The 70276-nt window shown below is 55.5% G+C and overlaps 1 protein-coding gene across 1 annotated transcript; it reads left to right on the forward strand.

Annotated features, from left to right (window-relative positions):
* Positions 1-16853: 16853 nt before the first annotated feature.
* Positions 16854-56963, forward strand: LOC118018981 (metalloprotease TIKI2-like). The gene is made up of 6 exons (XM_035017733.1): positions 16854-16935; positions 18800-19038; positions 25312-25486; positions 39953-40043; positions 43054-43329; positions 51536-56963. The coding sequence occupies exons 1-6, from the start codon at positions 16854-16856 to the stop codon at positions 51753-51755; spliced, it is 1083 nt and encodes a 360-aa protein (XP_034873624.1). The 3' UTR covers positions 51756-56963.
* Positions 56964-70276: the final 13313 nt, after the last annotated feature.

The following is a 70276-nucleotide window of genomic DNA, read 5'->3' on the forward strand; positions in this document are numbered from 1 at the left end:
TCCCTCTCCCACTCCCCCTGCTGGTGTTCCCTCTCTCGCTGTGTCTCTCTCTGTCAAATAAATAAATAAAATCTTTAAATAAATAAATAAATAAAAAGAAATACTCCTAATTGCAGGATTGGGGGAGTAGCAAATTAGATTTTATATGTGTGTGCATGTACCGAGTCCTCAGTATGCAACAAATGGTATCTGTTGACTTATGATTACTCCTGCACAGGGAGGGAGGGCAGGACGAGAGACTGGCAGGGTCGGATGGGCAGGAAGCAAGGTGGGAAAGACAGCCCAGCAGCCAGGGCCCCAGCCTGGGCCACCACTGCGGGCTTCACCATGGGCTCCCAATCCTTTCCGTGGGGGCTTCTGCCGGTGCCCCAGTCGGCTTGAAGTAGGCCAGGACCTCAGCAGCTGGCATCCACGGGCACATCCTAAGGTCTATCCAAATATGTGCTCCTGCGCTGTGTGACCTCGGGCAGGTCTCTGCCCCTCTCTGAGGTTTGTCTGTCGAGGGAGTTGGACCTGGCGGTATGTAAGCCCTTCTCCGCGGGGCACCAGCACCTTGCTGCGGAAGGGGTGGAGGCTCAGGGTCACTGGACTTGCACAGGAGGACTTGGAAGCAGTCATTGGTAATGACATGCCACCACGTACATCCAATCATTCGTGTGAGATCATTACTGAGTATATGTCCTGTGCTGGGGCTGGAGAGATATTAGTGAACAAGACACACATCCCAGCCTGCAGGGAGTGCCTTCCTTCTAGTGGGAGGAGATGTAATAAAAGAGCAGTAGCGTCGTGTGTTGGAAGGCGATGGATGGAGACACGGACAGCAGAGTGAATGGGCATGGGAGTGCCTGGGGAGGGGGTTAGCGTTTAAAATCAGGGCATCAGCGTGGGCCTCACTGAGAAAGCGAGGCTTAACGCAGAAGGTGTCAGCACAGGTATTCCTTCCTGTGCACTCCCTCGGCTCCCTCCTGGAGAATGTACCCCAGTGTCTCTGGTCTGTTTCCTGGAGGACAGCAACTCTGTCGGGTTCCACCTCTGCTTCCCAGCCGGGGCTCGGCCCACAGAGGGGCTCGGAATCCTTGATCTGAGGGACTGATCCGGGGTCTAGAGCAGCAGCCTTGAACCTGGAGTCAGGGGGCCTTGTCAGCCTTGTTCCCCGGGACGGGAGATCCTTCCCGGCACCAGCCGCAGAAGGCATAGCAGCCCCTCCAGCCCCGGCCCTGCACGACATACCCAGGGGCGACAGACCCTGCTGTGTTGATTGCCCAGCACCGCGTCCACACCAGGCCCAGGATTCCATCTGCTGCCAAATTCCAGGGCTGGAAATAATGAGGCAAATTGTCCCTCACCGCTGATTGACTTTCAAGTTGCTCTGCTAAACTGGGTGCAGTTGAAGTTTTAGCAAGTCTCCCGGGGACCCCAGGCGGCTTCGGTTTCAGCCTTGTAAAGAACCGTTAAGATCCAATCAAAATAAATAAAATCAGATCCAGGAAAGCGATGTGTTTGTGACTGCAGACGAAACACTCAGGATATTCATGCTGAAGCCCAGCACCCCGCTTTTCGCAGGGATTCCTTACACTAGACTGGCACGGCCCCATGATCTCAGCGGCATGTGCTCTCGGAGGCCTGGGGCCCTTGTGAGCCTCCTGCCCCGTGCGACCGAAGAGGGGAGTGCAAGGCTTGAGCACAGACGGTGTGACTCGGAGGAGAGTCCCAAAGGCCCCGGGCTCTTTGCAGCACGGGAGACTCTGGCCCTGAACGCTGCAGGGCACTTACTGGCCTGCAGCAGCATAAACATTGGGGAAGCAGCGGCCTCGAAACACATGGCATAACCACGGAATCAGAAATTCCAAATCATAGGACGCCAAGCCCTTGAATGGGATGGACGCGCTGTGGACTCGCAGAACCTCAGGCACCGGAACCACAGAAGGGCAAGTCAGGGCCGTGAAATCCCAACTCGGAGAATCCCCACGCTGGGTGGCCCGAAGAACCTCCGTCAGAAAGCTCTCAGCCCACCGCCCTTGCTCTTCTGGACACACCGGGAAGCAAATAAAGGCACCAGCCACGTTCTCCCCTCTCCCTGCTGAGGGGGCTGCTTCCTGCTCAGCCAACCAGCCCCTCACGGGTTCCACGTGCGCCCCCCGACCCCCAGCCTTAACGACATCTTCTGTTCGATGCTTCGGCTGGAATTTTTGATCAAACCCTGGAAGAAAAATCGAAGTTATGGGAGAGAAAAATCCGGTGCAGTCCCAAGAACCACCTTCCCACTCCTAAGGTTCAGTGACATTAGTAGGGAAGCCACTGAGGCCTTCCTGCAGGGAGATGTGTGCGCCCCCGGAGATCAGTGTGAACAACACCCTCCTGTAGGTGATGGAAAAGCAGGTCCCCAGCAGGAGAGGAAATCACTCAGGGTCACTCCAGCGAAGCAGTCAGAGGTGGCTTTGGAAGCCAGGCCCCCGGTCCCCACTCCCACTCTCGGGCCGCCTGGCCTTTCCACGGGGCTGTATTCACCCTTGACTGGCTGACACCATGTTTCCATTCGGTCCGAGCCGGGGGTCAGATGGGGCCCGCCTCCGTGCTGCTGGTGCCAGGCCGTGCTTGCAGGCAGGCCGGCCCGGGGCCGAGCCCGTCCTTCCCGGGCCGCGCTGCCCCCCACGCTCGGCGTGCTGAAAGGCCCCCTTGTGCGGCCGCCGTGCCTCCCCGGCGCAGCGCGCGGCCCTGTTCTCTTACCTCATAAACGGCTAATTTGTTACATATTTTCTGACGCTGTAAATGGGAGAACAAAGACCTTTTCTCTCTCATATTTTCGTTCAATTATGTTTGTGGGGGAACCTGATCCCCTTCAAAGGGGGGCCGGGGAACTGGGGGAAGCCTCCCAGGCTTGCTGACCTCCCGGGCCTGCTCCCGGCCCCGGCCGCCGGCTGCTCGAGCCTGGGTGCCGCCCACGAGGAGGGAGGCGACGGGCCTCCTTGGCGTCCTCTGAAGGGACTGGGCCCTCACCTCCAGCACGGATGCCAGTCTCAGGAGCAGGTCGGTGCCTCCCAATGAGAGACGAAGCTTCCAGGAGGCAGACATTAGGGCTCCATAAGGAAGGCCCTCACCACGGTCCACATTCATGCGCTGTGGGTGGAGGATGAGCTCCCAACCACCATAACAGCCCCTCTCTCTGTACCTGTGGCATGTCCCCCACAGGGATGTGGCAGGCACCTGGAGTGGTGCTTGGACTTGGAAAAGAAATCCTGGTGCTGAAAACCCCCGGACTAGACCATTTCTGAGACCCCACCTAAGCCCGAGACTCTGGGACAACGTTAGGGCCTCTGCCCAGCTCCGGCTCCACATCTGGGTTCCCTGAGCTCTTTCCATCCTATTTTGAGAAAGCATACTTGCTGGCTTTGAACACTGGTTCTTCCTGCTTCCGGAACCAGAGGGCAGGGGAGATGTGGCCTCTGGGGGTTGGCTCCTGGAGAGTTGGCTGCCCAGGGATAGCTTTCTGACAACTGGCACCCCAATCTCTCTGGCCTTCCCTCCCTTTTGTGGGTAACTGAGAGTGGCAAGTCCCAGAGTAGGTACTGGAGATGCGAGGAGGAGCAAAGTAGACCTGGTCCCCACCTTCATCCTGTCTATACAGCAGTGGGCTGCAGACTGGTGCGTGGCTAAAATGGCCAAATTATCTTGATTTGTCTACTGCTTACCTGCTGTGTGACCTCAGGCAAGTCACTTAGCCACTCTGTGTCTCCTTTGCCTCATCTGTAAAATGGGATCAAAATTCTAAGTACTTCACAGGGTTGTTGGGCCTTCAATGAAATAATATTTGAGAAGAGTTTTGTGCAGTGTCTGGCATGGAACAAATGATTAGTCAGTGATAGTAAAATTGTTATTAGGATAAGCAGACATTGAACAGGTGATTACATATATGGATATATGAAGACAGACTATTATGAGCACTCTGAAGGAAGAGTACAGGGTGTGGGAGAACTTTGAATGGGGCCCCGGAACTGACTGGGGCATCAGGGAAGTTTTCAGGAGGTGATGAAGGCTTGAACCATTATCTGAAATATGAGGAGGAATTAATGAAGCAAAAGAAAGAGTGATGAAAAGGGCATGCCTGGCAGAAGGACCAGCATGTGCAAAGGCCCTGAAGTGGGAAAGAAAGAGCATATTCCAAAAAACCCCATAAAGGCAAATGTTGACAACACAGAGCAAGGAGGACAGGAAGTGAGGTGAATCTGAGAAGTAGGCAGGGCCCCGCCAAGCAGAGCTGAAAGGCCTGGTTGAAGAAGTCAATCATTATTCCTAGAGCAGAACAGAGCCATGAAGGACTTAAGCCTGGGGGTGCTGTGGTCTCATTTATGTGTTGCTTTTTTTTAAGTTCACACCTACACACACCATCCCTTTTCCCTGTTAGGCCTAGATCCAGTGGGCCCTGCATCAGGTCAGGGATGCCAGGGTATAGTATGCAGCCCAGACCCTTGGCCTCAAAGCCCAGGATCACCCTGTGCAGCATCCTGCAACATCAAGTAGAGATAATAGTAAAAGGGAACGCATGGAGAGAGAGAAGCCTGAAGACACACACATGGCAGGACCAGGTTGAAGCCTGGACCATGGAGAATGATTGATGGGGCTGCTTGGTATCAGGAAGGGTACCTCCCAGAGTAGGTACTGGATATGCGAGGAGGAGCAAAGTAGACCTGGAAGGGGAGAATGGAACATGCTGACCTCAGCCTTCCCAAGGACTGATGTCCAGCTCCTGGCCCAGAGGGGATTTCTGTTACATGTGCAAATATCAGTCTGTGGTTAAGCCTCTTCATGGTGTGGATAGTGCACAGGGAAGACCTTATACCTGTCCCGAATCTATCATCTATTGATCAATCTATCTTCTATCTATCTGTCTTCTATGTATCTATCTTTATCTCCATCTGCAACTCTCTCCTTCATACACATGTGCACACACACATTCTTACACAACTCCTGGTCACTTAGAGTCCCAGACACCCCAAGACAGAAAGAAACTCTGGCCCACTGCTGCCCTTCCCAATTGCAGAAGTTCACAAAAGGAGAAGGCAGAACGGGCTGGAGCTGAAGGGAGTCCTCTGAGGAGGTGAGCTTGCAGGAGGGGCAGGATGGATGTGTGGGTGTGGATGAGTGGGGGCCAGCAAGGAGTCCTGCCGCCCATATGGCGGGGACCTCGTGGCAGGTCCAGGAAGGGCAGTGGAGTGCCAACTTGGGCCTGGGGCCCCATGAGAAGGCTGCCAGCAGGGAGCTAAGTAAGAGGCTGGAGCACTCCTCCCTCTGCCCACAGTGGATCCTGGAAGAACACTGGCCCAGCATTTGTGGGGGTCTTTCTCTGTTCCCACAGGCCCACACTCGGCCTGCCCTCCCAGGTCAGAGGGGCGCAGAAGGAAGCTTGGGTAGCCCTGAGTACTTCCTGTCTGCAGAGTAAGCAGCTCTTTGCTCATCCAGAATGTGTCTGACTTCTCTGTATTCTTTTCCCAAGACCCAAGGCTCAGGTTTCAGTTTCACATTCTTTTGCTTCAGGTCTAAAAACATTTTCCTTTTCCACAATGGGGGGAAAGAAGGGAGAAGGGGGCAGAGGAGACCCGAGCTGCCCAAGTAAAACAGACAGATGCCTCACTCCTGCCTTAGTCTGCATCCCCTACTTGCTGTGTGACCTTGGGCACCTTCCTGCCCTCTCTGGACCTCAGCATCCTCTCCATAGAGCAAGGAGCCTCTGCAGGATCTAAGACCCCTCCCTCGCCTGACCTTCTCAACTTTCCCATCCTGCTGCCGGGATGTGTCACCTGTGAATTTAAACAGGTGAAAAGCAGGAGATGTTGGGACTGCATTTTAGTTTTGTCTGTGAGGCCAAGTTCTATGCAGCTGTCTCCTTTGATGTACGCTAGCAAGAGTGTCCATCCCCCAGGGCTGTTAAGGCCACGGGCCCCATGCCAGCCCCACACAGTCTTCTTTCTTTCCTGCCATTCTTAGCAGGCCCCTTCTCTGTCTAGCTGCTCCCCCTGGATGAGGCTCGAGGCTTTCCTGAAGTGGAGGAGGGGTGGAGGAGGGCCGGTCCCCAAAACTCAGAGCAGGGGAGAGGGGGCAGCAGTGGGCAAGGAAAGAGACTCAGAGCCCTGAGTTGGAAGGTTCTAGAACATCTAAATCAGGAAGGAATTGGAATTCTAGCCTGCATGTACTTCCTCCATGCATCCCCAGAACCCCAGGCCCACAGAGGGCCAAGACTGTCTCCTGCCTGCAGTCCGTGCTTCTCTTATCCTTTCTCCACGAAGCAGCCAGAGGGCAGCTTCTAGGTGGAAAGCCTGACTAGTCATTCCCAGTTTCATCACTTCCGGGGCTTCCTGCCTTTCCTCTAATGAAGCCTGAGCTCCGGATTCCTCCTCTGCACCTGCTCCCTTTCATCTCGTGCTCCTCACAGCCGCACCTGCACTCCAGCCCACGGGGTCATCCACACGCTCCCCCTAAGTGGCCAGCTTCTCCGGGCCTTTGCATGGACATCGACACCACCTGGGATTCCTTTTCTTTCTCTTCTGCATGACAAGGGCATGCTCCCACAGACATCCCATGACACCACTGTGGATCGGATTGCCTCCCCTGAATCCAGGATGTGGCCCTCCCCCCGGCAGGATGAGTTCCTCCTGCTGTGGCTCCCACAGCCCCGAGTTCATCCCGGTGCCCAGTCTTCACACGGTGTGTTAGCATCTTGTTGCAAGGCTTCCTTGGGTACCTCCCTCCTTGCTCCACTCCACCCCTGACCTTGAGCTCTTTTTTTTTTTTTTTTAGATTTTATTTATTTATTTGACAGGGAGAGACACAGCGAGAGAGGGAACACAAGCAGGGGGAGCAGGAGAGAGAGAGAAGCAGGCTTCCTGCGGAGCAGGGAGCCCGATGCGGGGCTCGATCCCAGGACCCTGGCATCATGACCTGAGCCGAAGGCAGACGCTTAACCATCTGAGCCACCCAGGTGCCCCTGACCTTGAGCTCTTTGAGGATAGAAATGGTGCTGATTTGGTTCTGCGGCCTCAGCAGCCAACACAGAGCCTGGCGCTAATCCACACTGGACATTGAGGAGTGAATGAGAATCCAATCCACACGTGTCAGCTTCTGCCCCTTCTCAGAGCCACCTGCTGCTGCTTAGGGGAACAGAAGTGTCTTAAAGTGCCCTAAGGAAGGACAGTAGTGTTTACGAGGTTTTTAAGGGGCCAGCTCCCTAGCTGGGGAGGACAAATCTTAGTCTCCCCACTTAGCAGATGGGTGAACTGAGGCCCAGAGAGGAGAAGGGCCTGTGCCACATTCTCGTAGCAGCGCATCACCAGAAAAGCCAGAACAGGAACTTCACACAGCCTGCACATAGCAGGACGCACACTTGAACCTGGGCCAGAGCCCTGCCCTTCCTGCTGCTAGACAGACACACTCCGTCTCTGAAGCAGTTGGTAGCCTGGGGCATAGCCGACGAAAGATTTCTCTGGTCAGCATGGAGCGCTCCCAGGGCCAGCCCTTGCCTCGCGCCCCAGGCCACCCGAGGTGCCCGCTCTAGTGCCGTCCTCCCTGGTGGCTGCCCGGGACCCAGAACCGAGGTCCTCACGCTGCTGGAGGGCCTGCGAGACCCTCCCCCTCCTCCCTGCACATTGGTAATTGCCGCGTGGTCAGACCAGAAGGAATTAGACGAGCCCTCGAGGAATTTCATACTGATTTTGCAAATGAAAATGGAGACTTGCCTTTTGAAGTCTAGGCAGCTGTGTCAGCAGGCAGGTCTGAGACAGCAGGGAAAGGAAAGCTACAGCTTTCCGTGGATCAGCCACTTCATAGTAATAATGATGGTGGTAGCCACCGTGGCCACCGCTGACTCGCCGCCCGCCACGCACACCATTGTCCCTGTGCGGTGTCAGTCTGCGCATCTGGCGTCCCCACCCATGTCAGCCTCACAGCTGATGAGCCAGCAGAGAAGGGCCGAGTCCGCCAGCTGGGTGGAGTGCAGAGCCCGTGGGCTGAGATGGAAAGCCTTCCACCCTGGACCCTCTCCGGGCCTAATGCCTGACACATGCGCTTTAAGAACAGCATGTGCTTCCGGGCCCCTCGACCTTGAACGCGCTTCCCTCCCAACCCCACTCGTCCTGCACAGCCCAGCCTGAAGCTGATTCCTTCACCGATGCCCAGGCTGCCTCACAGACTCCCTGCCAAAGGCCCCAGTTTTTTCCTTTTATCATTAACTTACCACTTGGTCTTATAATTGCCTGTTTCTCTGTCCATCTCCTCCACCACCTGACATTCCTGAGCTTTATGCATGAGAATAGGTTGGCCTAGATGATTCTCTGGGTCTTTCTGATACATTTTGCTCTTTTTTCTCCACCTGCAGTGTATATTCAATTTAGGAGATCAGAAGTGGTGACTGGGGAGCAAAGAAGCTTCACGGCAGAGAATGGACACTGAGGCTGGGAGGGCTTGGTGTGCTCGGTCCGGCAGAGCTGAGGCACTGGTCCACATCGACCCGATGATGGGGGAGGGTCACTTACTTTTCTGAGCTTGGCTTCCCTGTAGGTAAAAGGGGGTCGCCAATGGTGGCCTCACACGGCTCTTATGAAGAATAAATGAGCTTCCATATGCAAAGTGCCTAGAATCATAGACTGTTTAAATCGTGTGGTGGTAGGGTATTGCTATCCTAAAATGTTATGCTCATAGAGCATGACTTCCAGAGCTGAGAGGTACTCCCACACTCTCGTGTTTCAGAGGGGGACCCTGTGACCGGGAGGGGGGTCCCACAATTGATCTGGGTCTCCAGCCTGCCTCGGGCTTACCTGTGCCTAAAACTGAAAGCCAGGGGACCCCTTTGCCCTCCAACAGGACAGAACCCACATCAGCTCCCTTCCTGGAGACCCCAAGCCTCTGGGCCTGTCCCTTCTCCCATACCCAGCCTGGCTATCAGCCTCCCTACCCAGCAGAATGCTAATCTTCTCGTGTGGGTGGCTCCGGATTTATGAGCATTTCCTGGCATGACTTGAAGGACAGAAGAGGAACGCCGGGATCTTTAAGGGTGGTCTTTGGGTGGAGAAACTAGGCGTTCAGAGAAAAGAAGGAAAGAAAGCGAGGGTGAGTCAGCCTCCGCTGCCCGCCCAGGAAAGCACAGAGGGCTCGGCCAGCCCACACTGCAGTGCGGAGAGAGGATGTGGCCGGCGGCGCCGGGGTGTTCACGGAGCCGGGACCAGCCGTGCTGGAAGCCAAGTCCATGGTTCTTTGGGTTGTGGCTGGGTTTTAGGATGGGGATGGTAAGGGGAAGGCCGGGGTGGGGGTGGGGGGGGAATGCTCACTTGCTCCCCCTTCAGGAGGAATACAGAGCTGCCTTCATCTTCCATTTGATCCTGTTTACTCCTGTCCCCCCTGGATTCCAGATCAGCAGGGCTACCACAGCATTCCTCTGCTCAGGCTTCAGGCCTTCCCATCTCACTCAGGGGGAGCCACAGGCCTTAAGGGATGTGCTCCCCAGCGCCCACCCCACCATACCTCCGACCGGGTCCTGGAAATCCCCTTTCCTTTCCAGATGGACCCTCTGTTCTCCCTGCTCGGAGCCCAGACCTGATGTGACATCACCTGGCCTCCCTTATCCCGACGTCCGTGGGGCATGCTGGCAGGAGATGGCTGTAGGCAGGAGGGGAAGAGAGTTGGGACAGTCCGTGCCCCCGCCCGCCCCTCTCCCTGCTAGGCCAGGGAGGGGTAGCTGTGCTGTCCTCTGATGTTCAGGCCCCTCACCGCCCCCCCCTTTCCCTTTAAGGCTTGGGGCAGGAAATCTTCCACCGCCACTACCCCTCAGTGCCCCACCACCCCGTCCGCACCTCTGTCGATATTCCCATCATTCAACGTGCCTGCAGTTGAACTTACTTCATTGGAACTCACTTCATTGACCACACACCATCTGTTTTCTGTTGGGTCCTACCTGAGACAGATCTCACTTCCTATTCCCCCTCACTCACTCCTCTCCAGACAACTGGCCTCCTTCCTGCCTTTCACACCCAGCAGGCCTGCCTCTGCCTCAGGGCCTTTACACTTGCTGCCTCTGCCTCACACCAGTCTTCTCTCAGGGTCCACAGAACCACCTCCCTCAGCTCTTTCTCCTTCAGATCTCCAACATCACCTCTCTTTGTGCCTTTACTGGGCATCATCCCAAAAATGTCAACCCCCAACACACACACACACACACACACACACACACCTCCTATGCTCCTTACCTTGTTTCCTCTTTAGCCACTATCAATCCCTCTCTAACATGGATGTTTTGCTAGTTTTGTTTTTGTTTATTGTCAGCTTCCTCCCACTGGAGTGAATGTTGTGTTTACTGCTGTACCTCCAGGGCCTAGAACAGCATCTGATAATTTCCCAATACATACTTCCTTGGATGTGTGAATTGGTCCTTTGCATGCGTGGGTAAACCAAGGCCCAGGGAAGGAAAATGACTTGCCTAGGACTTCATAGTCTAGACTCAGATGGAGACAAGATCTCTGGTCCTACCTGCCAGCCCAGAGCCAGTGCCTCGCTCCAGGAAACCTTGTGTTTATTTGGATACCTGCTGCTCAGTAGCCCAGTGTCCGGAGACAGGATTCTGTGCCAGAGACTCAGGGGACTCAGAATACTGAGCAGGAAGCAGGGAAGTCGTCTGCACTGCTTTGGTACTGTCAATGGGGCAAGGAGAATAAACAAATAAACCTCAGCCAGACCCCGGTGGGCTCTAACCTTTGAGGAAATCTCCCCCAGGCTGGAGAAACCTTCCCATGAGGCGGAGCTACCCTCCACGCCAACCCCGGGCACTGACAGACCGATGCAGCTCAGGGCTCCAGGGGCTCAGCTTTCCCAGCTCTGTGCCATGGCGGGGACTGGGTCCAGGCAGGGAGCTGCTGGGGTTCTGGAACAGCTAACTTGCTCAGTTTTTTATTCATTCATTCTACAAGTATTTCTGAAGCGTTTACTGTGTGTTGGGCACTGTGCTCTCTGCTGGAGGACCAGTTGTGACCAAGTCAGATGATTTGCCTGCCCTTGGCGCATCACCATAGAGCAGGAAGGATGAGCATGAAACAGCTGCGAGGCTGGGGGAGTGCAAGCGTCCGACAGCCCTGGGTGCTCTGGGGGCACTATGCAGGAACCTGCCCGGCCCCCAGCCCAGGGAGGCCCTCCTGAGGAAGGAGCCCCTGCAGCCAAGTGAGAGAGGGGCATGGAATGGTGGTTTCAGGCAGAGCAGGAGTGAGGGGATGGGCCTGAGGCTGGGAAGAACTCAGCACAAATGAGAATCCTTCAGGCCGGGGCAGAGAGCAATAGCGCAGGAAGGCCCTCTAGCAGGCGGGCTACCTTGGCAAGAGTGACCTCTCTCCTCTCCTCATGTCAGCTCTGACCAGGCCCGTGGCTGAGGTTCTAGCACCCCTCCTTCTTCCCAGCCGACCACTTAGATGCTGGACCTCCCGAGCTGCATCAGTCTGTCAGTGCCTGGTCCCTATTTGTCTCAATGTCTGTTCTTCCTACCAATGACCAGGTGGGGATAGGTTGGCAGGTCAGGCCCAGGGGTAGCAGAAAGAACCCAGCACCTGTCAGCTGGCCCTGAATTGGAATCCCAGTTCCAGTTCGTCAACTTGAGACCCTATGCAGGTGACTTCACCATCCTCAAGGCCTGTTTCCTCATATGTCATGTGGAAATAACAGTCCATTCTCTGAAAGGATTGTGGTAGGGGATGGTTTCTCAGCATCCTTACAGTGGCCCGTGGAACCTGGCCTACTAACCAATTCTGACCTCATCTCCTATCAGTGTCTTCCTTGTTTACTCAGCTCCCGCCACCCTGGCCTCTGCTGTTCCTCACACACGCACAGGGCCTTTGCACCTGCTATCCCCCCTTACCTCATCACTCCCTGCCCCCTTTCCTGCTTTATTTTCTCTCTGTAACACATACTGTATTTGTCAGGCTTTTCCAGAGAAACAGTACCAATAGGACGGATGGATGGATGGATGGATGGATGGATGGATGGATGGATGGATAGATGGAGGGATTGGATGGATAGATTTCTTTTAAGGAATTGGCTTACACATTGCAGAGCCTGGCAAGTCCAAAGTCTACAGGGTAGACTGGCAGGCTGGAGACCCAGGGAAGAACTGATGCTGCAGTTTCAGTCCAAAGACAGTGTGAGGGCAGAATTCTCTTTGATGAAGGAAGTTGGCCTCTTTCTGTGAAGGCCTTCAACTTATTGGATGAGGCCCACCCTCATCTAATTATTCTGGAGCATAATCTGCTTTACTCAAAGTCTACTGATTTAAATGTCAATCACCTCTAAAAAGTCTCCCCACAGAAACATCTAGAATAATGTTTGACCAAATATCTGGGTACCATGGCCTAGCCAAGTCAACAAATAAAAGTAACCATCATAAGTGCATCCCTTGTTAACTTGGCACCCACAAGCATCTCCTTAAACCATACTTCATCTCCAAATAAAGGCAATAGCAAGGTCATAATTCTACCTAACATGATACAGTGTTCCTGCATGCAACCAGAATGCGCTTCCCCAGATGAGGAGGCAAAGCCTTTGGGTAATGTTTACTCTTCTCCTTCATATACCGTAGCTTAAAAACAACAATGTAAAGATAACAATACTTAAATACTATGATATAGAGTCAATATGTCTTATGCTACATGCATGGGGGAGAAAAAAAGAAAAAGGAGAGAGAAGAAAGTATTTTATACACATACAAGTATTCTTAAAATAAGGAAGAAATATTCTTGACCTTTTGCTTTTGTTTCTGTCTTTTGCTTCTGTCGCTGGTCCTGTGCTCATAGCTGTTGTTTGTAACTCCCTTCTACTTCCACTACACTCCTGTGATCCCCTTTACCTTTTGAAGGCACCTCGGTTGGTTGTGGTTCACAGTGGGTGGGGTGACCCAGACCTTCATTCCCGAAGGATCTGGACCATTAGTAGTCCTGCCTGGATTGGGTTGTCACGGTTTTCCATTGAGGTCGGTTAATCACAGGGTGTGGTGATACTAGGAGGCACCCTGAGGGATCTCGTGTTCTCCAGACATGCTCTTCTCTACCTCCCTGTGGGGCCGTGGTCCATTTTCCCTGCTGGTCAGGATCCGTCACGCCAGCTAGCACAGTGACTCCTTTCTTTACCTGTTGATTAGGAAGCATGACGAGCTCCAAGTGGCTGGAGGCAGTCTTAGTCCCCAGTTCAATGGAATCATTGTTGTGTGCATCTAACATGCTACATACTAATACTTCGCTAATCATCTTGTTTATTCTGTTTGCCCCCAGCATGTAAGCTCAGTGAGAGGAGGATTTGGGTCTGTTCTTCCCTAACTAAATCCCCAGCATCTAGAACAGTGCCTGGTGCATGGCAGGGACTCAGTAAGCATTGCTGAGCAGGTTGGGGCCTTTGCTGTGATTTCTCTGTGCTTTGGGGTGGGTGAGGGGTGCTCATCATCCACCTCAGAACCCCAGCCTGGGAGCCAGGCCTGTCGCAAGGAGCCCTGGGTTGCAGCATGTTCGCTGACAGAGGGGGTCCTGCTGCTTCTCCTCACACTGATGGTGCTGGGCCAGCAAGTAAGCCCAAGGCCTCGGTGTTCACCATCCCAGCCCACTCAGGACTGTTTACTAGACTAATCTGGAACAATAAACCTGTCCCCACCCTCCCGGCGCCTGCCTCACTCCATCCTAGGCCTGTGTTTGAAGATGTGTTTAAATTCCGGCCTACACTCAGCAGACACCGCGGGCCAGCTCCTGGCAGGCCAGCCCTGGCGAGGGGGGCGGCCCCGGGATGCTCGGGTCCTCCCCAGTGGCTGGGCCTCCACACACGGTCAACCAGGGGGAGCAAGGCGACTCTAGCCTCCACCCAGTGTTTGTTATTCCATGTCAAAGCTTTATCATAAACATTATCCTAGAGTGGGCCACAGCAGCTTTGGCGAGGAGGGTTTGTTATTCTAAAGTGGCTGGGGGCACAAGGCATGGAGGCTCGAGAGGCTGTGAGCAGCGCCAGGCTTGGGAACTCCGGGTGAATGGGAGGGAGGCAGAAATCAGGGCAAGGCTCTTCCGTCCCTGTGCACAGGACCTCAGAGGCCCCACTTACCACCCTCTACTGTCATGGTCAGCTGGGATATCTGCCTCTGAAATGAGCTCCAAAGAGGTGGAGACCAAGCCCAGTTAATCCACCAACCCCAGATCCCTGCAGAGAATCCACAGAACGTAAATGTTTGTTGAATGAATGAATAAGTGGAGCTTCCCTGTATCTGTTGGAAGTACCAAGAATGCTCTTGAAGAAGCACATATTATTTTGAAGTTCCAGTTACGGGACCCTGGTCTGGAGCCAGACATCATGTCAGAGCCCAGCTCTGCCCTTTACAAGCCATGTGGCCTTGGGCCCCCTCTGCTTCTTTGGTTTCCCGTCTATGAATCAGGACACCCTCTCTGCTGGCTGTCTCCTAGGGAGAGCAGAGCGAAGCCCCGGTGGGCGGGCAGTGGGCAGTTAGGAGGATGGGTTCCAGGGCTGGCCTCCCCAAGCCAAGTGCACATCCCATCCCTCTCCAGCTCTGTCACCTTGGGTGAGTTACTGTCTCTTTGCTGTCGGGTTGGCGTTTCTTAATCTATTAGTTGGAGCTAATATCAGACTTCCTTCAGAGTTGCTGTGAAGATGAAATAAATTAATATGACCTTAGAAGATGCCTGACACAGAGTAAGTGCTCAAGAAACATGGCGACCGTAGTGATGAACAGATGAGGACCTCTTTATGAGTTGCAAAAGATGGCACCAGGTGGCCGCGGATTGAATTTCTCGGTGCTCGCCAGAAGGAGGCGGGAGGTATGGGGAAAGAGCATGTGACTCAGTCACAGTCAGGTCACAGGCAGTCAGCAGTCTGCCTTCCAAAACAGTTCCTGAAAATCTGCTCTCCAGCAGTGACCGGTGAACAAAGAGGTCGGCTTCCCGCCGTTACCAAGCTCTCGGTCTACACAGGCAGGGAATGGGGAATCACCGGAGACGGACACTTCATGGGATAAGTGCCAAGACCGGGACAGGGGTCGGGGGGGTGGGACAGGTGTCTGTGGGAGGCACCAAACCTGGCCTGAGGGTCATGGGAGTCCAGAATGATAGGCGTGGGTTTCTGTCCAAACCCCACCACACTGCATGTGCCACACTGGGAATGATCTGCTCTCCGTTTTCTGTATGCAACATGCTAATAAAAAATACCCTGTGGCTATTTCTGGCTGTTTCGAGAGGCTCCAAAAGGAAGACAGGTGTGGTAAAGTGTGTGGGATGAACCTGGGCTGTGCCAGTGAACATCCAGAAATCCAGCCCCAACCTGGGGCACCGCAAAGCGTCCTAGGCTGGGCGTCAGGCTTGGCTTTGAGTCTGCTCTGCCCCCAGCTTTCCTGTGTGGGCTTGGGTGAGCTCTCTCTTGCCTACTTTGGGCCCCTGTCTCCTTTCCTCTTCTATATGATGAGGACACAGGATGAGATCAGTGGTTCTCAAACTGGGCTCCAGGAGACCCATAGGTCTCCACAGAGAAGCCATGGGAGCCTCTGCTGCATGAGGGCATTGAGCCTCTAGGACTTCAGGCTCTAGCCGGTCTCCTCACATCAATCGGGGAAAGTTCCACTTTTATCTACTCCACATACTGAGTTCCAACTAACGTTCCTTTGGAAAACAATAACAATAAAAAAGGATTCTATGGCCAAAAAAGGTTTAAAAAACCCCTGGACCAGATGACCTACAGGGGCCCTTCCAGCTCCATTCTGGGAAGGTTCAAGCCTGAGTATTTTCTTCCAAGTTTTATTTAGCAAGCATTCCTCCAGCTGTCACTACACACAGGACTGTTCTTAGCACCCTGCAGATTGTAATGTGCTTAACTCACCGGAACACCTCCTCGCTCCACGAAAGCCACAGGACTGCGGAAGTGACTCCATGGGTCTAGGGAGGCCCAGGGGAGCCATTTCCCCTCCAGCCAGGTCTTCTGGACACCTGAATGGATGACCTCACCCCAGGCCAGGTGGTGCAGCCTCCAAGGAGCAGCAGGTGTATGCCGGGGCGGGCATGGTCAAGGGAAGCCTGCGTACCCCAGACCCCCAGGGAAGTAGAGCGCTCCAGCCGGACGTGGATACTTGCATGCGAGGCCTGTTCCATGTGGAAAGACGTGCCTGTTGGCTTAGTGACGTGCACAGCAACAGGGCCATGGCCTCCTGCGATTCATCCCAGCCACCAGGATGCCGTTGACACCCTGCACAAGGTGGCCGCGGATTGAATTTCAGGGTGCTCGCCAGAGCCTGGAGAAGGCCCAGAGGTGGGGTCTGACCTCATCCCCAGCCAGCTCATTAGGGGGAGCAGCCTGGGCCACTGCACCCCAGCACTATCCAGCTCTCCGCCTGCCAGATACAAGAGTGGGAGGGGACGGGCAGAGGTGATCTCTCAAGCACGCTTGGCCCCGTTGCCCATGTCAGCATGTTGTGTACCTTATTACATGAGCTTTTCTGTTCAGATTGTGTGTTCTGGAATGAGGCGACTGGCGTCACAGGTGGGAGCTTCTGCCACGTGATGGCATCATGCCCCAAATGCAGACAGAGTGCCAAAGTTCTAGGGTCTAGTCTGAGGGGCTTACTGAGTAGCTTTAAATAGGAGGCGACTGACCCCAGCAGGTGGCACTAGGTGGCACTAAGGCACTAGGCAAAGAGTAGAGCGACATCCTCTCGTTGCCAGCCCTGTGCTGAGAGCTACAGACACAAAACGAGCAAAACGCAAGTCCTACCTTCGAGAAGCTCAGAGCCTAATGGGAGAGCCAGCTAGCTAACAGCAGACACCATCTCATGTTCGCACCGGGGTGGGGGACACAGAAGCATGGCAGGTCGCTTGTCCATCACCACGGTGCTGGGCAGCACCAGCACTGAGCGTCTGCTCAGGTGTCTGGACCCAGTGGCAGGTGGGCCCTCCTAGGCTCAGCTGGCCTTACTCATAGCGTCCGGGATCCGGCCGTCTGTTGGCTGGACTGGGATGGCCTCGGTGGGACAACTGAGGCAATTTGGCCCTGCCCATCCTCCAGTGGGCTAGCACGGGCTACTGTCAGGGCCATGGATGTACGAGAGGCAGCGGCAGCCTGCCTTTCAGGCCTCTGTACGTCCTGGTGACTAATATCCAGAGTCACAATATCAGCACGGGAGGGAGCCGAAGAGCTCCACGGCCAAGGGCATGAACACGCGGACAGGTTCAAGTTTGGCGCCACTACTGTGTCGGTCTGCCACGCAAGGAGCCCGTGGGGGCCTCCGGGAGGGGCCTGACTCAGCCCCCAGGTGGTCAGAGACGCTTCCTGGGGAAGACATTTGAGCAGAGCCTGGAAGGCCGAGTCTGGATTTGCAAGTGGAGAGCAGAGACAGGAGGTTGTCACGCGCAGAACACAGCATGTCAGAAGCTTGGAGACAGAAGAGTGTGGGGCAGTTGGTGTTTGGAGTCACGAGGACTGAGCAGGAAGCGAGGTCATCGGCCACAGCAGGGTCCAGGCCACTGCCTTGCAGCCTCTACTGAACAGCTTTTACTCTGAGGGGAGGAGGCACCTGTGAACGTTTTGAGGAAAAAAAAAGAGACGGAGGACAATCAGATTTGTGCTTTCAAAAGGTGCCTGTGTGGCAGACAACTATGGGATGGGGGGAGGGAAGGGGGTCTGCAGGGAGGGGGACGGGTTGCACTGGGCCCGGTGGGAGATGCTCGGGACCGAGCTGGTGAGGTGGGAGGCCGGAGACTGTGGCCCAGGGTGGCAAACAGATGATGGGCAAAGAGCTTGTGAGGCCTGAAGAGCGGCGGGCCGGCTGGGGCCGGGCAACAAGGACAGGGGACTTGAGACAGCCTCCGGACCTTCTGCCCAGGAACTGCAGCAGCTTTTCCCCGCACCTGTATTAAAGCACCCAAATCACGGTCAGACTCCTCCCTTTTGTTGGCCAGGGGGGTCTGGGATACACCGTCACATAAAGCTAGCTGGGCAGAATCGAACAAGTCCCTGCCCCGCGTGGGCCTGTTTCTCCATCTAAAATGGGACATTTGAGATCATCTCTCAGGGCCCCCATACCTTGGGCAGGCCATGTGCCATCAGAGTATGGTCCTCATGGCAGAAGCAATCAGACCTCTAATGTCATTCCCAGGGAGCCTGTTAAAAATACACATCCTGGGCTCCCCCTCAGAGATGCCAATTCTGGGCATGGGGACTGGACAGCTGATATTTCTGTATGGTGCTCCACGTGATCCTGATGCCAGGCCGGTCTGGTTAGGGTGCAGCTGTGTTCCCAGGGCCCCGCATAGCGGCCCAGAGCGCAAAGGAGCTTCAGGAAACGTGCGGAGTGCCAGCATGGGTCGGATTCAGAGAGGCCGGGCTCCTTGGGCCTTTGCCTGCAGTGAGGGTGACTTCTGGAGGAAGTGTCCTTTGGGTGGGGCCTTGACATCTAAGTGGGTTTTCTGTTTGTTTTGTTTGTGTGTTTGTCCTGCTTTGTTTGCCGTGCTCTTGATTACAAAATTAGTCTGTGCTCATTCTAGAACTTTCCTAAGCACAGGAATAAGAAAAATTTAGTCAAAAGACAAACGCATCCATCATTCTAAAACCCAGACACAACTGGGTTCTCATTCTGCCCCTTCCTTAGATAAGATGTTGATAGCCAGAGCAGAAGTGGGGACCCATGTGGGCAAAGGGCTGGAGATGAGAACAGGCTGAACGTGTCCGGAGGCCAGTGGAAGAGTTCAGGCTACACCAGCCGGTGCCCGGCCCACACACCTTCTCTGTTTCAGGGCCTGTTGCCCCAAAGTTCAGAGCGAGGAGGGCCGGGCCTGGAGGTGTCAGGCCCCCCAGCCTGATCTAGAATTACAGCCCTCATTCCTCTCTCTTTCCTCTGTGCAGGTGCTGTTTGCCCTGAACCAGACTCTGCTGCAACATGAGAGCGTGCGGGCAGGGAGCCTGCAGGCGCCCTACACCACGGAGGACCTCATCAAGCACTACAACTGCGGGGATCTCAACGCTGTCATCTTCAACCATGACACGTCCCAGGTGAGGTTCCCCTCCTCCCACCCAGTTCCGAACCCACCTAGCATTTATTAGACACCTACTATGTGCCTGGTGCAGGCAATCTTCTCTCTGCCATGGTAAGCAGGACCAATTGGTATTCCATTTTACAGATGGGGAAACTGAGGCCCAAAGAGGCAAAGAGACTTGTCCAAGCCCACAGCACTTAATGGTCGAGTTCCCCAAGTTATCAAGAGCAGCACTCAAGTCTGGCGTGTGTGGTAGAAGCTTAGCCTTGTAAGAGCAGGGAGGCCTCTGAGAAGTTCAGTTCAGTATCTGGGGAAATTAGAGGCCAGGGGAAACAAGTTCACGGTTAGACCTTGGGCTTGAGTCCAGCTGCGGGCATTCTGCCTTGAGTCAAGCCCTAGAGGAAGGACCACCCACAAGCGGGTAGAGAGTGAGGAGCACCCCAAGGAGCTGAGCATGACTCCACCAGGCATCCACATTGCCCTCGGGATAAATTCCAAGATACTCTGTCTAACACTCGAGGCCTTCTGTGTCCTGCCCTCTGCTGACCTTGTCCCAGCCCAGGTGCCCTACCCCGCAGACCTTGTTCTGCTGACCTGTGCCCCACGCCATCCGCCCACTGATGCCACTGTGCCTCCGTTCAGGCTCCTCCTTCCTCCTTTCCTCCTGCTGGGCCATGGTCCATTGTTACTTCCTCTGAGAAGCCCTCCCTGACCCTCTGGATGGTGTTAGATATTCTCCCGGACCCCTCTAGGCCCCCTGTGCCTTCTGTCATGATGCTTGGTTAAGCACTCATTCAAGAGCAGTTCCTTGCTCAGGACAGTGCCGTGGCTTCCCATTTTCTCAGTGTAACAGCCAGAGTCTCTGTAATGACCTGTGTGGGCCCCGGGTCTTCCCCCAACCCCCACCCCATGTCCTCTGCGCTCCCTTCACACTGACCACTCAAGCTCTATGGGCCTCCATGCTATTCCATGGGACCCCTTGGCATGCTTCACTTTTGCCCTTCCCCAAGTATCACCATGACTCACCCCCCATCTTAACTCAGACATCATCATCTCAGTGAGCTGGGCCCCAACTCCCTGATCTAGAATTGCAGCCTGAACCCCGCTCCCACACTCTCAACCTCTTTATTATGCTCCATTTAACCCCCATGGTCTTTATCATCTTCTCACATACTTACATATTTGGATTCATTGATAAGTGGTTATTTATTGTTTGTCCTCCGCACTAGAGCATAAGCTCCCTGAGGACAGGGATTTGCATCTGTTTGATCCAACAGTATATTCTCATTGGCTAGGCCAGTGCCTGGCACAGAGCAGGACTCAGCAAATAGCTGCTGAATGAATGAATGAAGTGGGTTGTAAATACCAGGCCCAGTGCTATGAAAAGGGATATGGGACGGTGGGGGGCAGGGCAGCCAGAGAGAGCCGCCCTAGTGGGGCGGACGGGAGAGAAGGGGACGTTCCATGAGCAATAGCACCCAAGTGTGATCCTTGCTCCAAGGGAGAGTAGTGGGTGCAGCTGAGGCCTGTGGCAGGAGCAAGAGTTTAGGGCAAGAAGAAAGGATGCCTGCAAGGTGAGAGGTCAGGGAAGAACCTAACTTGGCCACAGGCAGGAGGAAGCGGAATGTTCCAGCAGAGGCAAGAGAGAGCAGGAGGAGGGGTGTGAGTTTGGGCTGGAGGTGTAGCCGGGGACCAGGCTGAGAGGTTCTGTGTGCACCTGCCACCGTCTAGAGCCAGAACTCCCTGAGGCAAGAGCGTGCCGCGCCTCCCTCCGTCCCCAGGCCCAGGGCAGGGCCGCAGAGTGTGTATCAGGGAACGGCTGTCCAGGGAGCGAAGGTGAGGGTGTGTTGTGCTCTGGGCAGTGGAGGCCGTAAAAGGAAGGATCCAGAGACCCTGCAGAGGAGGCTCAGGACTCTGAGAGCCCCGATTCCGATCTGTGAGCTTCTGTGCCAGAGCCCGCCCTGCGTCATTCGCTGGGAGAGAGGCCGGTGAACTCTGTGGCTGCAGGAACCTGGTCAGCACTCAGGGTAGCCTGGGCACGAAGTAGCTGGGCTGGGGGCAGGGGTGAGCAGGACAGGGCCCTGCTGCGGCCGCGGCTGGCAAGGAGCTGCGAGAGGGAAGAAGGGGATGACCTCAGGCAACAGCAAGCTCAGATTTACTTTGAGCCTGTATCCAGAACCACTGATTTGTCTCTGGCAGGTGAACTGCATTGGGGGTCCCCTGGCAGTGCCCGTCCTTGAAGCGGGACAGAGGGTGTAGTTGGAAAGGTGCACCCAGTTAGAATAGCAAACTGGGCGACACTCCCCTGGACCCCCTGGGTACACAGGCAGAGTCTAGCCCCCAAGGGAGGAATTAGGCAGCTCTGCCCCCAGACAGAGAAAAGCCTAGAGTCGGGGTAGCAAGGCTAAATCCAGGGCCGTGCGCTGATGGTGAAAGGGTCCGGGTGACATGGGGCTGCCTCAGTAGCAAGAGGCCTCGAAAGCTGTGGGGAGCTGAGGACACACAGGCTGTAGGGGTACGGTCACCGCCCGTAGGCAGGGAGAAAGTGGTGTTGGAACTAGGCTTGAGAAAGGAGCTTACCGGGCGGGGCCAAAGGGAGGGGCTGGCTTCCTGGTTGTGGGGGGATGTGGAGGGTCCTGAGGAATGATCTGCAGAGCAGGGGGCAGATCATAGGGGGTGGGGGGTGAAAATGCCTGCTGAGGGGCAGAAGCCCTGGAGTTCAAGCGGGAGAGGGACGTGGTCAGAAAGATGTCTCTGGCCACAGCAGAGGATGATGCAGTGGCCTCTAGAGGCTAGGGTTGACATGTGCAGGGGCCAGGATGGGGGACAGGGGCTGGCTGCACCTCTGTCTTGATCTCTCTTGCCTCCCCACCCCACCATTTCACCTTCAGAAATGGCTCATGCCCCAACCTCCCAAAGCTCCCAAGTCACTTGCACCATCAGTGCCCACGATCACAGGGTGACCCAAGGGAAGCGCTGTCTGAGCCCTCAGCCTGTGTTAGGTGGACAGCAGCCATATACTTATCATCTGTCCCCTGACACTTTGGAGAGTGAAAGGTCAAATATAATTAAGGGTCAGAAAAATTAACAGGCATGGGGCAGTCTACCTTAGCCATGAAACTGGACCATCCTGGACAAAGCAGGACACACGGTTATCTGTGAGGTGCCCCCTCCACACTCCCACATCCCTCTCAAAGCATGGACCCCACAGTGACTCCCTCACTGGGCTGTGAGCCTCATCCAGGGCAGCAGACCCAGTCTGAGGGTGCTCTGTGACCCCTAGCCTGACACGGCTATGCTCACAGAAGTTTGTGGAAGTTGTCTGTTGGATGGATGGGCTGAAGAGAAGGGATGAGGCCACTGAGGTCAGTGACGTCAGTAGACCCTAGCACTTGACCACCAGATCTGACCCTGTCCTGGTTGTAGGCCAGGGGAGCCTACACTGAAGTCACTCCCCACGGCCCCACCCCAGCCCTGCCTGGCCCATCTACTTCATCGTCCCACCTCGGACTCATGGCTCTAGGACCCCAGGGACCTGACATGTCCTCTTTCAAATTCTATGGTGCATCCTGCACTTAAACTTGTTGTGGGAGATTTAAGGCTCCTGACAAGTCTAATGACATCATTAATTTGTTTCCATCCCAGCCTGGGCCCAAACCCAAGTCCCATCCTTGGCATGGAACCAGGGCCCATCAGCATGAAACATGCAGAGAATGTCAGCCAGCTGCCGGGCAGTCCCAGAAACCCTGGTGGCTAGCCGAACTCCTTCGTGGCTTTGACATTGAACTCTCTGGTTTTTGTCCTTGTTAAACTTTTTTAGCTCCCTAAGGAATGAATCAAGATTCATCTTTCCACAAATGCACATTCATGGTGAGGAAGAGCCTCTGCCAGGACGCTTGGCAGAAGGGAAGGAAAATAGGATGCTTCCTTCATGGCTCTCTGGTGATTCTGAGGGCTTCTATTTGTCATCTCTGTTTCTACCCCCTGCTCAAGGCCACCCTTCACTGTAGCCTCTGCCATTGTAGGGGAAAATGATGAAGCCAGCTCCAGCCCCCAGGCTAGTTGTACAAAGCTGACATTTAGTCAAGACTTTTTGTGCTCTGCACTGTGCTAATAAGCACTTTCCAAAACTGATCTTATTTAATTCCTACAACAATATATATTACTCCCATGTTACCAATTTGGACACAGAGTCTCAGACAGTACAAATAACTTGCCAGTTATAGAGAGGCAACCCAACTGGTAAGTGGCAAAAGGAGGATTCCATCCCAAGTTATCCTGGCTGTCTGAAGCCAGGACCTGCCTTCATAACCACCTGTTGCCTCTCAGCTCATTCTTCATGCATTCATTCACTGATGGAACAAATGTTTATTTCTTGGTACAACATCATCCCACATTCTCTCCCATACCTGAGAAACAGAGAGGGCCATGCCTCCAGAAATAACCCTTTTGAGCCACAACTCCTCCCCCATTCAGAAGCCTTTCCTGGAGCTGTATCATGTCCAAATGTGTCCTGCTTTGTCAGGGCTGCCAATCATCCCTTCCATCATTGGCGGAAGGGGTAGGAGCTCCATTCCTTTGTTTATCCATTTACCAAACACCGACTCTGGTTGGGCACCAATCTCTGATTGGGTACTGGCAGGGCTGCTGCATACAGCTGTGCAGGTTGTGCACTGAATAAGTTAACGGTTTTATCAGTCATAGCATTGCCTTGTCATCCCAGAACAGTGAATCAGAGAAGCCCCTCCCCTCCCACTCTTGGGAGCACCCTGGTGCTTGGCCGGCAGATATCAGAGACAGATGTCCTGGCCCTATCCAAATCCTTGAAGGCTCAGCCTCTGCTGACGTCTCCATTTTCCTCAGAAAGAGTGTTGACAACTTGTCAGTGGCTCTAAAAGCCATGTGGCTGGGCCGCATGACCCTTGGGGGCTAAGCCCTGCAGGACTTTAATCTCCTCATGCCAACTCTCCACCTAGCTAGCCCATCAGTCAGTGAGGCCTCGTGTTCTGTGCGTTAGCCTGAGTTGATGAAGAGAGAAGTGGAAGAGGAGACTCCAGGTGGAAGACATCCTGTGCACAAGAGCTTGGAAGGTGGAATGACAGTGAGCGGTTATGGGGAAATAGGGAGGATGTTCTGACTCATGCCTCTATCTCCGCCGTGGCTCGTGGCTTTTTCTCAGGCCCCGCCCACCCTTGGAGGCCACGGTGCTAGGACAGCTGGACCTGACATCCAGGCTGAAAAGACAAAACGCTGGGTATGAAGGAACCCAGGAAGAGGCAATGCAGTGAGGGAGGACAGTGCGATTTTATGTTCAAGGTTCCAGAAACCTTTCTGGGCACCTACTGTGTGTCAGGCACTGGGGGCCCAGGAATGACAACGGCTCTGTCCCTGGACTCAAAGAGCTCTCTGCCTAGTTCAATAACATGTCAGTGACGCTTGCCCCCAGCCACAGAACTGGGTGTGAACAGTGGGCCCAGAGCTGAGAAATGTGGAAAGTTCCAAGCCAGGTTGTGGAATGAACCATCATTATGGGAGGCAGCTGTGGTCCTGTAGTTGATGTTTTTAAGAAGGGCTGGAGGGATTTGGTTCTGCCCTGGCAAGTAGTGAAGCTGGGAATGGAGAGATGGTGGTGGCCAGCCAGGGCTCAGGTCTTGGGGAAACCGGAGGCTGTGACCTCTCCTGTCTTCTCTGTAGGGTGGGCTGGGCTATTAACGCAGCCCATGACAGCACCCACCATCTCATCTAATCCCCATCTTACACATGAGGAAATGAGCTGAGGAAAGTTAAGTAACTTGACCAAAGTCACACAGCATCAGAACGAGGCCTGAATCCAGGTCAGCCTGATCCTGTACTCTGTGGTCTTCCTGCTACACCAGGCAGCTCAGCTGACCCTCCACACCCGCCTGCTGACCCGAATTCCTTGCACGCCGGGCTGGGTGCTGAAGGGAGGACAGTAAAGGAGCCGAGAGCCGTCTTGCCTCCCAGGCCCTCTGCGTTCTGGAAGCAGAGGGTCGACAAGGCAGAGACACAGCAGCCATACCTCCTTGTGTTGCACCCCACCAGCTGTGAGGCTTTGCACACGTCTCTGGATTTTTCCACTCTTGCTTTCTTCATTTGTAAAACCGGGATAACCACACTCCTCTCAAAGCATTTTTGGAATTGATGAAAAACCCAGACAAAAGGTATAGCCCACTCTGTGGGCCATTTAAGAAAGGTAAGTGGCCCGCTCCGCTGGGCTTGGTGTCTTTGCCCTGGGAGCACTGAGGGCACCTCTGTCTGGCCTTTGCAGCTGCCCAGCTTCATCAACACCACGCTCCCGCCGCATGAGCAGGTGACAGCGCAGGAGATCGACAGCTACTTCCGCCACGAGCTCATCTACAAGAGGAATGAGCGGATGGGGAAGAGGGTCATGGCGCTTCTGCAGGAGAATGAAGACAAGATCTGCTTCTTTGCCTTCGGAGCAGGTTGGGCTGGATGGGGAAGGGAGTATTTGCAGAATCTTTAAGGGCTGGGAGATTTGTTAGGCCCTCTCCTGACCGCTCCTTCCTAAAGGAAAACGTGGAGGTCCAGAATGGAGCAGGAGAAGCCATGCCCCACACTTCTCTTGTTTCTAGCCAGGGGTTCTTCCCTAATAGGCCCCATGGGCAAAAGGGGTGGCCCTGCCAGGGCCAGGACAGCTTCTGGGGCCCCTTCATGCCCCAGGAGGCCATGCTGAGCGCCCAGAACAGAGGCTGGCTCCCATGGCCAGCCCAGCCTTGAGCCCACCCAGCAGAGCCAGGGCCAAGCCTAGGAGCGCCACGGGGCCTGGTGGGGAGAGGCGGGCTCTGGCACCCCATGGCCCGGTCCAGCTCCCTCTGGGCTATGTGACCTTGGCACAGTACCACCAAGGGCGCAGACCCCTCTTCTATGAGTGGACAGTGATAGCAATGACTAGCTGATGAATTAAAAATCTCTATCATGTGAAAGAGTTATAAAGATTAGCAGTAACACTTCAGTAACCTAATAGCAGGAACTCAGAATGGCAGCTAGCTTCACTGTCATCCCAAGCATCAGGACGGTTAATACACGCTTTGTCATCCCACCGTGGGCCATAAGCTTGATGCTTCTCCTGGGGGCTCTGGCGTCTCTGTGCAAAGGGAAGTCCGGATGTCCAGGTGCAAGGCTTGCTGCCCCCCGCCCCCCGCCCCCGGTCTCCTCTTCCCTCTTCTCCCTCACTCCTTCCTTTCCCTGTGGCTGTCTCCCGTGATGATGGGACCAGGGGATGGCATTTGCCTCCTTTATCAGCCAGCTTTGGCTCCAGAGCCACAGGATAGAAATGTATGTCTTACTCATGTGGGCTCAGTCCACCCCCTGCTGCGTGACAATGAAGGAAGAGGGACCACCGTGGGGGGGCGGGCGAGAGCACTCACGGCTACTGCCTCTCCGCCCTCCTTCCGCGGCCCCTGGCCTGCGCACCGCCTGCCCGCTCAGGTCCCTGTAGCCCGGGCTGGTCCTGATCCTGCAGTGGGGTGTGTCTGCTGGGGGAGGCCTGCCTCCCCCGCCCCACCATTCAACCCCATACACGTCAAGGGGAGGGCCAGGGTCCTCCGACTATGCCTGTCTTCCCTCCTCTGTGGCCCTCAGCATGGGGGCGGCTCATGGGACAGCGTCGACGAGCCACCCCTGCAGCTGGACAGAACGAATCCCTGCTAGCAATGGAGCACGACCACGGCCTGTTCCCCTCTGACAGCCTGAGTTTACGCATCTGAACAGAAGGATTCAGAAAGCACGGGGGCCGCTGGTGACTCCAGGGGCTATTCGAACAGTTTTCAGAGAAGAGAGGGATTCCTGTTGGGGTATCTGGAGAAGCCAGCAGGAGAAGACCTTGACCAACCACGTGGAGAGGGCCAGGCTACCCTCCAGGTGCAGGATACCTACTGGGGACCTGGCATGAGTCAGGACAGGTTTGGGGACGGTGAGGGGAGGAAGTGCTCCCCAACACACCCTCTCACCATCCAGCTGCCTCCCTACTCCTCCCTCCATGGGCATCTGGGCAGTGCTCCTGCTCCGGAATGGTCCCCCACTGACTGCAGAAGGGGAGCCATTCTGAGCGGATCCAGCCTCCCGGTGAGCATGATCCCTGAGGGAGGCCAGTAAGAGCTCCAGCATTCCACATGGCCCACCTGAGTGGTAGGGCCGCCTGCCCCAGCGGTCCCAGGACCCGAGACCAGAGCCACCCGGGGTCTGAGCCTAGCTCTTTCCTGTGGGTGAGGAAACAGGGGAGCCTGGAGATGAACATCACAGCAGTGCGGGCGGCCCTGGGCACTGGCCTGCTTCTCCTGAAACCCAAGTCCGTGGAAACACAAATGCCCACTCAGGTACTCGACCAGCACGCAAGCACCATGCCCACCTCTAGTTTCCTCCCCATCTCTGCAATCCAGCGGGTCCCTGGTTGGTCCTGTTGACAGACCGCCAGAAAGACTCACATCCGTCTACTCTGTCCATCCCCATCGCCCGCCTCGAGCTCCCTGAGGGCCCACACCATGTGGCCATCTGTGTTTTCAGTAGCATGTAACAGGTTTCAAGCTTGATGAGTGTATGAAAGAATGAATGAGTGAAGGCATGAACACATGAACGAACAAATGTTGACCGGCTCCTCCCCTCCTGGTCTCGTTGGGCCTGGTGGACACGACAGTGGTAGAGTCAGGCCAACGCGAGCCCCACCTCGGCTCTCAGAGGTCTGCTGTCCAATAATAAGCCCAGAGCCAAGTGCAGATCTTGCTGGAAGCTGCCGCTGAGGCTCAGCCCCTCCTGAAACAATGGTCTGAGAATTTCAAAGCTGGCTGCAGCCTCTAAGCTCAAGCCTGCCCGCCTCATCAGAGCCCCGGACAGACTGAGGGCCCAATAGGCCAAGATCTGGGTGAAGCTCATGGCAAGTCAGGGAGAGAGCCAGGACCGGAGCCCTGCACCCAGGAGCTATGATCCAGGGGCTCTGTTCTTATGTGCAGTCAGGGAGCCCACTGCACAGACCTGTTTTGGTGCAGAACATGCCCACACACGATCCGTAGCGAGAAAAGTCCACGCCCACCTCACTGCCTTCTTATGGCCAAGTAACGCCCGAGCCCCACATCCTACGGCAGGCTGGAGATTGACGTGCAAGGCGGGCACAAACACCCTCGGGCAGCATGCAACCTGCAGCCGGCCTGCGGACACAGCAGTCCGCTCCACACGCCACTGTCAGGGGCCTCTGCAGTCCCCTCTCAGGCCTTCCTCGGCCCACCTCTGCTCCAGCAGCCCTTCCTGGAAGCCCCCGGGCACAGACTGGGGTCTCCAGTGCCGAGGGGCAGTCGGCCGCCCCTTCTCCCTTCTGCTCTACGGAGACATTCGGTACAAAGAGAAAGAGGTTTGGTGTCAGGATGCTTGGGTGTAAAGTGGGGTTCTACCACTGTCAGCTTAGAGACACCAGGAAAGCCATGTCACCTCTGTGGGCCTCAGTCTCTCATCTGCAAGACAGGGATAATATACCTGCCTTGTCAGATTGTGCTAAATATGTGCATTTTCAATCACAGGGTTAAAATTCTCTACCACAGTAGAGGGATCTTTATAATAAAAACTCCTACTGTGTGCCAGCCACCACTCCAGGCTCTGAGATTATATTACCTTTGATCTTCATGGTAACACCATGAGATGGGCTTTATTATACTCATTCTGCAGATGAAAGCTAAGTCCCAGAGAGGAAGAATGGCTTCCTCAAGGCCGTGCAGGCAGACCTTCAACTTGAACCCTGGCTTCTAGGGTCCCAGTCCCAAGCATTTCCTCCATACGTGGTGCCCTTGCTCTAGAATTTCAGAACTGTGGACGGTTTTGTGGGAAGGGCATCCTTTTATCTGGCACATCCCACAGAAGAGTGGTGGCACTATTTGACCCCTTGTGGAGCTTGTTCAGTGGCAACTGGTGTGTGAATATGTGTGACAATTCTGAGCCGGCCTGGGTGACATCTAGGGGCCCAGACGGAAGCCCTGCCTCTCCAGGAGGTGGCTGTGGCCAGTGTGCAAACCCAGATGTTCTGGAATGACTAGGCCACTGTCATGGGGAGGAGTGCCAGCCCAAAGGGAGGGAAGACCTGATTCTCGTCTATCAGGCTCAAAGACAAGCTGATCCTGCAAGGCCCCCACAGATCTCATGCAGGTTCTTGGATTTCTTGGGTTTCTTCTGCTCTATAAATAACTTAGAAAAATAGTACTAGGTGGTGAGTTTTTATTAACTACATTTATTCAATTTACAGGCTTATCTAATATTCTGAAATTATCTCCTTTCTACCATGTTCGAAGTTAAACATCTTTTGTTTTAAAACAAACAAACAAACAAAAATGGTGATATAAGGCAAAGGGAGCTTTCAGAGCCCTTACTTGGCCAAAGTAAAAGCTGGTAACTATATCATTCCCCCTACCCACCCCGCTTTTCTTACGGTGGGACAGAATTGAGCACGCCTGAAACATGATGGAAAGAATGTCATAGGAGGGGTGAGGCTGCTCAGTGGGGAAATTACTAGCCCAGGCTTCAGAAAAGGCAGGAAGGGTGGGGGGACCAGAGCTCAAGTCGAGGGTCTGGCCATGGGTAGAGAAGGGCACTTCCTCACCTGTAATGGAAGGAGGGAGAAGGCCGGCAGATGGGTGATTTGCTAATGGAAAAGTCACCTGGTGGCTTTCTAATCAGAACTCCTCTCTAGGGAGGGTAAAGTCATCTGTAGAAAAAGAGGAAGCAAGTGGAGTGTTCTTGGTTTAAAGAGAGACCATTTGGCCTAAATGCAAGCCAGACTGGCCATAAGAACTGGCATGGACAGGAAGTTAGAGAGGTCTCATCACATGGGCCAACTGTGATTGGTGGGTGGTGGCTGCCTGGAGCCTGGTGGTGTGAGGGATGATAAAACCACATCGGGGCTCAGCAGAGAAGAGGTCCTGATTGGTTAGTGATGCCTGCCGTGGCCCCGGAGGAGGGCACACGTCTGCCGCCTATCTGCTTTGACGGCTAGGAGCACAGACCCAGACCCCTGACTGGCGATGAGAGCCCATGAACCTCTGAGGGGCTCCAGTCACAGGCTGCAAGATTTTCTACAGCAACACTGAACAGCTAGGGTGTAAATGTAAATGCTGTCCCCTGGGCCTTCTCCTGATTTGATCCTAGCACCCACTGCTCACTGAGCATCCCACTGCATGCGCGCTACCCCAGGGCAGGGCCCATAGCTTCTCAGAATCGCCAACGCCTAGGAGATGTTCTACAAAGGCATACTAGACCAAATCGCCCAGAATCAAGTTCATTCCATTTAGTCACACAGTATCTCCTAGGCCCCAGGCCCCAGAGGGATAGGGAGGCCTCAGTCCCAGGCACTAAAAGAAAATTACAGTTTTGTCCCTAGCTCCAGGGAACTGGGCCTCCTTGAGATGTGTTCATTTATCAGCTATTCCGGAATCTGGAATGGATTAAGTAATGCAGGAGCTGAAGGAGCTGGGTTGAGATACAAACCAGACTCAAAGGTGGACCAGATAACCACTAGGGCCCACTCTTTTCAAACTCTAGAGCCAGTGGTTACCGTACATGCCAGACCCCTAAAGTGCTATAATCTGAATATGTTTCTACCTTCTGGCCTTCCAAAGCCCTTTGACCCTGTCTTTCTAGGGCGGGGTGGCTCTAACACCCACCATCCTATCCTCCCAGCCTTCTCACCTTCTAGTATAGTTTGCTTCAGTCACTCTGGGATTCGTGGGAGGGTTTTGGAGCTAAGAGCTTCCAGCCCCTGGAGAGCCCTCTCGGTAGGGCTATGGCCGCCTGCCCCCATGAGAAGCAGAAGTCCAGGCAGAAATCGTTCTCAGGCGGGCAGTGTGAGCAACAGGGACAGCGTGCTGGGAGTCTTCCTTGCCCCAGCCCAAGCGCTGCAGGCCCCCACTCAGCAGCACACCGGGGGCCCGGACACAGAAGCCGATTGGTGGTGAAGGCCCCGGCTCGAGAGAAGGGATAGGAGCCCAGTGCCCCAAACACCAGTAACATCTTTCTCATTAATAACAGCGGCCACAGCTCCCTGCAAGTGGCACCATTCTGCTTGAAGGACATTCATATGACTTTTATGTCCTCAATTCCTCTTGGAGGGAGACAGGATGGTATTTATTATTCCATTTGGCAGACGGGTAAATCGAGGTGCAGATGGGAAGTGAGAGACACAGAACTGGAGTGAAATGATGGTCACGCTGATAGGCCATTCTTACTGATGGCCAGTCCCCCCACCCCCCAAAAAAGATCCAGCTGCTGCTTGGACCTCTGTTCTGCTGACAGTACCCTTTTCCTCTTCTGCCTGGGCTTTCCACGACCTCCTCTCTAGGCTCCCACAGCCCCGTGGGATTTCCTAATCACAGCCCTGCTTGTGCCGAGCCCCTTTGTCATCTCCCAGTCTAGGAGGGAAGGTAAATCAGAGAAGGCTTCCTGGAGGAGGTAAGAACCAATTAAAATTTTCCTGGTGCTGGTCCAGCTGCCTTCCAGTTCCTCATCATCCCCACAGTCCTCGGGACAATACCACACCCGCCTCCCTCCCGCTGGGGTTCTCCACTCGGCAGCCTCAGGAACAGAGCTCATGGCTGAGCATAGAAGAACAGCCATGTCCCGTGTAGGGCCTCTTTCACCTTAGAAATAAGGGGCACAGCTAACAGGCAGCGCACACCCAGCCGCTTTCTCCTCTCCCAGGGGAACGCGCATGGCCTGCCATACTCCCCACGCTGGAACATGAGGCCACAGCATCCGGAAGTGTTTCAGAATTTCCAACGGAGCTTCAAAGGAGCCTACTCCCCACCATGTTCACATCTGGCTGCTGGCACGCCTACTCCGGGCTGTGATCCTTGGCCAGAGTCGCCCTTCCTGTTTCAGCCCAGAGGAACATCCCATCTGCTAGCTTGTCCCTCCCTGGAGCCAACCCTGCCCTCTGGGATGGGGGGGAGGAAAGAACGGAGGACCCATGTCCCAGGCTGGATCTGTCAGTGAGCCGGGACTTAAGGAACGTCGGCCATGGGTTCGGCACTCTTGCTGGGCCGCGTAGGGAAGGCAGGAGAAGGAAATGGCCTCGATTAAGAGCATGGGCTTTGGAACCAGACTGCCTGAGTAGGAAACCTAGCGCTTCTCCTTAGAGGAAGTAGCCTGAGCAGACCAGGTGCTTCACTTCTCCGACGTCAAATTTCACCCCAGTCAGGGGGCTGGTCCTTGGACTGCTCAGTGCCTGGGACAGCACCGTCACTGGATAAATGTGAGCTCTTGGTGTTATTAATACTTCCAAGTCCTCACCTGTCAGAGCCCACAGTTCCCCGAGGACAGGACTCCCCCAACCCAGGAGAGAGCAGGGCCACCCGGGGCAGAGGGGGTGGGGGAAGGCAGAGGTGCTCTGTGGCCTCTGAGGACCCAGATAGGTCACGGCTCCAAGTGACAGTGAGGCTCAGGAGCAGATTGGCCAACAGGGAGCTCTCCCGGGTCCCAGGTGCTATAATTCCAGGAGAGGAGCCTCTGGATGTCGTGGAGCAGTTACCTTGGCCACAGTGAGCTCCTGGCTGGGTGCCACACCCTGCAGCCACATAATCCATCACAGGCTCTGTCTCTGGGGCTCTCCCCCAGAGCCTTACTGTGATCTCGAACCCCTCTGCACAGTGATCCCTTGGGTCTAGAGTGGTGTTGGACCCCAGGAGGAAAGGCCGCCATGTCTGACCCATCTCAGGGTCCCCAGGGCCTGGCTCATGCCTGACATGTAGGAGATCCCAGGAGGGGCTTGTGGAGGAGACACTGCTGAAACCCCCAGGGCTTATGTCCTCACTGATAGGGTAGGGTGCATGGAGGAGACTTCCTCACCTCGAAACAATATTAACTGAAAGACGAGCTGGTCCAGAGAATGAAAAGGCTCAAACCCTAGGGATTTTAGAAGAACCAAGAGGATTGGCGTGGAGGGATGGGCCTGGTGGGGGATGGGGGGCGTGTTTCTAAGAGGAAGGACACAACTGGGGGAGGTCTGAACAGGACCCCCAAACTGGGCAACTGTCAGACAGGTGTCAGAGGCCCAGCAGCAGCTCCAGCCCTAGAGGGAGGATGCCTTGTGCCCAGGGAGCCCCCGCCTCTGCAGCTGCCCCCATGAAGTGCCCTTTAAACAGAAGCACTCTAAGCCATGAACAGGCTCAGGCAAACCCCAGTTCTGCGCCTTCTCTCTGTGTGACACTGGGCCAGTTCTGCTGGCCTCAGAAGCATCGCAGTGAGGTCAAGTGACACTGTGAATCCAAGTGTCCAGTTCCGTCTGAGTTCTGGAGAAATGGTAGGTGGGGTTGCTTTTCTTGGTATTTGTATCCATCCTCCCATTATTTAACAGCAGAGCTGAGCTGACCAGCCGAAGGCTCAGGGCTCTTTGTTTCTGACATCCTAGGTTCTGGCAGCCTCCAGAGAGGAGCAGATGGTAAAGGAGGCAGAATCAGGTTCCACCTGGATATGCCCAGCTCCCTGGAGGGTGTCTGAATCCCCTCTGCACAGGCCTGATAAGCATTCAGTGACTCTCTGCTTAAACACCTCCAGGGAGGGAGGCCTCACTCCCTTACAGAGCTGGACAGTTGCCTGGGAGAGTGTTCTTTGGGCCCAGCTGAAACCTGCCCTCTTAGTCTTGTCCTGCCATGAGTCAGAATCCCATAGCTTGTCCCACTGCCCTGAACCTCAGCATGGCCCGCCTCCCCTTCCACTTCATATTCCAACAACCTGGAACCACGGTGGTGGACCCCTTTTCCCTTTGTGCCCCTGCAAGTGCTCAGTCTTCCATCGTGAAAGCCCTTCCTTTTAACCCCATAGCCCCTGGAGGCCCTCCCTCACTGCAGGGCTCTCGATGCTGTGTAAGGGTTTGCGTACATGTCCCCCCCACCCTGACCCGGACTGTGATCTCCTCCAGGGTGGGGACCATGTGTCTCAGCTCCAGCACAAGACTGGGTGCAGGGGAGGCGTCCTCTCAGTCCTTCCTGAACTAAAAATGCCCCCACCCTGCCCTGGCTGGCTGGTGCAATAGGGGAAAGGAAACCCAACTCTGCCAGTTTCCCAGGCAGAACTTGCTTGGGAGATCCAAAGCCCCGTGGTACCCCCAGTTGCCCGTCCATCCCCAGGTCCCTCCATCCAGCCCTCCTGTCACACTTCCTCAGGAAAACAAACACCTCTGTCACTTGGCATCCGGCTGGCTAATCCTGGCAGCTAGATTAGCATTTGAAAGTTTCCCTTGCATTAATTTCAGACAGAACATAAATATGAGCTTGGGACCCTCTTCCAGGAGGAGAAAACTGGAAACCCAGTGGGCTCACTGGAGAGAAAACATGTGTGCTGGCCGAGGGGAGCCTGTGTTACTTTGGAGCCTTTGTGGGAACATCTGGTTCTCCCCTCTGCCCGGCCCCCCAACACTATCTTGAAATTACCCTGTTAATTGGCGTATTCTTCTTGCTGAGCACTCACAACACTTTTCTCTCCGATCTGGTGAACGCTGAAAAGACACGCATTGCTGACAATTCCCTGCCCCCCAAATGTGAACGCAGGATCCCTCACAGATGCTGACTTCAGAGCAATGTACTAGAGCATGCAGTGAGCTAGGACATGGCTGGATAGAAGTCAGAGCTTGGCCTTGTACCAGCTGTGTGATTTAGGGCAAGTCCTTTCCTCTCTCTGAGCTCTAGTTTCCACGTCTGTAAACTGTGGGGTGCCTCAAAAGGCTGCCACAAGGCTGAAGTGAAATGACATTTGAGAAACACAATGTACCCACGAGATTCACCGAGTAGGAGTTTGTGTTCATGTTATCCAGTGATAGAATCATAGAGGTGGGAAGACCCATGAGACCATGGAGGGCAACTGAGGCACAGAGAGGGGAAGCAAACTGCCTGAGGTCACACAGCCAGTCGGCCGTTGAGCGAGGTTTTCTGTTCTAACCCCACAACAGGGTTCTTCGCTCTGCCTTACCCTGCCTTCCCATGTCGGGAGGGTAAATGGGGGCTGCCAGGCTGGCCAGGCCAGCTGATGGGTGGAGGCTAGATCCAGCCTATGCTCCGTTTGCCGAGTCTGATGCCCTGGCCTGCTTACACCTGGAAGAAGGGGAGCCTTTTCTCTGCACTAACACATCATGGGGCTGTGCCCAATGGGAGCAGGACACTTCCCCTGTTTGTATAGGAATGTCCTTTAATGGTACTGTGGCTTGTGGGGTCCCGGAGACAATCACCAAGCCAGCCCCACTGTTTTACAAACCTATAGTCCTCCTCCTGCCCCGCCACCACGTATGTTCCCTCCATCCCACCCATCCTGGGAGTCCTGGCTACATGGGTCCCTCCTCCGGGAAGCCTTCCGTGATATCCTCAGTAGATTAGTCTCTCCACCGCCATGCCCCATGTTTTCTTTTCTGGGTTCTTTTTCTCTTCTCTTCTTCCCTCTCTATCTCTGTCTCTTTGTATCTCTGCCCTGTTTTTGTCTTTTTCTATCTCTTGCTTTCTGTTTCAGTGTCTCTCCTTTTCCCTCTCTCCCTCCCGCTGTCTCTGAGTCTCTGACAGGCTGTCTCCCAGCCCCTCTCTCCCCCTCTCATCTGTCTGTCTTCTCTCTGTTTCCTTGTGTCCTGGCGCTCTCTCCCTCTCCCGGTCTCTCCCTGGGAGAGTCTCTCTTCTCTCCCGGCCCCTCTGTTGTCTCCTCTCCCCTACTCTCTGTCCCTGTGGCTCTGCGCCCCCCCCCCCCCACTGTCCTCCCTCTCTTCCCTCCTCTCCTCATCCATGTAGCCTCAGCGGATGAAAGGGAACGTGCCTCCCTGTGGAGAGCGGGCCAGAAACAGCTGTCAGTGCTGGAAGGAGCGGCTGAGCGGTGGCCAGGAGACCCCAGGAGCCTGGGCAAGCCCCAACACTGTAGGGCCCCTTTGGAAACTTGCCACACCTTCCCTGCAGGTTCCAGGATGGGCGTGGTGACTTTTTCGGGATTTGTGACCTTGGAGGCAAGCCTAGGCCCTGTCTGCCAGCCCCTGGGGACAGTGGGCACGGGGCCCTGACTTGGGCTGGTGCAAGGCCCAAGCTCCTGGGATTGGTGGGATCTGCTGGAGCATCCCCAGGAGTCTGGGCGGGGGCTACAAGGGAAGCGGATCTGTGAGCTCAAGTCTTCTGGGGCTAGGATGAGATCACGGCAAGGATATGGAGAAACAGGTCTTGTCATTCATTCATTCATTCAACAAACATTCACGAAGCCACCACTGTGGGCCAGACTCGGGCTTAGCCCTGGGGCCAAGGATGAATCAGATGTGGCTCCTGCCCTCGAAAAACTCACAGTCTCCCCTCTAATGACTTGTTGGGAACGAGTTCTGACAGGGGCATCTCTGGAGCGTGGGAAGATCATTCCAGCTGCAGAGTTAACAAGGAAGGCCATGTCTGCAGTGACTCAGGCAGAAGCTGATGGTGACCTGGGCTGGTCAAGCATGGTTAGGAGGAAAAAATCAGGGGCACTCCAGTCACTGATTGGTCAAGACAGGGCCCATGTGACTTGGACAACAGAGCTCAGTTGAGACACATCCTGGGAGGGGAGGGTGAGCTGGATTTTATAGGCTCTGGGGGCTGTCAGGTGGAGATGTCCAGTAGGCCGCCAGACAAACAGGTCTGGGCTAGGGCAGTGGTAGTTCCAGAGTGGTCTGCACCGTATGGTCATTGAAACCATATGGTGGATGGTTTGTCCACAGATTGTGGGGGAGCAGGACGCTATGGTAGGGGACACGGGGCAGTGAAAGGGCTACGAAGAGAAGTGTCGTGGGGTCCTATGAAGTCAGGCCCAGAGAGGGCAGGGCTGGGGCTGTGCTGGGAGCACAGGCTCAGGAATGGATGGCTGGTCTGTGCCGTCCTGGGCCGGGGGTTCGGGGGGGCCGCCCCCTGGAGCTGTGCGGGAGCTGCCTCTTGCCGGGGCAGGGGAGGGCGGGGGGGTAGGTGCAGACAGCGGTCTCTCTGCCCCACAGGGAAGGAAGTGAAGGTGGGTTTGGTTTAGAGAAGGAAAGATGGGATTTGAAAAACTCATTGCTGATTGCTTCCAACTAATTTCTCAAAGTATCTGAAGTCTTCTGTTCAGGGTCTTGAGCTGCTGAGGCTGAGGACGTGGATGGGGCGCTGACCAGACCCCGAAACGCTGTCAGGCAGAGCTTGGGATCCAGCTGGAGCTCTGTAAGGCTTGGGCCCTTCCAAACACCGCCTCCACCAGCATCAGGAATGTTCCTTTCAGAGCAGGTCACACTGCTCGGTAAATACTCTGTGCTGCTCCCGTGCAGCCTGCAGCAGCCTGCTCTCCCTCCTGGCACTTGACATCCTCAGGACAGACCTCTGCTGGGCCTGGAGGCCCTCGCCTTTAAAGGGTCTCCATGGAGGCAGGGAAGGAATTGCCTTTGCTGCCAGAAGTCAGTTCCAAGAACTGTTGGCAGTGAGTTCCTGCAGCCCGCGTGCCAAAGGCCACCGTGCCCAGGCCCGGTCCCAGCTCCGTCACACTCGCGGGGTGGGCAAGACTGGGCACGGTTCTGGGGTCCCGCCGAAGACTGGCTTAGCGTGTCACCCAGGAGTGCACGCTGGGCTTCTCCAAAGGACAGTCACTCGTCCTGCCTCATCAGGACCTTACAGCCCCCTGAAGGGATGCATGCCCATTTGACACTCAGGAAGACTGGGGCTGGGGGCAGGAAAGCCACTTGCTCAGGAGACTCATAGCCATTCCAGGAGCTTAGGTCTCCGTCCTCAACAGGACTGGGTGAAGGCCAGGGCCCTGGGAGGGACTGTTCATGCCTATGTATCTGTTTGTGTCCTGCAGTCAGCTTCCCGGATGAGCCTCACTTATCTCCTAACCTTATACATGCCGCTCCCCCTGTCTGGAACACCCCTCACCCCGTGCCCAACTCCCATCCTCACCTGGCTAATTCTTATCCCACCCTTCAGCTATCACTGCCTCCTCCAGGAAGTCTGCCCTGACTTGAGGTTGTGCTTCTCTCCGCATAGTACTTAGCCCCGATCAAAAGACCTTGATTCTGAGACCCAGTGCCTGGAACAGGCCCCTGTCTCTTCACCCCTGGCTGGCACTAGATGTCCACTTGCTCAATGTTTGTCAGATTAATGAACTGAATCGGTAAAGAAAGGGAAGAAGGGAGGGAGAATACATTTTCGTCGGAGTGTCTGGAGTCAAACCAAAGCCTTCGCCATAGAGTCTGAGAGCCAGGGGAGCCCATGGATCCCTCCCTTGTACACAGAGGCATCGAGAGCATTTGAGCATAATGGATTTGCCCAAGGTCTCAGAGTGAGTGAGGTGGGTCCTGGACTAGAAGCCGCGTCTCTCATTCCCAGACCAGTGGTCTTTCTCGGTAATCCCAAGGTGGACTCCAGGGACAGGGGCAGGCCAGCTCGAGAGCACAGAAGCTGGCCCAGAGGTGTGCAGGGTGGGCGGCAGAGTGCGGCAGGCTCACCCTCCATCCACCTGCTCTGCAGTCCCAGCCTCACCCCCTCTGTGCTGGAGCCTCTCCGTTCCCACCCAGCTTGTCCACTGTCTGCTCTCCTCAGACCCCCCCTGGGGCTGTCAGCGTGCTGACCTTCCGGCTTCCCACCTGTCACCGCCTGTCACAGGCGATTAGAGTAATGGCACAGGGATTTCCCCCCAGGTTCTGGGCTGAATGCGGAGCGGAGGGGAACGTGCTGCCCGTGTGAGTGGGGCCGCAGGGCAGGCACACGGGCTAGGAGGCGACAAGGGGCCACTGCCACTCTGCCCACATCAAACAGGTGGGGGGACCGAGGCCCAGGGAGGACGAGAGGCTTGCCAGGGTGCTGATTCCCAGCAGAGACCGCCTCCAGTCACTTAGCCTCCCGAGGACCCTTCCTAACCGGAGGCTGGGAGAGCCTTCTGTGTTCGCAGACCTCCTGCCCGAGTCCTGCCGAAGGAGAGCGATTTCTGGGACCATCTGGGGCCGAGGCCTCTGTATTCTGAGCCACCGGCCCAGAGCTGGCCTCGGAGTAAGTGCAGCAGAAGCGTGTGTTGGATGAATGATTAAGGGGTTGGGGTGAGATGAAGACCGTCCCCCCCAGCAGGGGCCAGCTTGGTGGTGTTCGGCTCCGGCTTTAGACCCCTTCTGAGCCACCGCCTCTGTCGGCTGCACCTGCGGCCGTTGCAACCACGCGCTGCTCTCTCCTTCTCCAGAATCTGACGCCTAGTGAGCCTTCTGGGGCCATCCCGGGGCCTGGGGTGTAATGGGTGGTCCCTGAATGTTGGATAGAAAGTGAACAAATGAGTCCATGAATCCATCCTCTGCCCTGTGGCGCCTGGTGGGGAGACAGACGTGAACACACAGAACCCACCGCCGTGCTAAGAGAGGGAGCCTCGCGCTGCTGGTAGAACCTACGAAGATGAACCACAGACCTGTTGAGGGCTTGAGGGCTTCTTGGAGGAGGTTTTCTCGGAGCTGGGCCTGGCATGACCACTGTCGGCCGCTTGTTTCTGTTGTCTGTTTTACACAGGCTTAATTCACTTTATTTTTCTGGTATAAAACTGCGGTGGCCGCCGCCGGCACCTGGGACCTGTGCCCAGAGACAGCCCCGCGGGTTATTACAGCCTGGGCCTGGGGTCAGCCTCAGGGTGCGAGGCGCAGTGATGCCACAGGAAACACTTGTGACCCTTTGCCACAGTGCCAGCCGCCGTTCCCTCCATGCTCCCAACACGTGCAGGCTGCTGTTAGCATCATTCCCACTCCACAGAGGAACGGGACGCAGAAACTGGGGCCTGGCGACGTAGGACGGGTGAGCAGCGGAGCCAGGATTTGGGCCCATGCCGAGCTGGCCCCAGGACTGTACCACCTTTGGCATTGGTCCCTGGCCTGAGGCTGTCCCCAGTTGCCGGTGACTTGGCATGTGGCTGAGTCCACTCTGTCTCTCGTGTTCTAGGTCATTTCCTGGGAAACAACACGGTCATCGACGTCCTTCGGCAAGCAGGGCTGGAGGTGATGCACACACCTGCGGGGCAGACCATCCGCAGGTGAGCAGCTGGGGCGTCTGGGGGCACGGGCCTGGCTGGCCTGCTGCCACCGTCCACGAAGCCCGCCGGACCCCGTGCTGCATGGCTGGGCTGCACCCTGTCTTCCTGCTCAGGCCTGCGGGCAAGTTATGAAGAAGCCTCGTAGGGACAGGCTGTGACCAGGCAGCCAAGAGTGGAGGGGCTGGGCTGGAGGCGAGGGGACTGGGAAGGAAGCTGGGAGGTGAGGTTGGGGGCTGGGGCAGTGGGAATGGGAGGAGCGTTAGATTCTGAGAGATGCTCAGGATTTAGACCCTGGTGAGCGGGGGGTGGAAGGACTCTGCAGGACACCTGGGGGATGCCCGGCCCCACCCACACCTGGTCCTCGTCTTTCTTTGAGCGCACCTCTTTGCTGTGCCCCCTACCCCTGCTTTCCCACCAGGGCACACCTACTCTCTCAGATAGCCGTCACTGGGCATCTGAGGGGTTCCTGTCCCCGCCTAGGCTAGGTGTCCCCTGAGGGCAGGGGCCACTTGTGGCCCACGGTGCCAGGGCAGGCATGATGGGCGTTAGCCCAAGCTGGGCAGCTCTGTGGGGGGCAATGACAGGATCCTCGAACTTGGGAGTTCCATGCAGCCCATGCTCCAACCATAATGCGGGAACCTTCTTCACCAGCCCACAAAGGTGACCACAGTGCAGTTTCAGCCCCTGTCTCAGACATGACATGAGCCAGAGTCAGAAAGAAGTTTGAACAATCATAGCGAATATTTATTGATGGTTCATGGTACACCAGGCTCTCAGCACTTTTAGCTCATTAAATCCTTACAACAGCTCCATGAGTTAGGAACTATGAGTATCCCCATCTTAAAATTGAGGAACTTGAGGCCCAGAGAGGTAAAGTCACTAGCAGAGGGATACACAGCTCATGTAAGTGGCAGTCTGGCTCTAGAGCCTCCCTAAACTCCTAACCACTCCCCGTCCTCTCTCTGGGGACTGGAGGTGGGCTTGGGAGTGGGAGTGCTCAGGAATGACTGAGGCTTTGCTCCTTGCTCTGCAGAGATGAGGCCCCCTCACCCAGAGCTTTGAGCCTCTGGTCTCCTAGCTCTGGGCCAGTGCTCACCCCTGTCTCCATGGCTCTTCTAGAAGAACTTAAAAACTCCCTCACATTGGACTCCTTCCTCTTCTGATCATCTGAGTCAGCCTGATGAGACTGTTCCTCCTGCACCTTTGAGTGCAGCATGAAGCAGTTTGCCCTGGGCCAGCACAGGTGTACGCTGGAGGAGTGAGAGGCACAAGACAACCTCGGGGACAAGGCATTCCTCACGCTCCCCTACACAGCCCCAAGGACTTCATCTCGGAGCTCGTTGTGTCTGCCCAGGCCAGGCAGGGTGGGCAGAGAGGCCGGTGGGGCTGTCTCAGCTCCTATTCATCTCAGAGCCCAGGCATTAGAGGAAGGTCCCCCGTCTCTCCCCCTCCCTGCTCGGCCCCACTCTGAGAGCTCTCAGGCTGAGTCTCCAGCACACGATGAAGTCCCGGGGTGGGGGGGGGCGCTGAGGGGCTGGGATGCTGAGGAGACCCCAACAATAAAAGCCATCCTCGGCCACAGGTGCTTCCTGGATCCATCTTTTTGTCCGCCTGTTTTGAATTATCTCCCTAGCAGCTGCAACATCTCCTGGACCCTGGGAATCTGGGGTTGCTGTGGGGGCTGGGGACGGCAAGCTGAGCTGATGGCCTTCTCTCCTTCAAGGAGGGAGAAGCCCCTCACCCCATCGTGCATGCAGGAGAGGAGGAAGGGGACAGGCTCTGTGCCACCTCAGGTGTCACCGAACCTTTATAGTCCCCATGCCGCCTCCAGCCTTCCGCCAGGGTCTGAGGTCCTCCAGAGGAAGTCCGTTCGGGTGCCAGAGAGGAAAGAATAAAAGGGAGACGAGCAGAGGATGTTCCCGGGCCAAGACACCTGTATATAGAGTGCTGTATGGAATGTGAATTCCATGAACACACACCTAATCAGTGCTTTAGTGCCTCCTACGGCCAAGTCCCTTTGCTGGTAGGCCAGCATTAAAGAAATGCTTGTTATGTGCCAGGCACTGTGTTAAGACCTCATCTCATTCAGCCTCGTGACAAGTTTATGAAGTAAGTGGTATGACTACTCCCATCTTACAGCTCCCTGCAGCTCCAGACAACCGTGGCACCTGCCATTGGTCACACAGCCTGTGAGCTGCAGAGCCCGGGTGTGACCCCACGTCTGTCTACCTCTAGCTGGAGCTCTAACTTGCCGAACACTGTCCCGCCTCCCCAGAAAGGTGTTCAGGAGGTAGATGTTGAATGCACGGGTGGGTGGTTGGATGAGTGACACAAGCAACCACATTAATACTTAATAATATTCAAGGAATAATGTTCATTACTAAAACATTTCAGCTGCTAACTATAAGCCAGTCAGTGTTCTAAGGGCTTTGCCTGTGTTAACTTATGAAATCCTTATGATGCCCCTCGGAAGCACGGGCTGTGGGATGAGACACAGCAGTTAGTCACTTGCCCCAAGTCCCTCAGCCAGAGTTTGTGGAATGAAAGACCCTGACGAAGGTCAGATATGCCCCCAGAGACCTGCCCATGGCTCACGCCCTCCCCTCCCACGAGTCTGGGCTCTGATGTCACCCGGCAGTGACCAGACCCCCTTGCATGCCTAGCACCTTCCACCCGCACCCTCCCTCTCCTGCCCTCCTCCGGGGCTCCCACCGTCTGCCATCCTTACTGTCCATCTTCCGCTCCAGAGCGCGAGCTCAGAATGGACAAGGACCTAGTTTAGACTGCTTTTGCCCAATTCCTAGAAGAGTGCCCGGTGCAGGGAGTCCCTCAATGAAAGAAGGAGGCAGAGCTCCCTCTATCTCTCCACAGCACACACCCTCGCCCGGTGTGGCAGGGGCACCCAGCATTTCCTCCTGCGGTGACAGCCTTCCCGCTGGGTGGCATTTGCTGTTGCGCATGAGTGACACAGTCCCGCACGTGGGCCTCACGTGCTCTTGCCCCTTTCCAGCCCTGCCGCCCGGAGCCCTGCGCCCCCCGCCGAGGGGACCTCGGCGAGCCCGGCCCCAGCCACCCCTGCCGCCGCCGCCGCCGTCCCCGCAGCGCCCTCGGCCGCCCCCACCGCGCCGCCTGAGGAGGAGGACCCAGCCCTGTCCCCACACCTCCTGCTCCCCGACAGCCTCAGCCAGCTGGAGGAGTTTGGGCGGCAGAAGAAGTGGCACAAGAGGCAGAACAAGCAGCAGCGGCCACGGCAGTTCAATGACCTGTGGGTCCGCCTCGAGGACAGGTGAGCGGCGGCGGGGCCGGCGCGTCCGGGGCTGGCCACCTCTCCCGGCCGGCCTCACACACACACACGCACAGCCCCGGGCCGGGGCCTCTCTCCTCCACGAGCCCTGCTCCGAGGAAGTGGGCCAGCTGGGTACTTGAGCAGAAACTTCTGGGATAGCTTGACCTTCCCCCCTTCACAAAGCCTCCTCCTGGTCATCCAGCAGGGCTTACAGAGCATGCTCACATCTGATTTTTCATTTTTATTCTCAAAATGAGAGCAAGTACACTTCTTTCCATTCTAAAGGTAAGGGAATAGAAACTTCCCTAAGGTGCACTGGACAGAAGTCTGCTTTGCCTTTAGCTTCCCTGGAGGCACCTGGGGTGCACAGCGGGCTCCTTTTGTCCCACGAGCCAGACGGTGACACTAGGGGCGAGTAGAGCAGGCTGGCTACCTGGAAAGGTTGTGAGCTCCCTGTCCCTGGAAGGTCTGAGGGGACGACACCCTGGCAGGGAGGGTGCAGGGGGTCTCACTCTACAAGAAGAGGTGGCAGGGGCTGACCACTGCCCTTACTGCTAATCCTCCATCTCGGCAGGGGATGGGGGATCTGTGGTGAACAATGGTGAGCATGGGCAGGTGCAGAGATCATCCTGCTGTGCCAATACCTGTCTGTCCCCTGCCTGGGTGCCCCTGCCATCCCTCTCAGCCTGTCACCAAAGCTCCTGCTGTAACCAGGATGCCATCTCCTAACTTCCACCTGCAGACTAGGTACAGAACAGTCTCCCTAGCTTCCGCGTTGGGGTAGGAATCTCCGTGTGTAGTGAACAGTGTCACCAGAACAGTGTCACCCTGTCAGTGAAGGTCAGAGTCCTACCCACTATGGTAGCCCAGCCCTGGACCTCGTGCCCCAGAAGTGGGCCCTTGGAGACTCGGAGTCTCCCCTGAGCCCTAAAGACCATCATCTGGGATTTCCTCCACATCCCCAGAAAGAATCATCTGGGGTACCTGTAAATAAACAAATGCAGGCCCCACTACAGACCTCATAAATCTGACCCTGCACCACATGGGCCTGGGGAGCTGAGTGTTGAGTCTGCCCTTGGGTTGAATGCGCACTCAAGAGTCTTCTCAGCAGCTTTGGGGAACGTGGACCCAGTTCTGCATTTACAGGCTGTGGGGCAGGGGGTCTGTCCAGGGTCACACAAGCCGTCAGGGGCTGCCTCCTGCCCTGTCGACTTCATGGTCCTCCTGTAGCCAGGTCTCTGAGTCAATGACAAAACGTTGACACAGTCCAGTCCACTCTCCTAAAGTCTGGGAGGTGCACTATTCTACAAAGACTTCCAGCAAATAGGAGTGGAGCTCATTGCTCCTTTGGGCTTTGGTTTCAAAGCATCTGACTTGGGTTAGTGGGACATGGACTTGTTTGGAGCCCTGGCCAGCCTGGCCCCCCAAAGGCAGAGGCACCGTGGTCACTGTATTAGCTGTGACATGTTTGGCTCACATGCCCAGCATGGCTGCCCCCTCCGGCCCCGGAGTGCGGGCAGGGAGTCGTGTCAGAGAGCCACTTCTTCAGCGCTGGGGACGGCCTGCAGCCTCCCAGGGAGCAGCGGGGCCAACAGAGGCGTTGGGGGCCCATAGAAAGCTCCAGTCGGGAGGGTGACTCAGGGCCCTCGTCAACCTGCTGGGGCAACCAGGAGACCCAGCCAGGGGTGGGCCCAGCCCATGAGGGGCCAGGGAGCTGGCTGTCAGCTCCAGCAACAGACCCCCAACCCTAACTGCTTCTGAAAGGTAAATTCCGGCAAACGACTCCAAACAGTTTCCTTTTCACAACACGTAGTTCTGAAACACAGAGCCTGGTTTCAGGAGAAGAAAATAGCTTTTCTTTGGCAAGATGGAGCCCTTTCTCCAACCTAACAGGTAAATTGTGGTTGCCTAGCTTTCTTCCATCTGGTGGGGTTGGAGAAGGAAGTTTCCACGGATGGGCACCCCATTTGAGTTCTCGATGCTTCTCAGGGAAGCAGGCCCTGAGCTCCTTGAGAGGCCTAGGTGAGGGCGCAGCTTCTGTCACTCCCAGGGGACTCACCCCACCCACCTGGGGTTTCCAAGTTTCCGGTCCTCTGAGGGGGAGCAGAGGACCGGAAACCTAAGGGACCTGAGGGGGAACCTAAGGCCCATTTGTAGCCACTCTAACAAAACCATTTTCCTTGGAGCTGTGATTCCATTCCAAGTTTTCTCGTTTTCTTCCCCCCAAATCCTGCCAGAGCCATCCATCACCTCTCCCAGCTCCTCCTCCACCTGTGACCACCCCTTACCCAAGCACACTGCCCCCAGCAGCTTGAGATTTTTCGGTGCTCCCTGTCACCGCCAGGGACGCAGAGCTGAGGTCTCCCCTCCGGCCCGAGGCTCCCCTTCCTGCGGGCCCTGTCCTGGCCAGGCTGCGTGCCGCCCTCAGCGGGCCATGCCTGGCTCACCTCCCACCTTTGTTCTTGCTTTTCTCTCTGCCGGGGGTGGGCGCGAGGGGACATCGGCCGAGCTCCCGCTCTGTGCCCGGCACCGTGGCAGGCTCCTATGTCCTCATGCCTCAGGTCCTGTCAGGAGTCTGAGAAGTAAGCTTTGTTTGACAAACAAGGAAACTGAGACCCAGCGAGGTCAGGTAACTCGTCCAAGACCACACAGCAAGTGAGCTGCAGAGTCAGAGCCCACACCCGGGTCTGTCTAACACTGAGGGTCACATTCGCCCGTGTCCACGCAAATGCCCCTCCTGCCGTCACCTCAAAGTGCCTCCTCCCTCCTCACTGGCTGTGTCCCCTCTCTCCTCCCCCACACCCCACAGCCCCCGTAGGAGTCCCCTCACTCACACGGGCTGCAATTCCTCACTTGTGTTTCAAGGCCTGGGGACCCTGGGCATCAGATTGGGGTCGGACTTCTCTGGCCACCAGGGGCCTCGCTGGGGGTTTGCTGACCCTCCCCTCGCCCCTCATTCCCTGAGACGGAAACACCCCAGAGGAAGTTTAGGGAAGCCACAGCCCTTGGCAGGGTGATTTACGAGGACCCCCGGAAAGGGCCAAGCGTGTATCCACAGACGGCTGTGCCTTAAGCATGGAACTCCCAGGGAACCCCCACATCAGAGGGCCAGGAGGCGGGCAGCAGGGCAGGGCTCGCTCCCACTGGCTGTGTGCCATATGGGACTCGTGACAATCCTCGGTCTCTCTTTTTGGGCAGTTAGGGCCTTAACTGGCCTCCGAAGGTCATGCCAGCTCTGCTGCTCTCCCCGTCCACGGCTGGGGTATGTGTGCGCGCGATGGGGGTGGAGGGGTGCATAATCAAGGGAGCAGAGTGCCGGGCCATCAGGACAGAAGGACAGTCACAAGGAGGCAGGGGCAGGGAAGAGAGCTCCTTCCAAGTGCTGGGTGTGGCCAGAAGCAAGGCACAGGCGCGCATCGGTGTGGACAGACCCAGGGCCTTGTGGGTGCACCATGCGGGACACACACTCACACACACGATGTGTCGTTGTCCTTCTGGGCCTAGGCTTCCCTGAGGTTTGAGCAGGTGGCCAGGGCCCCCTCGAAGGGGAAAAGACACAGTGTTCCAACCCCTAGGCCCCTGGGAGGGCTCTGCATACCTCTGGCTGGCCCACCTATCCTGCCCCAAGCTCCCCAGCTCCAGTTTCTCTCAGTAAAGCCAGACCTTCTCCTGGGAGGGTCCAGCGTGGTCAGCATCTCTGTGTGAGGCTAGAATGCCATGGGATTAGAGGTAGAAGATACCCCATGAGAAAGGGGAAACTGGATCATTCCGTGAATAAAAGCACAGACAAATGCAGGCAGAATGGGCTTCAGAGCCCAGCCCTTCCCTGTGCTCGCTTTGAGGATTAGAGAGGAAACGAGGGGATGCTTATTAAGCAGTAAGCCAGCGCCAGAGCGCCGCTGGAGGGACTCGCGGTCTGGCCTCAGATTCCGCTCTCTCCACCCCGGCAGGAGCTGCTCGTGGGCCCTTAGCGCCTCTTAGGCTTCAAGCCCTCGGTGAGCCACTGGGTGGGTGCCGCCCACGCCCCCCTGCTTAACAGGAGCACACTGGCCACCCACTGGTGGGGACAAGAGCAGGGAAAGTCTCAGGCCACGGCCAGGCAGGGACAGCTCCCCAACACGGTGTGGCCGAAGGAGCCCTGGAGCCCCAGTCAGTGTTCCTGTGCCTGCGAAGGAATCGGTCAGCCAGGGCCATGGGGAGGATGAGAGCATTGCCAGCAGAGAAGGCCGTGAGGCCAAAGGTGTGGAGGCGGGCATGGGCCTTTGACATTGGGACATCGGGCTGTGGGCAAAGCCCGCTTGGCTCGGAGAGGCTGAGGCCAGACCAGACTGGCAGCGGGGTCTCCTCCAGCCGGGCCACATCAAGAGCTGCACCCCCAGGCAGCAGGACCGCCTGTCAGCAGGGCCCTGCACGCCCAAGCCCCATCTCCACTCTGTCTCCCCGGAAGCCTCGGAGGAGGTCACCCAGGGCACAGCCAGCAGCCCTTTGCATTGGGAAGAAAGCCGCCATCTTCCAAGGCCCGGGCTCAAGAGAGGAGGCTCTGTGCCACTTGGGGTGCCCAGAGCGGCAGCCCTCCTTCTCTGTGCTTTACACCTTGAGCTTCTGCCTGAGATCTCCCTTCTGGCTTCGGCTGCTAGAAAACATTTTAAAATGCATGGGTCTGTTCCTGCTCTTTCATGGTACACATAGGGAAACTGAGGCCTAGAGGACAGGACTTGCCCCAAGTCACACGGCAAACAGGGACAAAAGGCATTCTAGAACGGGGCTTCAGCCTTTCAGCCAAGCAGTGGGGCCCTTCCCCAGGCGAGGGGCCGCCTCGGCTCAGAGCAGACTCGGCCCCTTGGTGCCAGCCATCTGCGGAGCCTGGGAACACTCAGTGTGTTTGGTTTGGCTTCGAGGCCACTTTGCCAGGAGACAGTTTCCCCCTGTATGGGCCTGGGGGCGTGGGGGAGGGGGATCTGGACCAGGGGACTGAGCTTTGTGAGCAGAGTGGGCCTGGGAGGCGGGGCATTTGGAGGGGCTTTCCACCTCCCACCCCATTTCCCTGGGACTCTTTCCAAGCAATAAAACTCCTGCTCAGGCTCCAAGGGGGAATGTGCATCTTCGGTTTTCAAAGTGTGAAAGCAAATGCCTTTGGGCGCCTTGCGAGACATAATTTTCATAACTCCTACTTGATCTCCCCTCTGATGGCAGGGCTGGCTGCAGCCAGTCTGGGCCCCTCTCTGGGCACCCCAAGTGGCACAGAGCCTCCTCTCTTCAGGCTGGGCCTCCTAGCCTCCTGGCTGCTCAGGCTGAAAGGACAGGGCAGGCACTAGGAAGGGACCGTCGTGGACCCTTTGTGTAGCGTGTGGAGTTTCTCTTCATTAGAGAAAGGGAGAGAAGGGGCTCAGGTGGTGGCTTGGGCACAGGCATGACCCTCCCGGGACCGAGGCCACATGGGCCTCACCTCCCACTCCGGCGAGCCTCCACACACAGTTCCTCCAGGTCTCAGCAGGAAGCGCCACGCTGACCCCTGTGCCCTCCGACGGGTGCGTCTCTGCATCCCGATCCCCTGCAGGCTGGCCCTTCATCCTGGAAATGGGGATAATGAGGGGACACGTGTACAGCATCGCAGTTTCTGCGGGCTCCTAGGAAGCGCTTCACAAATGGAGGACGCTGTTAGCAGGAGAGCTACACACAGAAACATTCGAACGATGATGCTAAACACGAAGCCGTGTCGTGTTTCCAGCGCGCGGGGCGCTGCTCGAAGCACTTCCCACTCAGGAGCCCGTTCAGGCCTCCTCTGCAGAAATAGGTACCTGTGTAGGACCCGGCAGCATCAGTAAGGTACATACAAGGTTCCTTGGGAAACTTAACTCTCCCCGGAGGCCTAAGGGGAAGGAGAACGCACCAGAGAGGCCTCCAAGAGAGGGGACATTGAGCCAGGCCTTCAGACGTGGGTGGGAAATGGCAGCAGGAGTCAGTGTGACTGGACAGGGTGACGCGTGCTGGCAAAAGCAGGGAAGGTGAAGTCGGCCAGCCCCGACTGCATGAGGGGTCTCGGTGCTCGGCCGGCAGCTACAGGCTGGGGCATCATCTGCCAGATACTGTGTGTCGTCGGGGACAGTCAAAGCCTCCTGGTCTACCCCGCTTCTGTTCCACAGGCACACTCTCTATCCAGGAGCATCTTCCCTCTGTCCATGGTGCATGACATGCTGTTGCTCCCTCCTCTCCTGATAGCCCCTCTAGGAGTTTCTAAAGACGAGGAACATAGTACATGACAACTGTAGATGCCAGGCTGAGAAGAACCTCATGCGAGGAAGTGGCAGGTTCTTGTGGCTGGAGCGTGACCAGGAATAGAGAACGAGGGACAGGCCAGGAACGAGGACCTTCTTGACTGAGGACATGTGGACACCCACTCCCAGAGCAGAGGTCCCAGCCCACTCGGAGGCAGGGGTGTACGTGGTGACCCTGGGCTCCCCTGGGCTCCCCTGTACACCCACCCAGGCTGAGACTGAGCCAGGCTGTGTGAGAGGCATCTGGCCGGCATGGCAGTGGGGCTGGATCTTGGTGGTGATGATCATAGAGCTCACAGTGATTATGGCCAATTGTTGGGACCCTGTGCCGAGCCCATGGAAGGGCAGGCCAAGGTAGAGCAGGAGACTCCCTGAGGACCCAGCGAGTGAGCAGCTTCCTGGGGAGGGGCAGTAAGCACTGGAAAACGGGGCAGCGTCCCATATGGAGGAGGCTGCTCACACCGCAGACACCCAGGGAAGGGCAAGCTTCCTGCCCGTGCATCAACTGTTAGCGAGCACCTACTGTGTGCCTGGTTCAGATCCCAGCCTTCTTGTGAGTCCTGGAGCAAGTTACTTAACCTCTTCCTGCCTCAGTTTCTTCCTAAGTAAAATGGGGATAAGAGTCGGACCTGCCTCATAGTGTTGCCATGAGGTATACACTAGGTGCTGGCCCAGAGCTGCCACAGGCTGGGGGTAAGTATTTCTCTGGCCACCAGGGGCACCCTCAGCCACGTGCAGGTAGACTCCGTCTTCAGGCCAACTGCTGTGTCACCTCTTCCTGGAGGACTTCCTGGCCCTGCCCTAGACGGACCCCTCTTTGGTGCCCCCTGCCCGGCTTCCCCTCCCACCCTTGCACCCCTGCTGTGAAGGGACTTGTCAGGTCCTCTGTCTGCATCTCCACCTGCTTCCCCGACCCAGGGCTCCACGAGAGCAGGTGGGGCCCAGCACCCCTGGGGCTCCAACTCTTTCTTCATCCTGGAGCCTTCTACCCCTATGGCTCTGGGCTATGCCTGTGTCCTTGTCTGTCTTTGTCCCCTCTCTTCCTCTGTCCCTGGCCCTCTCTTTGTTGACCATGTGCTCTCTCTCTCTCCTTCCAGGATTTGAGCCGCTTTCCTGGTCCTGCCCCCCACCTGGCCCCTGTCCTCCCCTGCACTTCCCCACGGCACCAGGTGCTGGCCTCAGCCAGCAGGCTCGTTCCGCACTCAATCTCCCTATTTCTCCGTCTCTTCCGCCCTCCTTCTCTCCCTGCCTCTCTCTTTCATAGGTTCTCTTGAGCCAACGATCTCATCCATTCCCTCCAAAACTGGATTCTCTTCTTATGAGTTCATGAAGGATCACAGGTTTCCCTCAACCTCCCTGGACTTGTGTAGAGGGCAGCTGACCCAGGGCTGCCCCGGGTCTGTCCCTGCTTCTCCCGGGACCTGGTGCCATGTAGCCTCCCCGAGCCCCAGCCCTCTCATCTGGGGAAAGGGGGTGATGAGACCCACTGTGAAGGTGGGTTTTGAGGCCAGAGGGACCCTCAGGACCTGGGAGCTGTGATCGGGAGGGCCGGGAGATGATGGGGTGGCCTGTGTGGTTGGCTTCCCGTCGATTTCGGGCTGGGTGGGGACGGTGGCAGGAGGGCGCCTGCGCTCACAGGCCTGGAGGCTGACTGCCCCAGCGTGACCCCAGACCCAGCTCCTCCGTGGCACTTTCATCCTTTCTGCCCTGGGACCTGTGTCGAGCGGTCACACTTGAGGCCTGCAGCCTCGGGAGCGCAGCCAGCCGGCTGTGTGGATCTGGGCCGCTCACTTGCCTGCGCAACCCCTCGTCTCCTTCTCCATTTATAAGAAAAGAGATTCCCTAAAGTGGCCGAGAACCCCAGGCCACAGCCCAGGACGAGGTTACTGAGCAGTCACCCCGCGGTTCTCCTGCTCTCTCTCTCCCTCCAGCACGGCCGCCTCACCGCCCCCGCCGCCCCTGCAGCCTACGCACAGCTCCGGGACAGCAGGGCCCCCCTTGCAGCCCTCAGAGCGGCTTCAGCAGCGGGAAGAGCCTGGCCCCACCAGCAGCTCTGCGCCCTGTCGCCCACAGCCCACTCTGGGCCTCCTCCCCGCCATCCTGGCCAGTGTCGCCGCCCCCCTCCTGCAGCACGCCCTTGGGCCCTCCTGACTTGGGCCACCAGTGCAGAGAAGCCAGAGAAACCACAGGAGGGTCTGTGGCTACACCCCACTGCCCCTGCCCCCACGTCCAGGGTGCCTGACACCTCACGGGCAGTCCAGACGGGATCCGTTAGAACACTAGAGCTTTATTGTACCCAAGTTACATCTTCTTTTTTGTAGAAGGATCTTAATTTCCCATAGTGCTATGGGGCTCTTTTGTAAAATATGTGTCCATATTAAAAAAGAAAAATGTATTTATTCTACCGATAAAACTATTTTTATGTGGCCTATGTTAACCCTTTAAGTAGCCCCAGTGCCAACCCAGGAAGTGAACCCAGGCTGCCAGGATGTCTGCAAACCTCAGGCAGACCGTGGCTTTGAACTGGCTTGCTCCTAGACCCGCAGAAGCCTCCAGTGTCTGGGTTTGGCTTCTCCCACCATGGGGATCTCAGAGAGAGGGGCAGGCAGACAGGCTTAGCTTTTGTGAAGCTGGATCTGGGAGCCAGAGATGTGAACGCTGACGATCCTTCCCTCCCCTGGATGCATCCTAGGGTGGGAAGATACTTTAGGAAAGAATGCTGCTATTTTGAAAGCCCTGAGTGTCTGTGAACTGGCCTTCCAGAGCTCTTGGTAAGTGTTTGGACCAAAGCACAGGGGTGGGGGAGGGATGGTGGTGCTGAGGGGGGTCATCCCCCAGCCCTCTGTGACAAATGGTTAAGTTGAGATCCAAAGAGAAGAAGGTGGTTGCCCAAGGTCATGCAGCAAGTGGGAGAGCCGGGGTGTGAATCCGGACCTCTCTGTTCTGGTTTCATTAATCTTCTATAAGCCTGGCTTATAGAAGAGCCTGTTGAAGGCACGGCCAAACAGAGTGAGCTGGGCCAAAGGACAGGCATGGGCACAAAAAGGCAATTTTAGGGACTGAGGCTCTAGGAGTCGCATGGTAATAATAATCCTAATGTAAGCCACCATTTGTCCAAAGCCTGCAGTGTGGCAGGCATTTTGCACACTCACTTTATCACTGATCCTCATGCCAGTTCTGTGAGATGTGATTGTCCGCATTTCACAGATGAGGAAACTGAGCCCACCAAATGGATAAATGGACTTGCCTAAGGTCACCTGGCTGGGACATGACCCCCAATCAGTATGATTCAGAAGCGATGCTTGTCCCCTGGACCATATTTTGCCATGTTCTTGCTGCACAGGGAAGCTCCGAGGAAGGCAGATCTCACCCAAATGGGCCAGTACAAGCTCCTTGCTCCAACCAAAGAGACCTATTGGCCACAGTCACTCATGTTGGCCCCTCTGAACGAAGGGCTCTGGCAACAGTGTGGACCACGTGTCCCATGCCCCAGCTTGTCTTATCTTGGAGCCAGTGAGAGGCTTTCCTATCAAATCCTAGGAGGCTGGTGGGTGGGGGAATCTGGGCAGGCAGGCAACTGAGACTTAGGGAAACTGACCTCACTCCTCTGCCTCCAGGGTGGTAGCTGAGATAGCAGAGGACCGAGGTTGGCTGCCTCCTAGCCCTAAATCCCCACTGGGCTGGTGGCTGATCAGTTACAGAGTTTTGGAACCCATGAGTAGAAAGGGCCCCTCATTTGACAGATAAGAACGGCAATAATAATCATGAGGCCCAGAGAGGAGAAGCACTTCCCCAAGGCTGCACAGCTGGCCGGTCTGCTGACCCCCAGCCCAGTGCTCCACACCCCGGGTTTCCCTGGCAGGCCTGGTACTGGCTGATTAGCCCCAATGCCATTGTGCCCAGCCTGGCAGCTGTCTCCCTTCTGAGACAGAATTTTGGACAGCTCTGGATGGCCAGAGGTCCCGTGAGCATCTTGGCCAGCAGCTAACTTCTTTTCATCTCGGCCCTGGATGGACATGTTTGAGCTTAAGACCTGGCAGGAGTCCTGAGATCTGCTTCACAGGATCCAGCCAGCCCCATGGGCATCACGTTGTAAACTGAACTTGACCCCAACCAGGGCTGGAGCCCGTTTATCTTTGGCAGAAATGTGACTTCCTATTTCTGAGTGGGAAGGGGCTTCGCTGACTTCTAAAGCAGGCTCGGAAGTCCTGTTGGACATCAAACAGATGGCGTGGAGCACTCTGTAGATAAGTGTCAAGGAATTAGAAGCCAGATTTCCCTCAGTTCAGTGCAGTGTGTGGCATGAGATGCACTCAGCCGAAGCTTGAGGTGAATTAAAGATGAGACATTTGAGCGAACAGTCCAGGTACCTGACTGCATGCCCAGTTCTGTGGCGGGCACGAACCCAGAGAGGTGAATCAACCCACCGTGTGACAGTCGAGCGTGCGTGCGCGGCGCCCGGCGAGGTGCTAAGACCTCCTCTGCACATTTCCTGGCCCAGAGGAGCCCCTCATCATCAAGGTGGAGCAAGCAGCCCAGTCGTAGGTTCCTAAAAGGAACTTTAGAGGTTATCCTACCCAGGCCCCTGACCACAGACAGATTCAGCCCTGGTCTTCCCCAGATCCATCCTCTGGAGAGATTAGGAGATTCCAAACGTTCCCTCCAGCAAGCGCTCAAGTGTCTAAAGAAAGATGGATGGCGGCAGAGGGGCGGGCCGGCTGATTAGGTAGGCCAGTGCCAACGGGACAGCCGGAGCCGATGTCGATCGGACGTCTACAGCCTGAGCTCACGGATCCCTGCAGCCCACCCACCGGCCGGGGTGGGAAACAAACTTACATCCCAGAAGACCTGAGGCATGTCTGTGGAAATCTGCACGGCTGGGACACTGAATTCTCTCATCCCGAGCCAGGGAACCACCACGCCATCCGTAGCCACTTACACACTTTGGATATCTATCCACCACTGCTGACATTTTTCCAGCATGTTCTATGTGCCTGTCCTCATAAAAAGCCCCTGTTGCTCTGAGAGCCCCGTGTACATTTCTTAGGGCTTTCATGGTTGACCTTCAGGTGGCAGAGAAGATGGAAGGACTGAGACCCAGCAGGCTAAGTGACCTGCCCGAGGTTAGGCAGCATGTCAGTGGTGGTCCTCGATTCCCGTCTCAGGAAAACTGACCGAATGGCCCAGGGGCATTCTGGAAGCTGCCAGCATGGCCACGTCCTTCCAGTCCTCCTCCAGGCTGTTCTGACGCACCAGCAGCCAGGTGAAGGCAGGGACAGTGGAGATGTTAGGCTGCAGGGAGCTGCAAAGGGCCACCACGGGCCCCTCCAGCTGAGATGCAAAGACCCGGAGTGGATGAAGCACGGAAACTTGCACTGACTGGCAAATTTGCTTTTGCACCAAATAACCACAAGCTGATTTTTCTCATACACAATGCTCTGCCATCTCCTGCCTCACCCTAGCTAGGCCCGGGCAAGCTTCAGGGCTCGGGACCCCAGTTCCACCTGCCCAGTCTCCAGCCCAGTGCCCTTGTTACAATGGATCCCAAAGAATGGTCCTCCACCAAAAGGCCCGTTTAAGAAAACCACCACGAAAGACAAGAGAGGCTCCACCTGGGAACTGCCACTCTGATGGTGTCCCATGTGGCGAGAACGAACTGGGGCTCATGATACTGTTCCAGCGACTGTGGGATAAGAGCAGGAGTCCTCGGCCTGGCCTTCCAGACCCTCCATGATCAGGCCCTGCTGACTTTGCCAGCCATGTCACCCATCTCTCCTACTCTGTGCCTGGCCAGACTAAATCCTATTTGTCATTTCTAGAATAGACAGGTTGTTCCACATGTGCCACTCCCTGGGTCTGGAAACTCCCTTCTCTTTCCCCAAGTCCTCATTTTTTGAGGATTAACTCAGATAGCACTTCCTCCAGGAAGCCCCCTGTGATGTTCTTTTGCTTTTTTAGCATCTGTCACAACACCCACTGATCACTGTTGAGACTATAATAGTGTATCTGGTCTCCTACCGGGCCATGAGCTCCTTGATGGCAGGGGTCATGTAAATTCGTCTTTGGATCCTCATCTGACACAAAGATGGCACTCAGTAGATGTGTAGAGAGGAAAGGAGGAAGGAAGGAATGAAGAGAGGCAAGGAGAGACAAAGACCTCAGCTCTGGCAGTGGAATAATCTCTACAAAGCCAAAGCTGTCCCCTGCAGGTGGTGAGTTTGCTGTCAGCAGAGGTGTGAGCAGGGCATAGGCCCGCCAGCTGGAGATGTGGTATGAGAGCTGAAGTCTTGGCAAGGGATTGGTGTGGATGACATTGAGGGTCCCTCCTGGCTCTGTAATGCTCAGGTTCTTTGAACATTGTTATTTTTCCAAAAATTCATCTAAGCAGCCAAAAACATCACCCAGGCTGGCCGTCTAAACCAGTAAGGTTCAGGAATCCATCCAGCCTCACACCCCTGTTCTTCAAGAGCCCAGCCAGGCCTGAAGTAAATTGGCAGGCTTGCCGGCTACCCTGAGGCAGGGAGACTTCTGGGTGGTGGGGGAGGGCTGGACTGGAACCCAGGGCCCCTGACCCCAGCCAGAGCTCCTTCCCTCCCTGCCCCCGACCATGGGGGATGGAAGAGAGGGGTCACGAGGACTGATCGACCCCCTACTTGGCCCTTTCCTGGGAGTATGGGCACACCCTCAGACCTCCCCATCCTTTCTCCAAATGTTGGCTCTTCCTCTCCAGAGGTGCTCTGGATACTCCTTCACCTTGCTGGGTGACCTTGGGCAAGCCCCTGCTCCTTTCTGATTAAATGGAGACCTTGTTTCCTGCCCGGGCCGTTCTGGGGCCTGGAGGAATGCTGTGTGCAATCTCAGGGCTCCGTGAAGGTGAGGTACCACCTCTCCTCAGGCTCTGTGCTCAGCTTTCCTCCCAGGCCCCACAGACCGCCTTGGGGTCGGGAGCATGTCGCAGACAGGCCAGGGTGACAGAGGAGCATGCCTTAAAGGTTGCTCCCTCCCAGACCTGCTTCAGGGAAAGTGGGCTTTGGATGGGACCTGAATCTAAGACATTTCCAGGGAGGCTCTGAGACGTCTTGGGCCCCAGGGGCTGGGGCAGCAGGGGCTAACTCTTGGCCAAGGGAGGTTCTAGGCCAGAGCAGGGGCAGCTGGAACTCTTGCCCCATTCCTGGGCCTCAAAGAGATTGCAGAAGGTCCCCCAGCTGACTCATTTTGTGACACAAGCTTCAGATCTTAATGTATTTGAAAGGTATTGGTGATGTTGTTCTTTTAACCACCTCTTCCCTTCACCTCTGTGAATTATCATGAAGAGTCCTTTAAGAATATAGAAGACAAAGAAAGATGCTATTAATGTTATTTTGCCAAAAATATTTTTGTAGCATAATATATTAATAAAAGACATTATAAATTCAGCGGGACGGTGTCTCTGAGTGCTGATGGCTTCCCCCACCCCCACCAGGGACCACTAAGGGAAATCACTCTGCTGGGAGGTCCAAGCCCAGACACAGTGGTGTGGAGGAACTGGAATGGGCCCATTTTCCATGCAAAAGCTTGTGCAGATTTGGGGGGTGGGCGGGGGTACTTAGGCAGGGATCCAGTGACTGGAGAGGCCTCATTCCAAGTGGGATCCAGACAGCCCTGGCCAGCCAGAATGAGCTAGAATCTGGGGTTCACACTGAGGGCCTCCTTTCTCTCACTCCCTCAATCACCCAGACCAACCATTCCTTCACTTCTCCCCACCGCCATTGCGGCACCCCAGGCCAGACCTCCTCACCCTTGTCTGAACCACGGCTGCCTACAGCTGTGCCCCAGTCCCCTCCCCCCCACCCCCACAGCCAAAGCGAGGTCCATAAACCACCAAAATGACCACGTATCCCCCTGCTTTTAAATCTCACCAATGTGTCCCCACTATTCCCAGGACAAAGGTCAAGGTCACACAAAGCTCTCTGCGACCTGGCCCCTCCCCACCAAGAAGTATCTCCAGTATGAGGTTCACATTTTCCCAATTCCTCTCCTTTTCAACCTCCTATTCTCCCATTACTGTCTGCCTCAGTGCTTCCTGAATGCACCTTACCCTTCACCTCCCTTGTCTCTGCACTTGCATTCCCCCACACTGACCATCTGTCCCCCCCTCCATCCCTTCCTGGCACACTGCTCTGGGGGGCTCCTACACAGCCTGCATGACCCAGCCCCGGTGGTGTCTGCCTCACTGAGCCTGAGCTCCTAAGCTGAGCTCGCCACTCCTCCCCTCCGGTCCCACAGCACCTGTTCCTTGCGCACTTGGGTTATGCTGAAATGCACTGCCCGTGCCTGCCCTTGCCCTCACCTACCTGGGCCAGGACCACGGCTGCTCCTCTCTGATTTGTCAGCCCCGAGCATGGGATTTGACATCTACCGGGTACTTGTGGGAAAATGGCGGAGTCAAGGGGGAAAGAAAGGAAGAAGAGCGGGGGGAGGGGGGAAGACTAAAGAGAAAAAATGTCCTTCTCTATTGTAACATACGCCATACTTCAAGGGTTAGTGGGCTGGGGTCTCCACCCGCTGCGCCTGCTGCAAGTTCCCCAAAAGAAGACAGCCCCCGGGACCTGAGGGGTGGGGAGGGGAGAGTCCCCCCTGGGTTCTGAAACCACAGACCCTTCAGCCCCGGCGACACGTTGGCCATGGTCGACGGGTTCTTGCCCAGCTCCTACCAGGACTGACACAGGCTGCCCGTGGTGGGCCCGCCTCCAGATAAAGCTGGTAACGCAGCCAGGGCATTTATGATGTGCAATGTTCTGAGCCTTTACGAGCTGAACCCCCTCATTCTCACAGCTCTTCTTCCCTATCTCTGCTTTGCAGACGAAGTAACCGACGCGCACACAGGTCAACTTGACCACAATCACGTAGCTTGTAAATGCTAGTGCCAGGACGGAAAGCCAAGTAGTCAAGCTCCTAGACCACTCTCTTCACTTTCACTTGGCTACACGAGCACGTGTGGGCTGTAGCCTATGAGGAGGGCAAGGGGGTGTCTGCATCCCCATGTCACAGACCAGGTAGGCCAGGTCAGGACCCATCCGAGGCCCAATGTGGTGAGCCTCTTTGATGTCATGCAGCCTGCCCTGACCTCTGTCCCCCTCGCCGGACTCTGGATGGGGTGCAGGAAGAGGCCCTGCCTGCCCTCTGCCCCCACGGCCACACTGGTCTGTGGGGCTGACATCAATGGTCTGAGACATCCTGTGGGGGCCTGTGATCCCCTGTGTTCTCTGCCCCTCACACACCAGCTGTTTTCAAGAAAAGAGGCTCCTGTCATCTACCTTTCTAGAAGCTCAGTGAGAGAGTGAGCCCTTGCCCTTGCTCCCTGGAGAAGAACGTGTGGCCAGGAACAGGGCTCAGACACGATGGAATGGGTGACTGAGGGGACAAGCGGGTGGCAAGAGGGAACACTCAAGTGTTTGTACCTAGTACACGCGAGTGTCTGCAACTCCTAACCGGGGAGCCCTGGCCCCCTCTCCTGTCCTGACAGGCCCAGTCCCTTGCTCTGAGCAGGCTCCCGCTACAGTGCTCTACTGGAGAGAAACTGGAGGCCCTGTCTGCTATGTGATCATGAGATTCCAAAGCTCTATAGGGCTGCCCCAGGCAGGAGGCTTCTCTGGGTAGATTCTGAGCCCATCGGGAAAGAGTTTCCAGCTCCCAGGAGCTGCCCCTGGCGGCCCATACATCCCGCCCCCCGACCCCACGCCAGAAGCAGGTCACACGGTTGAGGAGGTAGTGAGTTCTCTGACGTGGGAGGTGTGTGACGGGGTAACTCAGTGGACAGGGGATCCCCACCACAGGCTAGAGGCTGGCCGACCGGCCATCTCTCTATCCCTCTGCCTCTGTCTGTCTGTCTGTCTTTGTTGCTCTCTCATGCCTCTGTGCCCTTACTCCTTCTCCATCTTTCTATGTTCTTTGATCCCCTCCTTCCCGCCCCTGAACATCCACAGCCCTGCCACCCAACCGTACAGAGACACCCTCAGCCAGCGCCCGCCCCCCTGCAACGAGGACCATGGCCCTGAGCTCCAGCCTCAGCACTGCCATGGCCTGCTGTGTGGCCTTGGGCAAGCTCTGCCCCTCTCTGGACCTCACTGTTCCTATTTGCACAACAGGAGGGGCAACATCTTTGGAAGACTGCCTCCATGGGGGCTGGAGGTAGGAAGGGAAACCCCCTTCTCCCTCCTCACAGGAGGTGCGGGGAAGATGCTCCTTATGATCAAGGGAGGAGTTTGGTCCTTTTGTCCCTGAAAAGGAGGGCCAGAGAAAGAGGGAATCGAGAGAAGGGAGGAAGAGAGGTGAGGAGCTCGGGAGGTGGAGGGGCACTGAGGGAGGTGGGGACTAGGCCTCCTCCGTGGAGAGAAAACCTGCAGACGGTGGTCATTTTCCTGGCTGCTATGGGAACCCAACTCCCCCTGCCCTGCCATCTCCGGTAAGCTCCCCCCTGCTGGGGAAGATCCGGGACAGGGAGAAGCACAGCGGGGGCTGATTCTCATGGCCAAGTTGACATGGTGTGAAGCAGATGAGGCAAGGTCAACGACAGGGAGCTGGAGGCCAAGAAGAGCGCGCGCACGCACACACACACACACACACACCCCAGGGAGAGCCCCCGAGGAATTCACAAACTCCGGGAGGCCTTGGACCTCAGCCCCACAGCTGGAGGTCAAGACCATCCTAAGCAGGAATGCTGGAGCAGGAGTGCCCGGGACGCATCCGGGTCACGGGCAGACCCGCCAGGCTCGGGCGGCCGGCCACGGGAGCTCCAGGGCTGCCACCGCAGGGAGAGGACCCTGACCGCTGACCAGGGCCCGGCCGCCACTGTGACAGCACCGTAAGAAGAGGTTCTTTTCAGAAAATAGTCCTAAAACGCTGTTACGTGTTGGTTCTGGGCTGACAAACAGTTCTTGTGTTTTCTTTTTTCATATTTTCCATTTCTTCCTCCCTGACCGGTCACAAGAGAAGAATGATGGTATTTCCAACCTGGAGACCCAAGCCACCAGGCCAGCACTGAAGGACACTTCAGTGAGGTGTGAGTAAGATAACAGTGTTCTGGAAGGGTGGAAGGGGCTGAGCCGGGTGGCGACCAGGGGTGGGGGAAGGGGTGCAGGAGAAGCCGGGGAAAGAGAAAGAACAATACACAGAATGACAGAGTGGGGATCCAGAGAAGGAGCAAGGGGCCATGGAGAGAGAGCCAGACAGTGCTGGAGAGAGATAACGGGGAGAACAAGGGAGCAGTCAGAGAGAAGGTCGAGGCAGAGGATCAGGCCCAGTTTTCAGAGAGAGAACACAGCGGGGTCTCCAAAGAGCGTGGGGCCTGGGACAGATGCTGGGGTGGGTGGGAGGCCGGATGTATGGGCCGCTAGGGACAGCCCCTGGGAGCAAGCAGTTTACTCCTCCCAGGGAAACCTGAAAACACGAATTGCTTCCAGGGCCTGCCTGGCTCCCCAGACTCAGAAGAACAGCCCCTCGTTCTTCATTCCTGATCCCTCTCTGCACAAAGGTGGTGCAGGCTCGGCCAGGGTCATGGGCTGGTCATCAGGGGCCTGGGGCCTGGCCCCGGGCATTGCCCTCCTTTCCCTCAGAGTCTTTCTCCTCATCTCTTTAATGGGATCATAAAAATACTTCTGACACAGCTTGGAGTGGGGTTTTAATGAGATAGTGCAGGCAAAAATGCTTTGCAAAGCAAAGCCCGCACCCAGATTAGCTGTTACTGCCACCCCCACAGGCCGCAGGGTCCAGCACTCGAGCAGCTGGGAGCCTGCAGACGCTTGGGCATGGAGGGGAGCAGGGTTCCAGGTGGCCGCTGGGGAAGATATGGCCAGAGTGGTGAGCAAGGGCAGGCCTGGACCACTGCTGTGCACATCTAGAAATTGGTACAGTATCCCAGAGACAATGGGAGCCACCGAGTCAGCTGTGTGACCTTGACCACGTGACTGGAGATCTCTGTCTTGCAGTGGCCCTAGGATTAAATGAGCTAACTCAGGCAGGGTGCAGAGAGCCAGGTCTGAACACAGAGGTCAGAGCAGGCCAGCATTATAGTACTTGGTGGATCGGTGACCTTGCAAATCACCCCAGCTGCCCTGTGAAGTGTTAGGGGTTGGCAAGTCCTGGACTAGGGCAAGACAGGAAGAGAGGCAGAGCAGGAGGGGGAACGGCTCTCAGGAGTTGATTTTCACACTGCAGTCTATACCTGAGACTGGTTCTGAGTCTGAGTTCTCAGGAGAGGTGGGAGTGAGGAGATGTGCCCACTACCACAGGGATCTGAACAGTGCATCCTCGGCGACCTAACTGCCTTCGGACCTAGAGGATGTAGGGAAGTTTGCAGCAGGAGGCCGGGCTCAGGTTGGGGGCTGGGCTCAGGTGTGAGGGGCTGTCACCTGCCAGCTAAGGCAGCAGACTCTGCCCTGTGGGCAGCAGGGAGCCCCAGGCAGTTTTGGAACAAAGTGGCATGAAGTAGCGTAAAAGCCAGATGCCCTGGGCCCAATCTCTTCCCCTCACCAAGTCTCAGTTTTCCCATCAGCAAAATGGGAGAGGACAATCCTGATCACACAGAGTTACCATGAGGACTTAGGGTATGTCAGTACAAGAAGGGACGTTATAAAATATTTGTAACAAGGTGGGACATTGGACCTGGAAGTGTTAAGAGACCCTGCTGTGCATATTTCTTTTAACTATGAAAAGTGAAAAGTCCTAAGACACAGTACCGGATCCTGGGATCTGCACCTAAAGTCCTTATATCTTACTTTCTACTCCGGCCTTTTTCTGCATGATTTTCCAAAAGACAGTAGCACCTTTCAAGGAATAGGGAGGTCGAGCGATATATTGCAAAGGGCAGCAGGCCTGGGCCCAAGACTCTCTTTGGCTACTTACTGGTTACCTTTGGTTGGGCATGTCACTTAACCCTCGTTCTTACTTGCCTCATCTGAGAAATGGGAATCGAGATAACTTACCTGATAGCTCGTCATGGTGACTGAGACCACGGGCCAGAAGAGCTTTGTTTCTGCAAAGCCAACATCAATGCACATTATTACGGTTGTTGAAAGAGGACACGAGCCTGTTCCCAGAATTCCACAGTCCCCCAATCTTCACTCAGTGCCCCCAAGTGGTGTAAGTGGAAGATTTTGGCTAATTCAAGCCCCGAAGTGGGTTCCAGTCCTGCTTTGCCACTGACTCCATCATAACACTAGGCCAATGACACCCCCTTTCCAAAGTTCGGTTTCCCCATTTGAAAAAAGCAGAACTTAGAGCAGATGATCTTTAAAGAATCATCTAGCTCTTACAGGCTGGAATGTCGAAATCTTCCTCCCACCTCCAACCTCTGAAGTCCGCTCCCAGGCTTTGAAACACCTGCTCTAAGATGCTGGTCTGTGCCACATGCTAAGGCTCAAAGCCTTGCAGCGGCTGTTAGCCCTTTGTTGCCCAGCGGCCTGACTTGTGGGAGGGCCACTGACTTCTCCAGGGCAGCAGGAGCTCCAGCTCCATGGTGATCAAATCCAAAATGCACAGTAGGGACTTCCACATTGTGCTACAGACCCCTGGCCTCCCTCGGCCCCACGTCCTTTAGACCACCTCCCTGGGGTGCCTGGGTGGCTCAGTCGGTTAAGCATCTGCCTTCAGCTCAGGTCATGATCCCAGGGTCCTGGGATTGGGTCCCCTGTCGGGCTCCCTGCTCAGCAAGGGTCTGCTTCTCCTTCTCCCTCTCCCCTCCCCCTTGTTCGTTCTCTCACTCTCTCTCTCTCTCTCAAATAAATAGATAAAATCTTTAAAAAAACAAACAAACAAAAAACACCTCCTAGCTAATAGTCTTTGCCCTGCCCCAGAAGCCTCGTCTGCCACTCAAACACATTCAAGCAGAGCCCATCTTTAAACAGAGGTCCAAAGGCAGACCCAGGTATGTGGTTGATTGTGGCCTGGAGAACAGGCCCAGGGGGTGCTTGAAATGGGGGGAGAGCAGCCATGGGAGTGTGGGATGTGGACAGGGTGGGCGAGAAGGAGCCACCGGGGAGGAGGAGATGGCTGCAGACCTCCACTGGCCGTGCACACGTCTGGGCAGTGGCGTGTGGGGATGTGCTCGAGGGCGCTTCTGGGCCAGGTGAAGGCCGTTAGCTAGAAGGCCGGTCTTAGGGGACGTGGGACTGAGGGAAGTCAGGGGCCTGGAGCACTATTTGGAAGTCCCTACTGTGAATTTTGGGTTTGATCAACAACTGTCACTAAAAGTCTTTCTTCCAGAAGATGGAAAAAATCTTGTCTCTCTGGGATACTGAGGCTCGTGAGGAATGCAGGGGGTGTAGCTGGGCCAGAGAATTCGGGAGGCATGGAGGGCTGAGCCAACTCTCACAGCGGGCCTGGGCCCGTCAGCCAGAGCGGGAAAGAGAAACAAACACAGGCCGCCGGATCCGGAGCGGCCCGAAGCCCCTGCAGAAGATGCCCTGAACGTCCACGCTCGGCCTCCACCGTCGGGGGCTGCCTGCTGGCGGGCACCCGGGTTGCCAGCTCAGACCCATGTTAGAAGTTCTTCCAGGGAACTCATCGTCCGCCACCTCTTCAAGCACTCCTGGTCCCAAGCTTCCCAGGGACGCGGGCCAACCAGAAGAGGTGCTTTGCCTGCTGCGGTTTATGCTCCATGAAGCCGCTCCCTCCTTCCGAGACAGCTGCCCAGCCCGCCACTCTGGCTCCAATATAGCACTTCCCTTTCAGCTTTTGAATTTCAAAGCAGACCTGACTGCAAACAGATGGATGGGGTCGTAAAAATCCCCCAAGCAGGGAGCAGAGAGGCTCATGGTCGTAAAAGAGAGGCTCCTTTGGAAGAACGAGTCCCTGCACGCATGCTGGGTTCCCAGCGCTCTGGTCACCCACATCCTCTGTGCTGCTAACACACCAAGCATGCTGTCTTCTCCTTCACCTACCCAAATCCCACCCGGCCTTCAAGGCTCAGCAGCGGTCCAGCATCTCCCAGGCAACCTTCCACGACCTCCCCTCCCAGACCCTAACCTCTCAGCCACCAGCCACCAGACTGCTCTTGCCTTTGAGCGCCTCGGGTACCACTCCCCACACGCCTTCACCTACTACATACATCTGGGCCTTGCTGGCAGGTTGTTTTTTGGTTTTTTGGTTTTTTGTGGCTTTTTTTTTACATATCTTATCTCTGTAAATAGATCTGAGGCCTAAGATCAGAAAACATCTTACCTTTCATAACTAATCTAGTGTGGGACCCGAGACCGACGCTGAGTCAATGCTAACTGGATGCTTTTCATGAAAATGCAACTGTATATAGCTTAAATAACAGTAAACAGAACGTGGATGGAGACCACGTTACCTATAAGCAGCTGCTCTGGGGACTTGTTACTGTGCAACACAGGAAGTGTCATTCCACCAAGCAGTGGGGGATCCATTTCCAGGGTGCACTCCAAGCAGGAAGTGACTTCACTCAAAGAGATGCCCTATTATGTCCAGAGTGAAGAAGAGCCATTGACAGAGGGAACAAAGACAGGACAAAGAGCAAGGAGGTCGAGGATGTGAAATGAGTGGTGGAAGCCATACGGGCTCTGGGATCAGATAAGCCTGGGTTGAATCCCAGGTCACCAACTACTTGACCCTGTGCAAGTGACTCAGGCTCTGAGCCTCAGTTCTGTTATCTGTAAATGGGAATGATGATAAGACCTATCCTGCACATGTGAGGTGTGAGTAAGATAACAGTGCTCAAGATTGGCTAAGTGTTATCAGAGAGAGCCCCACAGGCCAGGCAAGTGGGAGGGAGCCATCTCTGGGTTTGCAAGAAGAACTGGCATCCAGTCTGGTTGGACGGAATGAAGACTCCTCAGAAATTGACATAATTGTTCCCGTGTATTGAGGGCTCGCTATGTGCCACCTGGCATGTAAAGAACAGTTCAACCTTCACACTGTCCTTGAGAGTGAAGATTATTGTTGCTGCTTTACAGGTGAGGAAACTGAGTTTCCAAGAGTTTAGGTTATTTGCCCATGGTCACCTAGCCAATGTCAAACTGCAGAACCTGCACACTTAATCGCCCTGCTGTACTGAGATAAAAGTTGCACAATGGAGACTACGGAACTAAAGTATAACCCAATATTGCTTAGAATTTTTCTTGGTGTCTATGAATCATAGCTGAGGTCCCAAAGATAAAGACAGTGTGTCCCAGTTTGGAAGAAAGAAACCAGACCACCCCTGTGGAATCGCGGAGGGATAGAAAACACCCCATATACCACCCCTCCCCAGTCAACTAGCATATGGGTAGGGCTGAGGCCAGAGGACCCTCGGGGGTGGGGGGGTGAAGCAGTAAGGAGCAGATTAGCAGAGCAGGAGCTATGGGGGAGATGGGACATGCCAGCCAGGGAGGGCTTGCCCACAGCAGGGAGGAGCTCAGTGTCCCTGAAGAAACCCACACGTATGCCCCCAACCAGCGAAAGAGCTAACATTTGGACATCTGCCACCAGAGGGCACTGATGCCCTCTTTTTCTTCATCTCATGGTCCCGCCCAGCCTGGGAGGGGCCGTTGGCACCCTGAGGTGACAGGGCTTACTCTGAGTTGAGCTGGGGGCAGGAGTGGGTGGGGGGGTGTGGAGACAAACATTTTGAATTTGGTGAGAAACCTAGATTGATTTTGATCAGATGAGAGTTTTTAATCCAGGGAAAGGAGACCCTTTCAATCCCAGATAGTGATGGGAAAAGTATTGGATCCATACAGGACGTGGTCCAGGGATGGTGAGGGACCATATAACCAGCTGAAGGGAGTAGTTGGGGGAAAGAAACTCAAGTCGTTCTCTCTTTGTACCCCACTGAGTCCACCTGGATCGATCAGAAGTTTACATTTGGAAACCTGGCCAGCGGAGTGGGCCACATAAGCAGCGTCAGGCAGGACAAGGTGAACAAGAATCCAAAGCAGACCGTCTTGGAGAGTCCGCTCTCGGCTGCCCTGGTAACCATTCTTACGTGTTCATCTGTAAGAGGCCATGAGAGACCCACCTCAGAAGTCACTGATATGCTGCTTTAAAGCCAGTAAATCCAATGATGAGTGTGTTAGCTCCATAGCAGGCTGTGTATAATTTTCATTCCAGGGTATGGTTCAAACTCTCTCAAAATGAAAGTCCAAGTTATCATTTAAAAAAAAAAAAAAAAGCCTGGAGATTTAGTTGTGTGGATACATCCAAATGGGGTAGATCATCCAGATTCTGGAGTCCAGAGAGAACCACGCCATCACCGAGAGGCACCACCACATGGCAAAACATCGGCTCAAAGGACTCTCCATATGAGACCCTTGAAAATGGCTTCTCTTTGGCTGAAAATGAGATCTTGATTCACGACTGGGGCACTCAAGCTCCTGTCTCACATGGAGAAGGCCAGTATCAACCATGGACAACCACCCTTTCGGAGCCCTCATTTTCCAGGCGTTCCCGTGCAGGGTGCTGGGCATGAGTGTCTCCCGCTCTCTGCTGCCGATGGCCCTGAGAGGTCAGTTCTGCCGGCCCTGTTTCATAGACATGGACACAGGTTTGGAAAGATGAGGGGCTTTTGCTGGGACCTCATAACTTACAAGTGGCTGCAAGAACGAGACGGCCCATAAGACCCTAAATCTGTGCTTTTCCAGCTACCCTAAGTCAGCACTAGGTCCAGCCTCAGCCCCCACCTTTTGGACCCTCAAACGCTGTCGTGTCCCCATCTTACTCACTCTTGGCCCCTGGCCTGACTCCATCTTTCAGAGAGCTGTCCCTAGATTGCCAGGCCGAATCTTCCTTCTCCTGTGACCCTCATTACACTACAGCACTTGCCCTCAAGGCTCATGTCACTCTGACTTATAGAATCACATTCATAGGTAGCCAGCTATTTTTTTTAATGGCTCCTTCTGCTTGAGACCTCTTCTCTGTCCACACTCACTCCCTTGGTGACCTCAGCCAGTCCCATGGCTCTAAATAATCTGTGATGGGTCCCCAAGCTACACACTAGCCCCACCTCTGCCCTGACATCCAGCTAATACCGCAACCTCTGCACTTGGATGTCAGAAAGCATCTCCAAGTCACCACATTCAAAACCAAACTTGTGCTTTCCGCCCCTAACCCGTTCCTCCCTCCATGTCCCACCTCAGTATATGGTGCCACCATTCCCTTGCTCCCTCAGAGCAGACACTGTGGAGGTGATCATGACTGATCTTCTCCTCATCCCCTATATCCTTTCCATCCTGTTACTTCTACCATCAGAATCTATGCAGAAAAGGACCACTCTCACCCCCACTACTACCCTGGGCTGAGCCACCCTCCTCTCTCCAGCCTCCCAACTGACTTCCTTGTTGCTGCTAACCCCAGTCTACACCCCACAAGGTCACATGATCCTTTTCAATGTAAATTAGATCATGGCAGTCCCCAGCCGTGAACCCCCAGTGCTTTCTTATCAGACTCAATGAAATCACCATTGCTTACCCTCCCTGATCCGGGTCCTATCTGGTGTCACTCCTTGCCCTCTTCTTGCTTACTCCAAGCCAACCATATTGCTCCTCATCATTGCTTGAACAATGGTAACACCTTCAAGTGTTAGGACTTGGCACTTGCTGTTCTTCCAGCCCAGAATGTTTTTCCCCCAGGTCTTTGTTGACTTCTTCTCACCCCCTTCACCTCTCTGCTTACATGCCACCTTCTCAGAGAAGCCCCCCTGATCATCTGTAGGAAGCATTGCCCTAGGGCTCTCTCTACCCACCATCCTATATTCATTTTCTTCATACCACTACTCACCACCTGGCATTCTACTGTCCATTGTGTCTAGCTCCTCTAGAACTAGAGCCCCCATGGCTCATACCTTCTCTGCACACTCCCTGCCCCATCTCCACTGGCTGACTCAGAGCTCGCACTCAAAACATATTTGTGGTGTGAATGTTGAAAAGTTCTGTTTGTGGTGAAATTAGGGTTACATATTTTAACAAGAGGTATATAATTATGGGTAAATTGGAGGTCTGACTCCAGAACTCAACTCAGAGACTGACCTATTGGCCAGATCTTAGATGTGTGCTCATGTCTGTTCCTGGTGAACCCTGAGGACCCACAGATGAATACATGCTCCTGGGGATATGACTAGAATCTGAAGCAAACAACTTTCTTTCTGGCCCTGTGTGAGTAGCCCATCAGTTAACAGCAGGGTTTCTCTCTCTCTTTTTTTTTTTTAAGATTTATATATTTATTTGAGAGGGGAGGGGCAGAAAGAGAAGGAGAGAAAGAGAATCTGCTGGAGCAGACTCCACACTGAGCAGGGAGCCCAACATGGGGCTTGATCCCAAGATCTTGAGGTCATGACCTGAGCCGAAACCAAGAGCCAGATGCCCAACCGACAGAGCCACCCAGGTGCCCCTGCAGTAAGGTTTCTTAACCAGGGACTACCACCCCACCTTTGCATTATTAAGGGCACAGTTCTGAGTTACAGTGACAGGAACCACCACCAAAACAGTAATATTGGGCATGAAAACGGATACTGATTGAGTTCACCTCTAGGTTCAGCCCTGTGCTGAGTATTAGGGATGCTGTGGGTGGTGAGTCAAACACAGGCCCCGCCTGCAAGGGATTCAGTCTAGTGGAGCATAAATAAATATGTTAAGAGTGGTGATTTCTAGGGCGCCTGGGTGGCTCAGTTGGTTAAGCGACTGCCTTCGGCTCAGGTCTTGATCCCGGAGTCCTGGGATCGAGTCCCACATCGGGCTCCCAGCTCAGCGGGGAGCCTGCTTCTCCCTCAGACCCTCTCCCCTCTCATGCTGTTTCTCTCTCTCTCTTTCTCTCAAATAAATAAATAAATAAAAATAAAATCTTTAAAAAAAAAAAAAGAGTGGTGATTTCTAGATGGGAAAACTGAGGTCCAGAGAGAGAAACTTCATGCCAGTTAATGACAGGGTCAGAGAACCACACCTTGGTAAGGGGGATGAGAAGGGGCTGGAGTTGGGGAGGGGCCTTCCATTTATTATGCCAGGCTCTGGGTTTTGTGCTCCATTTGAAAGGCCTCATTCTAGTCTCCGCATAACCCTAAATAGAATATGTTATTATCCTCTGTTGCAGATGGGAAAATTAAGTCCCAGAGGGAAAGCAGAGGAAGCCCATGGGCTCCTCTCAGGAGTGATGGAACTCACCTCCTCAGAAGGCCAAGGGGAGATTCAAAGTAAGAAGAAAATGAAAAGACAGGGCCACAGGGGAAGTGGGGCAGGGAAGGGATGACAGGCAGGAAAAGTAGATTTGCCCTCTGTCAGTCATTTGGCCTGAGTCTGACTGAGAGAAGGGGAGGTTCCCACCACGGCCTCCTCGTCTTAATTATCAAGGGCCCAGGACAGACCCACATCTATGTCCTGCACAGTCTAGGGATACAAAGAAGGAGGACTGTAAACCCTGGGAAGGCTGCTAGCAGAAAGAAACCCTCAGGGCTTCCAGAGCACCCAAAAGGGGCCCACTCAGCCTGGGGAAGCAGAGTAGAATTAGGGAAGGCTTCCTGGAGAAGGCATTACAGGAGTGAAATCATGAAGAAGAATCTTTCTGAAAGGCAAAGTCACACAGTTGAGCAGACAGGAAAGTACAAATTCAGTCAGCCTCAGTAGGACACAGGAACCCAACCCCCACCACCCACCCATCTCACCTCCCACCCCTGCACCTCTGTCAGCCCTGTTCCTGGACAGTCTTCTCAT

Source organism: Mirounga leonina, unplaced genomic scaffold (genome assembly GCF_011800145.1).
Source record: "Mirounga leonina isolate KUSES-001 unplaced genomic scaffold, KU_Mleo_1.0 Mir_173, whole genome shotgun sequence".
In the NCBI taxonomy this organism is placed as follows: domain Eukaryota; kingdom Metazoa; phylum Chordata; class Mammalia; order Carnivora; family Phocidae; genus Mirounga; species Mirounga leonina.

Coding starts and splice junctions, on each gene's coding strand:
- LOC118018981 (XM_035017733.1), top strand. CDS start 16,854: ATGGCAGGTCGCTTGTCCATCACCACGGTGCTGGGCAGCACCAGCACT. Junction 40,044..43,053: donor GCGGGGCAGACCATCCGCAG/GTGAGCAGCTGG, acceptor GCCCCTTTCCAG/CCCTGCCGCCCGGAGCCCTG. Junction 43,330..51,535: donor TGGGTCCGCCTCGAGGACAG/GTGAGCGGCGGC, acceptor CTCTCCCTCCAG/CACGGCCGCCTCACCGCCCC.